This window comes from Ananas comosus, linkage group 23 (genome assembly GCF_001540865.1).
Source record: "Ananas comosus cultivar F153 linkage group 23, ASM154086v1, whole genome shotgun sequence".
Classification (NCBI taxonomy): Eukaryota; Viridiplantae; Streptophyta; class Magnoliopsida; order Poales; family Bromeliaceae; genus Ananas; species Ananas comosus.
This window is the reverse complement of record NC_033643.1, coordinates 190212-255175: the sequence shown is the minus strand read 5'-3', so window position 1 is coordinate 255175 and position 64964 is coordinate 190212. Positions and strand designations below refer to the sequence as shown.

The 64964-nt window shown below is 37.6% G+C and overlaps 8 protein-coding genes and 1 pseudogene across 36 annotated transcripts in view; 3 read left to right on the top strand and 6 right to left on the bottom strand.

The window, feature by feature from the left end:
- Positions 5739-8939, top strand: LOC109727818 (floral homeotic protein APETALA 2-like). 22 transcript variants are annotated; one of them, XR_002220851.1, is made up of 8 exons: positions 5739-6028; positions 6178-6254; positions 6543-6692; positions 6885-7022; positions 7269-7299; positions 7414-7501; positions 7592-8314; positions 8382-8939. XR_002220851.1 is itself a non-coding variant. In XM_020258007.1 (8 exons), exons 2-7 carry the CDS (start codon positions 6221-6223, stop codon positions 7703-7705), a joined length of 426 nt encoding a protein of 141 aa, XP_020113596.1. In that variant the 5' UTR covers positions 5739-6028; positions 6178-6220; the 3' UTR covers positions 7706-8314; positions 8382-8939. The 22 variants fall into 22 exon arrangements, 10 of the variants coding, with proteins under 10 accessions (XP_020113596.1, XP_020113595.1, XP_020113594.1 ...); XM_020258007.1 differs by lacking the exon at positions 6543-6692 and adding an exon at positions 7129-7153 and having other exon boundaries at positions 6894-7027; XM_020258006.1 differs by lacking the exon at positions 6543-6692 and adding an exon at positions 7129-7153 and having other exon boundaries at positions 5739-6064; positions 6894-7027.
- Positions 10976-14999, bottom strand: LOC109728014 (probable anion transporter 2, chloroplastic). The gene is made up of 8 exons (XM_020258273.1): positions 14793-14999; positions 13170-13396; positions 12620-12968; positions 12334-12378; positions 12113-12259; positions 11869-12006; positions 11362-11395; positions 10976-11255 (listed from the first exon to the last, which is right to left on the bottom strand). Exons 1-8 carry the CDS (start codon positions 14997-14999, stop codon positions 11083-11085), a joined length of 1320 nt encoding a protein of 439 aa, XP_020113862.1. The 3' UTR covers positions 10976-11082.
- On the bottom strand, positions 15883-20820 carry LOC109728013 (probable anion transporter 3, chloroplastic). Of its 3 annotated transcripts, none has more exons than XM_020258272.1 (9): positions 20287-20369; positions 19247-19478; positions 18738-19101; positions 18581-18625; positions 18330-18476; positions 17827-17964; positions 17707-17740; positions 17459-17611; positions 15883-16178 (listed from the first exon to the last, which is right to left on the bottom strand). In XM_020258272.1, exons 2-9 carry the CDS (start codon positions 19393-19395, stop codon positions 16141-16143), a joined length of 1068 nt encoding a protein of 355 aa, XP_020113861.1. In that variant the 5' UTR covers positions 19396-19478; positions 20287-20369; the 3' UTR covers positions 15883-16140. The 3 variants fall into 3 exon arrangements, with proteins under 3 accessions (XP_020113861.1, XP_020113859.1, XP_020113860.1); XM_020258270.1 differs by having other exon boundaries at positions 15884-16178; positions 19247-19473; positions 20287-20820; XM_020258271.1 differs by lacking the exon at positions 15883-16178 and having other exon boundaries at positions 16922-17611; positions 19247-19473; positions 20287-20819.
- On the bottom strand, positions 26751-29604 carry LOC109728015 (annotated as a pseudogene).
- LOC109728319 (rust resistance kinase Lr10-like) lies at positions 38882-40300 on the bottom strand. Its single transcript, XM_020258705.1, has 2 exons — positions 40267-40300; positions 38882-40128 (listed from the first exon to the last, which is right to left on the bottom strand). Exons 1-2 carry the CDS (start codon positions 40298-40300, stop codon positions 38882-38884), a joined length of 1281 nt encoding a protein of 426 aa, XP_020114294.1.
- Positions 42205-42576, bottom strand: LOC109728318. Its single transcript, XM_020258704.1, has one exon. It carries the CDS (start codon positions 42574-42576, stop codon positions 42205-42207), a length of 372 nt encoding a protein of 123 aa, XP_020114293.1.
- Positions 46301-53414, bottom strand: LOC109727799 (AT-rich interactive domain-containing protein 1-like). Of its 3 annotated transcripts, XM_020257983.1 has the most exons (6): positions 53278-53414; positions 49729-50396; positions 47863-47901; positions 47701-47757; positions 47009-47604; positions 46301-46829 (listed from the first exon to the last, which is right to left on the bottom strand). In XM_020257983.1, exons 1-6 carry the CDS (start codon positions 53345-53347, stop codon positions 46805-46807), a joined length of 1455 nt encoding a protein of 484 aa, XP_020113572.1. In that variant the 5' UTR covers positions 53348-53414; the 3' UTR covers positions 46301-46804. The 3 variants fall into 3 exon arrangements, with proteins under 3 accessions (XP_020113572.1, XP_020113569.1, XP_020113570.1); XM_020257980.1 differs by having other exon boundaries at positions 47009-47757; XM_020257981.1 differs by lacking the exon at positions 47863-47901 and having other exon boundaries at positions 47009-47757.
- Positions 55021-59327, top strand: LOC109727940 (pentatricopeptide repeat-containing protein At3g09060). Of its 4 annotated transcripts, none has more exons than XM_020258173.1 (6): positions 55021-57202; positions 57328-57445; positions 57811-57926; positions 58109-58245; positions 58347-58580; positions 58937-59327. In XM_020258173.1, the coding sequence occupies exon 1, from the start codon at positions 55128-55130 to the stop codon at positions 57177-57179; it is 2052 nt and encodes a 683-aa protein (XP_020113762.1). In that variant the 5' UTR covers positions 55021-55127; the 3' UTR covers positions 57180-57202; positions 57328-57445; positions 57811-57926; positions 58109-58245; positions 58347-58580; positions 58937-59327. The 4 variants fall into 4 exon arrangements, with proteins under 4 accessions (XP_020113762.1, XP_020113759.1, XP_020113761.1 ...); XM_020258170.1 differs by having other exon boundaries at positions 58032-58245; XM_020258172.1 differs by having other exon boundaries at positions 58027-58245.
- Positions 64059-64964, top strand: part of LOC109727943 (transcription factor DIVARICATA-like) — a 2320-nt gene continuing 1414 nt past the window's right edge. The window contains exon 1 of the mRNA XM_020258177.1: positions 64059-64964. This exon is cut by the window's right edge and continues 32 nt beyond it. Coding sequence (XP_020113766.1) covers positions 64539-64964 — 426 coding nt within the window. The 5' untranslated portion in view covers positions 64059-64538.

Genomic DNA, 64964 nt, shown 5'->3' with positions numbered 1-64964 from the left:
TTAAAAAAAATCAAACATCACAAAATTGTATCACTCGAAAAAAATAGTTTTTTAAACGAAACTACATAGGATATTTTATATAAGCGGTGGATTCTTTATAAGAACCAACCATGAAAATGATTTTGTTCTATAGAATCGTAGAAAAAATAAATCATAAAAAGATTTTTAGCATCTAACGGGAATTCAAAAACAGATTATATACTTCGATCAGTATGTGAATCACAAATCAAGATATATTCGAGATAATACAGTTAGATGATTAAATGTTCATCATAATCTGACGACTTATTATCAAAATTTTAAAAATCCTTATGTTAGTAAGGATTAGTTGTGATAATCGTAACAATAACCGAGTTGTTCGAGTAACCATTATCAATCAGTTTCACTTTAAAAACCTATTCTTCGAACTCATAAGATATCACAGTGGATTTATCGAACCAGATCTTTTTTCTCATGTGCATATAGAGTATAAGCTCTCAATTACTAATGCAATTTTACATAAAGCTGCAGTTATACAAGTCTACACAATGGAAATGTTTAAAACCTTCCAATCACTAGTCATCCAATTTAATATTATGCAGAGCAAGAGCCTCACTTGTTACTAATTAATTAATACGATACAATAGGTAGAAGTAATCTTTGGTGAATGAAAGACTAATTATGCAGAGGAGTAGAGTCTAAGTTATTGCAAACCCTATGCAAAATGGAATAAAAACAAAAAACAGGGAGAGCGACAGGGAAAGTAAAATATGTACTCAACTGCTTGTGTCTCCGCCTTTGGATCCGGATAGCCTCTGCGGCCTCGGGGTATCCCTTGTGCTCGTAGCACTTGCCGAGGAGGGCGAAGGGCTTGGCGTTGTCGAGGTTGCAGTGCACGGCGTCGATGAGGTTGGTGAGGTTGGCGTGGAGGCGATTCCGGCAGTTGAGGGCGAGATGGATCCCGACACACCTGAAGAGGGCGTCGCCGTGCTTGCACGGGGTAGAAGGCGGCGTCACGGGATCGGAGAGTAGGAAGGTGGTGGTCGAGGAGGTCGAGGGCGAGGGCCTTCAAGATGTTGGCAGCAACGTCGCGGGCGTCGAGGGCAACGGCGCCGTTGTCCTCATCGATGGCAGAGGCGGAGGTGAAGGAAGGGTTGGAGTGGACGCGGGCGAGAAGTTGGGTCCCTGGAGGAAGCGGCGGCAGGGGTAGGCGGAGGAGTGGGAGCAGCGGCAGAGTTGGGAGAGATCGTAGCTGAGGTGGGAGAGGCTGCGGCGAAGCGGAGGCGGGAAAGCATGTGCCTTCTTCTTCGCCTGTGAAGGAAGTGAATGGGAAAAGGGCTCAGAGGAAAAGGGAAAAGGGAGAAAGAGGTTTAATTAGGGCATTTTTCTATTCCTCTTTTGGCGCCGTGTGAAAAATGTTTCGCGCGAAATTATTTCAGCGCCCTTATCGACGCTTTAATTAAGCGTCGTTAATTTATGAATTAAATTTGGACTTTCCGACGCATTGACAAAGCGTTTCCAAAAAAGCGTCGGCACAGCTCTGATTTGTTGTAGTGGTTTTTGGTGCAGTCAATGTGGAAAAAATGATCAGGCTCCTATCCCGTGGTGTACATTTACCAAATATATATATTTTTAGTTAATAAATAAATACGTAATATGAAACTAATATCTGAAAAATTTTGCAATCAGGTACAAACTAAATGCTATTGTCGAGGATGAGACAGGATCGGCAAACTTCACAATTTTTGGCAAATTAGCACAAGATCTAATACGTGCGCCTGCTCATCAGCTTGCAACTGCAATCAATTCAGATCGAAATGTTCTGCCTACTGCTATCAAGAATATTCTCAGTCAAACTTATATTTTTCAAGTCTTAGCCGATTCTCGAAAACATAATATTGGTGTGCCATCATTTAGAGTTGCAAAAATTTTTGCACCTGATTTGGATACAAAAGGAAAGGTAAACAAGTCAACACAAATACTGAAATAATTGAAGAAGTGACTGATACAACTGCAATTGTTACTGAATCTCATTATGGATTAGATGAAATATCACCTAATGTAACTGTGGAATCATCGCAAATGTAACTTATTAAATTGTATCCCAAACTATTTATTTATATTAATATTATTAATTTTTTTTCCAGGATTACACAACCAACTTCAGAAATACTTCTACTGAACAAAAGAAAAAAGGTCTTTTAGGTAAAACAAAAACAATAATGATTTTTTTCTCCTATTTTCTTTATACTGTTAACTTTTTGTGTGACAGCATCGCTAAACTTTTTACTATTATTTTCAGGTACATTGAAGATTCTGCATCTGACAAAGAATGAAGCCTATTACTAAGTAGTAGAAATATTATATATCTTTTTAAGGAATATGTTTTGATAAATAGCACGTACTTATATTTCTGTTTAAGAAGTATGTTTTGATGAATAGTATACACTGTGTTTATAAAAGTTATCTAAGTATTAACAGCAGCTACTACTTTATTAAGTATTTGCTTAAATACCAGACACTTTTATTAGTATATCAATACTTAAGTTGGGTTCATCCTGTAGATTCTCTCTTTCCACTCAAACTATCCTCTGTGGAATTTTATTGGAATGACGTCTGTTCAACCATAAATGCAAACTCACCATCTCTTTGTGGTTTTACCTTTGTAATATGGCTGCTGATTAACTTTCTGATCCAAATCCCAGCAATAATCACCCGTATGATACCATGAGTTATGTTAAAATCTTAACCTTCAAGATTAATAGCAAAACAACATCCAATACAAACCTAAATCCGGCACAAGTTACACAACAGTCCTTATTGTTGTCACTTGATTCTAATGTTGTGACATATCCGACATAAACATACTCAAATAAGAATAAATTATATACGAATCTATCCCTAACATTCTTTAACAAAGTTAAGAATGCTGACACTATTAGTAAATACAACGTTGCATGGAAGGTCACTAAGAAGAGTATATAAATTATATATATATATAAAACAATCGGGTTTAAAATCGAACAATAGATCTCATTTATTTTGACGTAATTAGAAGATCAACGTATGAATTAGGAACATTAGGACACTATCCGCATTCCAAACTACCGTTACATCCACTTACATCTTCTCCTAAACACTTTTTTTGGAGAATTCTTTTGCGTACCACCTTTTAAACCATAAATGCAAACCCGCCGTTTGTATACGCTTTTACTATTTCAGCTTGATTTATTAACATCATTTTTTCCCCATACCTAATTAGTGCCCTAATATGTAAGTACATATTTAGTATTAATTTGTTATAAAATAATTAATATAGTTATATTTGTTGTGTTATTTTTCTAATACCTTAATGATCTTTTTTCCTGAGAATATCGGCCAAATTTGGCTGCTATGGTAGCATACATGATATCGTTTATACTAGGAATGTGCTTCCTCCTTTCCTTAATGGACTGCCTCTGTCGCAAGTACCATTACTACTCTAGCTACGGCGAAAAAGTTTTATCTTTCTGTTCTACCTTCTTTTTCTAAATATACTCATTACGGAAATAAATATTATTCAAAAATATTAATGGATAATATTACAATTAATATTAATAGTTCTAATAATTGACTATTATATTGACTTCCTGTTGCAACACGCGAGATTTCGTTTACCTTTGTTTCTAAATATACTCACTACGAAAATAAATATTATTCAAAAATATTAATGAATAATATTAAAAATAATTTTAATAATTTTAATAATTGACTATTATATCGACTTCCAGTCGCAACGCGCGGGGTTCCGTAACTAGTATGTTTATAAACTTATGAATTGGAACCGAGGCGTTCCTGGCGCGCGACACGTGTCGGCGGGCAATAGGCGGGGGCCGCGGGCATCGGCGCAGGCGGACGAGGGGCGTGGGCGTGGGCGTGGGCGTGGGCGCGGGTGGGCGAGCTGCGCGGGCGCCGGGGTCAGGGCGCGAGAGCGCGGGCGGGCGAGCGGCGCGGGTTTCGTCAAATTTTTGGGGATTTATTTATTTTTTATCAATTACTTTACTTGAGTTATACTTTTTGCTTTTGTTAACTTTACTATCGTTATACTTTACTTGAGTTATACTTTTTTAGAAATAACTGTACTTAAGAATTACTTTGACACGTGATTGAGAGCCTACATACGAAATTACGGAAACATATATCTGAGGCAGTGTATTGTTTTTTATTTTTTTATTTTTTTATTTTTTATTATACTTTGTGCGCTTTTTGTATAAAAATTAGATTCAAACTATGTATCATTTAAGTATTTGTAGAAATAATAAATAAAATATTTTAAAAAAATTAAAAAATATTTTAGTTAATTTTGAGACAAAATATTCTTAAGTACGCTGTCAGATATATGTAGAGATGATAATTTTTTTTTCCCTGACTCAATTTCTTGCAGGGATCCGTCTCGAATGAGTCGGGGATGTGAACAATTTTGTCTTCGTATGGATGAATTTTTTGTTTCCGCTCGCTAAAAATATATCAGTTCGAATCCATTTTTTGGGGTGGGCTGGCGGGGGTTAGGGTTTTGTTGGGTTTTTATTTTTTTCCCTTTTTTTTTCCCCCTATTTTTTTCCTCATTTTTAGTTGGGGGCTCCAGTCGATTAAACACAAATAAAAATAAACAATAAATAATAAATTTTTTAAAAACTTAATAATAAATAAAAAAAACACAAATAAAAATAAACAATAAAAAATAAATTTTTTTAAATAAATAAAAAAACACAAATAAAAATAAACAATAGATAATAATTTTTTTAAAAAATAGATATGGTAAAATTTAAACAATACATAATAATAAAAAGAAATAAATAAAAATATAGTATATAGATAATAATATTTTAATTTTTTTTTGTTGTTTTTTTCCCCAATTTAAAATAATAGCAGTTAAAATTTTTTTGTTGGATTTTTTAGTGATTTTGAAAACTTTTTTCTTTGATTTCGAAAACATATATAAATTGGTATTTCTAAAAAGGGATCTCCTTATTTTTAGGGTTTGAGCTCACACTTTTTTTTTCTCAATGTAGTTTTTAAACTTTTAAATTTTATTGCGATAAAATAATATCACTTAAATTTTTTTTATTAATTACCGAAATTGATATGTCGTTGAATATTTAAACTTTTTTTTCCAGCGATTTTGAAAGCCTTTTGTTTTGATTTCGAAAACATATATAAATTGGTACTTCTACATAAGGGATCTCCTTATTTTGAGGATTTGGGCTCACACTATTTTTTTCCCCAATTTAGTTTTCAGCATTTAAAATTTTTTTAATAATTTTCGAAATTGGTATGTCGTCGGTTTTTTAAATATATTTTTTTTTAAGCGACATTGAAAACTTTTCGCTTTTGTTTCGAAAATATATTTGAGGGTTATGGGCTCACACTAATTTTTAATTGATTTTTATATCAAAGTTGATACAAATATTCTGAATATTCAAATAGAGGACTTAATACATGTGCAGCTTAACTATATATATTATTAGTATATTACTGGCAACTTACATATATGCATTTATTTTTTGCTAAAAAGAAAATTATTTAAAATTCTAAGTTGATAATTTCTTATCCTTCAAAATATATGAATAAATAAATAATATATTATTTATAGGAAATTGCTACAGTGGAAAAATGTGGGGCACGAGGTGGGCTATATATTGTGGACCATCTGAGAGGGAGAGCAGTGAACCAAGTGAACCATATGATTTATTTATAAATAGAAAATGTTACAGTAAAATAGGGTGGGGCTTACGTGCCCTTTGTGCAAGCGGTCCAACGAGGTGGACAGCTTCTCTTCGGACATTAATGCGGGCCATCAATGCGAAACTTACTCCGTTAGAGTTTTTGCCGTTTTGATTTTTCATGCTGTTTTAGTTCGCCCTCTCTTTCTCCGTCGTCGACACGGCCAGCCGTCGTTACTCCTGTGTTTGCCAGGACGATTGCGTCGGGAGGCTATCGCCGTCTCCGTCGCGGATAGTTACATGAGGTGGCGGGCCTAGGCGACGACGTGGCCTCCAGCAACTCGCAGGTCGGGCGTAAGATGCGCGTGATGGTGTAGATAGCTGTGAGGATTTGGGTAGATTTGATAGAGAAATTTTTTTCTGCTTTTAAACTGATGATGATCTCCTCCATACTTATGCTTATATATTGAAATGAATGAAATGATTTGTCCTCCAGCAACTCACCACCGGGGTGGTGTGGAATACGCCCGCTGGTGAAGATGGCTGTGGATATTTGGCCGGATTTGACAGGGTGTATGTTCTCGATTTGACCCTGAGATTTATCCTGTTTTTGACCTCTTTTTCCCCCCTTAAACTGATCTCCTCCCTCTTATTGCAATTCATGATTTTTGCTATAAATAGCACCTCTGCTCTTGCTCTCCTTCTAACTTTTTTGCTTCTTTGCTCTTCTGTTTGGTTCCGTGTTGCCTCCGCTGCCTCGCCGCCGCCGACTCTGTCTGTGAGCATCTCTTCTTCTTCTTTTTTTTTACTATTTTGTTAATTTTTGTTGGAAATAATAATCCAAACTTAATTAAAATATAGTTATAGATAAGTTTAAATCTTTTATTTGATTATAGTTAGGATATGTACTTATCCAAAGTAAAATTGACTCATATAATTCATTGTGTTCTTTTTATTAGGATTTATTTTTTTTTCCTATGATTCAGATGATTTCCCAAATTTGTTCTCAAGGTAATGATTTCTTTGTTAAAAAAAATTTTGTTTCCGTCGGGGTTAATTACCATGTACGCCAACTATTCGATTTATTGTCACTAACGATTTTAGTGGCGTTTATGGGTTCCTAATTATTGTTAACAATTTTTTTATTTGTTAATTCTAATAAAAGTATGGTCGTGTAAATTTAACTCATAAACAATTATGAAGTTGTGGCAGCGATGACGCATCACCACCACCAGATAGCGGAGCCGCCACAGCCCACGAAGAAGAGTTGGCGGGGACCCCAGCCGCGGAGCTCCAAATACCGCGGCCTTTTATCACAGAACTGGCCGGTAGGAATCACATGTATGGTAATTTCACATCATATATACCAAACATACACACTTTTCTCTCATAGCTCGGTTGGTTAGAGCATCGTGCTAATGATTCTCATTCTTCTATTCAATGCAAGGATTGTGGAAAGCAAGTCCATTTGGGTCTGTTGTAAATATCACACTTTGTTGTATTTAATGAGTTACATTACATTACTTAAATTTACAAATGTTTTGTGTGATGATGTTTGTGATCATTGGATTTTTGGGTTTCTCCTAGGTGGATTTGACACTGCATATGCTGCAGCAAGGTACTAAACAAACTTCACTACTCTTCTCACACACTGTTATGGATATGGATCATAAATACTTTTATACTTTTATTCATTGATTGAGTAATTACATTTCTTTTTTTTGAATTTTAGGGCATATGATTGCGCAGCAATCACGTTTCGTGGGGTCGACGCAGACATAAATTTCAATGCAAAAGATTATGAGGAGGATCTTAAAAAGGTGAACTAAAGAAGCTCTTACTAAATGAAGTAGTGCATTTGCTATACTGGGCAAAAGTAGGATTTAACAAGAGTAAGTAATTGGTGGTAGATGAGCAATCTCACAACGGAGAAGTTTGTTCAGCCACTTCGACGACAGAGCACTGGATCGTCGAGAGGAAGCTGGAAGTTTCGCGGGGTTACCTTGCACAAATGTGGGAAATGAGAGGCTATAATTGGCCAACTATTTGAGAAAAAGTAAAATATTCCAACCAATTTTTTTTTTCTTTTTTTCTTTGGTTTTTAATCAATTTCTTTCAATGTATGTGAATGTTTTCTTATAGGCTACATGCTGGTTTTGAGCAGATACATGTATCTTGGCCTCTATGGCACTGAAGTAGAAGCTACTAAGTACCTTCATTTCTTCATCAATCACTTTCAATTTTGCTCTAAATTTTATAGATTTGGCCATTTCATTTTCGGGGCATATGATATAGCTGCAATTAATTGCAACGGGCGCGATGCGATCACCAACTTCAATCGTTCCATCTACGCAAGCGATCTCCACCTTTCCTGTGAGTTTCTAATGCCTACTCATTTCCTTAGATGTTTTAACTTATTTTTCTTCTCTTACAAAGTTTGTTGTAGTACAATTTGTTCGCATTAAACATTTGCGGCAGTTGATCACTTTGAGCATAATCTTGATCCAAGTCTGAGTTGCTCAAGCTCTAAGCGGAGCGAGCATGAATGGGTGAACGAAGCGAGCTCAAATGAAACGGATCAACGAGTCCCGACGACATTCAAACTAGAGTTGAATCGAAGAATCAGAGCAAAGGTATTAAAATTACTTCCATTATATCTATGGCTCCGTCGATCTAATCCCTTTTTTGCTCAATTTCTAGATCGATAACAAGTTCAATTTGCCCGGAGAAAACGAACTGCGAAGTAATTGTTATCCAATCCATTTGCACTCCAGTGGCACTTTCAACTACCCGCAGCTTCAAATCATCGACAAAGTTCAGTCCCTCCAGTTTTCGCCAAGTGGATAGCCTTTGAATTTGAATTAAATTTAAAGTAGAATCTATATTTGGGTTTAATTTCAACATTGTTGCCTAATTCTTTGTGGTTTTAATTTGAAAAGCTGCTATATGAGTTTTTACGTGTCATATGTATTTTGGCTTCCTTTTTTTTTGGTTTTTAACAGGTTCTTCTAGAGGAGGAAGTTGAAGAAGCACACAAGCTCTCTACTATAATAAAGGATCTTGAGTTGCAACTGAGTAAAGAGCAAGAAGGATATAAAAAAGTCTGATTTTTATCATTAGTATTCAATTTAGAACCCTGAGCAAATCATTTTCTGCTTGAGTGGCATTAAAAATATGACAAAACATGTAGAGTGCTTCAAGTCAAAAAGATAATTGTAGTAACTTTGCAATTCATTTATTAATTATTTACTTTGTATTCTTGGTTGATCTATTTATCTTACACATTAGGACTATAACTTTTCGTGTGAGATTGGGGCTTCTGGACTGTAAATATATGCTTTTATATTTCAAAAATAAATTTATGTCTCGATTGATTGCTAAATATAGGAACCTTTTAAAAAATGTATATTTACATATGCTTTCTTTTTATTATGAGAATTATTTTTTTAAGAGGGACAGATATCAGAATATATAGTAAACACGCATTATTTTATGAAGAAAAATTGCTTTATAATTTTCTTATTTAATAGTGCGAAACATATTATTATTTAATTTATGAAAAATATTAGTATTTATTAATTATTTGTAAAAAAAAAAAAGGTAAAAGAACCCGTTGCGTAGCACGGGTTCCTTAACTAGTATTATTATATTTGTGAACGCTGTGCACTAGTATTATCCTAGTATTATAAAAAGGCCATGCGAGTTCCATCCTACGAAACTCGGTCTCTGAGATAAATCAATTAGAAAACTTGGCCTGACTGGTTGGTTAAATTGGCGTAACTGAGGCTTCGATCGATTTGTCTAAGGCCAAGAACTACTTTTTTTTTTTTTAAAAAAAAACTAATTGGATTAGCTGGTTCAGGCCATGGACTCGTTGAATCGGCTGATCGAAGCCGTAAAATGGAAAAGAAATAGATTGAATGAACTAACAATGTCAGCACGGCTAGGGCGGCTAGGGCTGACAAATGAGCGAGCAGGCTTGTGTTCGACTCGCATTCGGCTCGATATTCAGCTCGCTCGAGCTCGGCTCAAATTAATTTCAAACCGAGCATGAGCCTAAATTTAGGCTTGAAATTAATTTCAAGCCGAGCTTGATTATTACCGGGCTTGCTCGAATTAGGCTCGAAAAGCTCGATATATATATATATATATATATATATATATATATATATATATATATAAAATTGAACTCCTATGCTTTTAAAAGTACCAACTACCAAGTTATTAGTGTTTGTAGACTTTTAGCCATTGGATTAAGAGATATGTGGTTAGGATAATATGGGCCCCCTAAGGTTTAGTGGGTGGTTGGTTGAATAGTATAATTTAATGGTTGAAAATGATCCGAGGAGTAAATCTAATGGTAAAAAACTTATAAGCACCAAGTGCTTGGTGCTATTACAAGCACCATAGCTAGACTATATATATATATATATATATATAAGCTACTATACTATTGGTAGCGCGAAGCGCTCCGTGCTATCAAGTTGTTTTTGATGATGTGGCTTCCAAATCGACGATCGGCTCCGTTAGAGTTGATTTACACTATTGAAAGTATTTAGAAACTAAATTTTATAATTTTTCGATATCATTTACCTATCAAACAAGTAGTCTAAAATTGAACGGCTGAAAATAAAAATCTTATNACAGCGAAAAAGTTTTATCTTTCTGTTCTACTTTTTTTTTCTAAATATACTCACTACGGAAATAAATATTATTCAAAAATATTAATGGATAATATTAAAATTAATATTAATAGTTCTAATAATTGGCTATTGTATCGACTTCCTGTTGCAACACGCGAGATTCCGATTACCTTTGTTTCTAAATATACTCACTACGAAAATAAATATTATTCAAAAATATTAATGAATAATATTAAAAATAATATTAATAATTCTAATAATTGACTATTGTATCGACTTCCCGCCGCAACGCGCGGGGTTCCGTAACTAGTATTAGCAAAAAGAGACTTATTTTATTTCTTTATTTTTAAATATTTTATATATTTAAAAAAATTAAAAAATAATAAAGGGCCGGCCCGGCATGGTCCGTGCCATCCGGGCTGGAGGGCCGTGCTGGGCTGGTCATCCATAAAATCTGGCCCGGCACGGCACGACCGCCGACCCCTAGCCCGGTTTGGCCCAGGTGAATGTGGGCCGTGCCGGCCCGGCACGCCCACATTACACCCCTATATGTAGTTGTACAAAACTACAAATAGCATTTTCCATGGAGGTATATTCCAGGCCTAAATTTGCTATTACTCGGCCGATTTTCTATCTACAGATCACGAGATATACTGAGAGAATAGATTTATCTCCATTTACCAGATCTTGTGGAGGGATCGCAAGACAAATTATGCAATCTTACCAAAAAAAAATGAAAATGAATACATAGAAAAGCTCTAGACAAAGATTTGCTCTCCAGTGGCGAAGAGGTTATAAAAAATGGTGATGCTAAAATAGAGAACTGCAGTGAGGGTGAGAAAAGCCTGGAAAGATCCCAACCACTGAACAAAATAACCTGTTCCTATAGTGCTTATGATGGCAGCCACTGTTCCCACACCATTCGTTATACCTGTTGATGATAAAGAAGAGATAATCTTAGTTAGAAACATATTAGATTGGAACTTACATCATTGATCAATCAAAGTTTTGAATTTGCGTCAGGTTTTGGAAAATACCATGTAGAAACCCAGCATATTTGGGGGCCACATCCTGCTCAGGAAAATTGGTTCAAAAATGCTGTGTCAGACTAAGATCAAATGCGCGAGTAGATATTGACTCAACAACAACAACAAAATCAACACCAGACAAGGTTGTGTTGGCATGGTTTGTTTTCTTCATTTTTATTTTCCTCATGTTTTACTCGGTTACAGGCACTCAAGGATGGACTTACCTATTTTTATTATTGTCGATTAGCTTGTAAATTCATGTTAAAGAAAAGAAAGAAAAATGATCTACATTTTTGTTCTTCATTCTCAAACAAAACTCACAATGCCATCCCTAGGTGCTTTTCATCTCATAGACTCTGGGAATATACAAAAGCAAAAGCATAGACAGTGTCAAAACTCCCTAGATGCATATTCAGTTTTGTTCATTGAAGTCAGTACAGATCGAGGAAGGTAGTGGACTAAGCAGCACTCACATAGCTCAGAATGGAGAATGAAGAAATGTGGAATGAAGCTTACCTGTACATTACAGAAATATCCTGCTTGACTGAAAGAACTCAGGCTCAGGGCAATGGTCATGAGAACCGCCGCAACTGATGGTGTTTTTGCAAATCTTAAGCACAGCAATGATACACCCGGCCCCATAAAACCAATAGACTGCACCATGTTGCAAAAGCAACCATTATATCTTCATCAATTTCTAAGAATTCATCAATCATGTGGGAAGATGGGATTGGTGTTATGATTAAGTAGGGCAAGTTACCTGCATGATTTTCCGAACTCGAGCTACAGGGAAACCGGATTTGATCAGGAAATCTGAAGAAGCTCCTGCAACATAGCCAGAGAATGCCATAACAGCCCACGGTATCGCGCTGAACCACGCGGCTTGCTTTAAATTCACATTGTAAACCTGTTTCAGGAACAACTTATTATCTATTCGTACAATTAAGAATTACAAAAGAATAGTGTGTTCGCTTGACGTACTGTTTTGAAGTAGACGGGCATCCATGAGAGCAATACAAAGTAGCCCTGCAAGATAGACAGCATTGGAACACATCATTCATGATATAGTAGCTATTCAAACAAAAAACCACTAAAAACCTTTTTTTTAAAAAACCTTTTTTTTTTTATTTAATTATGGTTATATTGCCTTTCGATTGAAGCAAAGTAAAAGTTGTCAATTGAAGCTTCTGCTTTCTGATCATGACAGCTGGTTTTACATTCCTGTCAAAATAGTTTACTACTAGTCATTAGAGGCCGTAAATCTTACCCAATTGTTGGCGACATTAGCTAGAATGATAGCCCAAATCTCTATTCTGGATAGCAAAAGGCTTATGGATGGAAAGTTACGAGCTTCTGCTTTTGATTCAGTCCTTCCGGCTTGAATTAGCTGCAGCTCGGCCTTGCTGATACGGGGGCTGCTCCGAGGATCATTTGAAATCCCCAGAAGCCATGCACACAGCCATACGAAGCCGAGGGAGGCGAAGAAAGTGAAAGTTCCATTGATCCCTATGTGAGACATTATGATCGGCGTCGAGAGGAAGCTTACGACGTTTCCAAGATGAAAGCCGGCCATTGAAACGCCCACTGCGGTGGCACGTTCGTGCGCAGGGAACCACCTAACGTCGTGCAAAAGAATTCAGAAACAGAAAGATATCAACAATCTCTCCGTTTATAGAGAAATTCCGAATGAACCCAGAAACCTGGACTTTGACTAATCCTATCAGTTGATAGTTGTTGTAGCAGAACACAATAATAAGAATGAGAGACTATATATATATATATACAATAGAAGAGGATATTGGTGGTGCATGGAATACCGAGGTAAGAAGGTGCTCATGGTGGGGAAGGCGACGCCCTCTGCAAGGCCGAAGAGAGCGCGGACGGCGAGCAGCATGCCGGTGGAGTGTTGGGCGGCCCACGGGGTGAGGAAGGTGGCCAGAGACCAAACAGTTGCGCCGCACGCCATGACGCGCTTCCCTCCGTACCGGTCTGCAAGCGCTCCTCCCGCAACGGACGATATCACGTACCCCCATAAGAACGACGACTGCCGTACACAAATCAAGCCTCGCGAGGATCAAACTCCCACACCTTCCCGCATGCTACTGATTGAACCAAAGTCTTTCGTTCTAAATTTAACTGGTGCTTCTGCCTTTTGCGCTATAAACCCACACACACGCGCACAAAAACTGGGAATTTTGTTGTGCCGAGAATATTAAAAAAAAAAAAAAAAAAAAATCAAAAGCACAAGAGACGACTTCTTACTGAGAGGCTTCCGACCGCGCTGAACTTCTGAGAACAATTCGATGGAAAAGCCTCTTGGTCTTGGTGCTTATTCCATCAAGGCCCAAGTTTCGCATGGCCTCGACTCCATTTAATATTGGGCTCAGCCTTGGCCATCGACAGCCACAATTAGGCCCACTATGTAAAGGCCCATAATAACAACCCATGTTTTAAGTCACTGCAAAATTATCATTCACGAGGTCCGGCCTTCGCGCCACGGGCGATATTGGGCTTTAGGATGGGCTTATTGAGTGTCCTAGTACCACCACCTAGTCCAAAACGTGCAAATTCTATTTTTCCGCGCCACATTCTTTCGTCTTCTTGCCACCTTTCCGATCAACAGAGTAACAAATTCCGCAACCCATGAGATGGATATGGATTCTAGTGCTACGATGGGGTCAATATGTACAATGTATATTATAAGTACCGCGCTGATAAAATTTGTAATACGGTGCAAAGTTTTAGAATGGCCTCTTCAAGATTGGTAATAGAAATACATTTACTAAAACAAAACTTTTTGTTTTAGAGCATTTGTGATAACTCAAAGAAATAATTATCGTCCGCTTTCTTTTTGAGTCAAAAAGCTTATTTTTGCATCCCGCTCAATCTACATGCAACAAACGTGTTCGTGTTCGTGTTCATGTTCGTTGGAACGAACCCCTATTAAACCCGAACTTATTCTGCGGCCAACCGTACGTGTAGGGACCACCATAAATGTAGGTAGGTGGAATAATTAGATAGATTCTACCTACTCCGTATATATAATAATCCCTTCGTTTAGCATGAGGCATGCCTATTATACTAGCTAATATATGGGCAATTTGGCTCGCTACTCTGTGCGGCCACCTACCGTCGACCGTTCATCTATTTTTCGATTTTGTATATTAGTTGGAACAAAAAAAAATGTAAGAAAAATTAAGCCATTTCTTTATACCACGGTTCTACTTTTGCGCTTTTGTATCTGTATATTTCAGCGATACTAAGATTCTAATGCAATACTGCAGCTACCGTAAAAGAGAATAGAAAAGAGAAAAGTATACATATTATGGTTTACTACACACGTACGTAGTTAGGGCGCTGTACGCGGAATAAACAAAGAAATTAATTAACAAAAAAAAAAAAAGGAGAGAATGGAGATGACAGATGAGGAGGCGGCGAACCTGGACGATGCCCAAGAAGGAGCTGGACCAGCCGTACTTGGCGGCGAGGGGGACGACGGCCACCGACATCACCACCCGGTCGGCGTTGCAGAGCAGCATCACCACCGCCATCATCGCCACCACCTTCGCCCTCTCCGGTATCGCCACCGCCCTCCTACTCCTCGCCACCTCCCTCCCCCCGATCCCCTCCATCCCCGCGCTACACATCACCGCCCCTCCCCTTCTACTAATTCTACTCCCGCTGCTACTGCTACTAATCCCGATCGGATCATCGCTACCACTCACCGACGGTTTGATCGCCGTTGATCTGACCCCNTCCTCCTCGTCGTCGTCATCGTCAGCGTCCCCCACCTCTCCTCCTCCACCATCGCCCTAAATCGACCGACACGATCGCTTCTACTAATTCTACTCCCGCTGCTACTGCTACTAATCCCGATCGGATCATCGCTACCACTCACCGACGGTTTGATCGCCGTTGATCTGACCCCTAATGGTGAGATCTGGAGCTTGGATCGTCTCTGATGAGTACTGCTCCTACAACTGGAAGTAGATGGAGGAGAAATGGATCCCGGAGATTGGGAGATCGTCGCCATCGGGGGATTCTGAGGCTATGTAGCTCGATGAGAAAGCTTTAGAGGCTCCGAAGAAGAGCCCATGGAGGTGTCCGTGGAAGCGGGAGAGGGGTTATATTATTTTGGGGGTTGGAGGGAAGGGAAGAAGGGTAATATGGTCAGAGGAGAGTGTTAATTACGCATTAATTGGTCGAAAGGTCACGGGATCGTCTCCGATCCTTACCTAACCCGGGCTGCCACCTACCACTTACGGACTAAATTGCCATCCATTTTCTAAATAACGACCAAAAGCTCGATTAAGCGATCACATGCGCTCTTCAGTGCATCATACATCACATTTTTATAAAAAAAATTATGTCTTACTTTTTTTTATATAATATTAACTTTTGGTGATATTCAATAGCTAAATAATAAATTTTTAAAAGATTTATATATTACTTTTTTATATAAAAAGATAAATATTCAATATTGTTGTGCATAGCTGTGCATGCTATACACTAATAAATATTAATTAATTAACTATTACCAGTTGAGTTGAATGAAGCTTGTCTATGACCAGCTTTACAGTTAGAGAGAGAGAGAGAGAGAGAGAGAGAGGGAGAGAGTGAGAAGGGCGTAGTCAGCCTGAGCCCTTTGGAATGAGTTCAATGGAAGAAGAAACGGAAAGACCAAACATCGTCTCTAGTATCAAGGAGCAACGGGATGCTCTCATCTCGTTCATCGATTTGACCGCACCAATTTCTCCATCTACGTGTGCAATTAGACCGAACGTTGATTCAACTTGGCCTACGGTCAAAGTCAATTGAGTTGGGACCTGCCAAATTATCATCAACAAGAACGCCTCCATAAGTAGTTTACCAGCACAAAGCAAGAACAAGCAGAGCCAAGCCGATGAACGGTCAATCTCAAGTTGATAGCGAAAACTCGACCAATCAGCCCACACAGATGATCTCAAACCAAATCGCCTCGCGCCAATGTAAACGACATTTAATAATTAGTTCACAAAAAAATTACTCCGGTTCCACATGCACCAATCATGCAGCTCTGATGAACATTGAAAATTAAGTCGTAAAACTCAATATATTTTGAAAAAGCAACAGGATAACTCATATAGAATTTCCCAGTTCATAAACAATCGCAAACAGTTTAGTCAACACAAGCCTACAGCCTCTTAATTATCAAGTGAAATTGGTATTAGGATGGTACCTTTTTGACTGATTCCAGCACATAGAATTCAAGATAAAAAAACTTAACTCCGGTCAGGACTCCACAACATAGTGCCTTCTTAATGATATATTGACAACAATACCCATTTATGGCAGAATAATAGTCTTGAAGGATGAAATAAGTACAGTTAGCATTTAATTCCCATTTTATTTTCTCCTTTCACTTCCCATGGACGATCTAGTTATGAATGTGCTGACCTCGTAGAATCATGAATGTTGATAACGGGCATTATTATTAACAACGCCTTCGACTTTAAACCAATTGATAAAGAAACATTATAGTTAATAATAGCATTCATGGTCAATAACATGGCTTAGAAGCATCATGATAAACAATTCAATCAGCTATACAATTCAATCAATTATAGCAGAAATATCAGCCAGCTGCTAGAAACTAATTCATCAACAGATAAAAACCATGTTTTGGTCAACTTTAAAGTAATCAAAGTGAAATTCTACGTTGAATGGAAATGACAATCTAGTGGCTTGCCTCTTAAAACCTATTCCTCCAGGTGAGGCGATAGAATAAACCCTTAAGATCATCTATAAAAGAACTTTCTACTATCAGGAATTTGTTCCCCCTGTGCCCGTATAACATCTAACAGAAAAAAGTCAAATATGTATTTGGGTTCTCTCCCAGTCCTATGAAGTAAAAGAAACATGCATGATACACATGATCCACACTGCTATGACTTTGAAAAGTGGGTCCGGATTATGAACTTGTCATAACTGATTATCTAAGCAGGTCAACATGATACCTTTCCTCAGGAAGATGAACTAATCTTTTCCAGATGAAGTTATATGTATGAGCCTACATATCGGAAAATAACAGAAATATTGGCAGCTCATTTGAAATCAACACGCTCACCGGTCGCAAAAAGGTTCCAGAAAAGCGCACTGATAAAATACAGAAATGATGTTAGCATCAAAAATCCACGAAAAGAACCCATCCTCTCCACGAAGAAACCAGCTCCGACTGTTCCTAAAATGGCAGCTAATGTTCCAGCGGTATTTGACATTCCTGGCACCATGATCACCACAAAGTATTAATGAGCAAGATGAGTTTACTATGTACAACATAAATTTTTTTAAAAAAGGAACTAGGTTACTAAGTACCATGGAGGACTCCGGCATATTGTGGGGCAATCTCCTGATTAACCAACGGAACAGAAAATTGCGTTAAAATTCAACAAAATCAGAAAATTATCTCATTAATTTTATCCAAAGTCGACTAACCTGTAGATTCACTAGAAAACCAGAATGGCTAAAAGAACTCAAACCAACAGCAGTTGTAAGCCAGGCAGAGGCTGCAAGTGGGCTTCTCGCAGCATTTAAACCAAGAAGAGCAATAGCAGGACCGACAAAGCCAATTGACTGCAGGGGTGGAGTTGGAGTAGTTTTAATAGAGTTAAAGTTGCCAGCAAGGATTTCGGTTAGAAAACAGTTCAAGATGAAGTTCATTTGCAACAGGTTTGGTATTCAAAAAAGGGGAAAAATAATCAGAAAAAAAAACTTTCTTGCACTCAATCATAAGAGTAACATAATCCAAAAGCACAAAGATTCATGTTTGACAACGTCGAAGAAAGCGAGGAAAACACAATATTATAAAAGCAAACCAATAATATCAAAACAAAAGCCCTCCAATATATCGATGGTACATAGGTGACAATGGTTCCTTCCAAAAGAAGGAAGTGCTTTTCTTTTTCGTTTTCTGATAATGGTATTAGCTCCCTACATACCTGCATAATTTTTCGAGTTGCGGTAACGCTAGTACCATATTTGATCAGCATATCAGAACCAACACCAGCAACATATCCTAAAACTGCCATCATTACCCAAGGAAGGGCGCTAAACCATGCAGCTTCCCTCAGGTTGACACGATATATCTGTGCAAAACGGTAAGAACAGATCAGCAGGATGTGCCAAAATTATAATGGGTGGCACCGAATGTACTTTAGTCAGACAAATGCAAAGTAGAATTTTCGCATACTGTATTGAAGTAAACTGGCATCCATGAAAGGATAACGAAGTAACCCTGCAAATATAATCAGCTGAATAAATATATATTCCAAATACTGAAGAATACAGCAGCTTTTTGTTACAGTCAAATTGTAAATTCATAAAAATTTGAAGCAAATAGAGGTTACCCAGCTGTGCATTGCATTTGCTGACATCAGAGCCCATGTCGGCCATTTAGATAGGAGTTTCCTAAATGGAGGGATCACTTTGGACTTTTTTGGTTCTTCAATGAGTGGGCTAGCCAGCGTTTGACTCGTTATATAGTTCAGCTCATATTGTGATATCTGGCTATGCTTGTGAGGAGTACTTGACGCTACAGAAAGCCATACCAAGACCCAAAGAAATCCAAATAATCCAAAAATAACAAAGGGACCAAAAGGTCCAGCCCGCGACATGATAATAGGAGAAAGTAGTAGCCCAATTGCACTGCCAAGCTGGAATCCGGCCATTGCAATCCCAACAGCCCTAGATCGTTCTGTTGGAGGAAACCATCTATAAGGAAAGGCCCAGTTTAAACAACTTCAACAACTCATACAAGCAGCACCGGTCTCAACTCTCAAATAGAAAAGTCTATTCACTGTTAACAGAAACTCAGCAAGCTTCAGTGGTTAAAAGTAAAGGAGATTGAGGACCAGACCTTAATACCATGTTGTTCATGCTAGGCAGCGCCACTCCTTCCGCAACACCCAGAAGAACTCTCATAGCAAGCAACGCCCACAAAGAAGTCTCAGCAGCCCATGGGGTAAGGAAAGTGGCCATTGACCATAAAGTTACTCCACATGCCATAACTAGCTTTCCCCCATAGTAGTCCACTAGTGCACCTCCAATTATAGGGGACAAGAGATATCCCCAGAGGAAAGATGACTGCTCTGAGTGACCAATACAAAATCAGTGTAGTGAAGACAACTTAATATAAAGGGAAAGTAACACATGTTCAGTGTAAATTGAACATACAAACTAAATTTTCCTAAAAAGTTTCATAAAATCAGGCAGAATAAGAAGCAGAAAGATAAAAAAGGAAGAAAAGTTTCTCAGTGGCTATTAATTTCCAAGACAACTAGAATTCCTAGAAATAAGGCTCTCTTAGAGGAACGGAATTTGGGTCTTTGAAGCACTTAATTCCTATCTGGTAAGCCACGTGAAAATAGCTATTTTTCATGAAAATCCAGGACCATCCTTGGCTGAGACACATAATTGCTGTGTCTCAACATTCACCAATTGAGCCGATTGGAAGCCAAAGTGCAGCAGAAACACATATTATGCAAGTCACAGAGAAATCCTTTGCATACAGAAGTTAGATAAACTGTCAACAACAAGCCTCGCCCCAACATCAGAGACTAAAGTTTAAAATTTAAGAGTGTGCCTGCATTACTTATCTTTGTTAGTGTCTTTCCTGCCATCACAGCAGTCTGATTGCTAGACACTTAATTTCCCACGAATACAAGCTAGAATTAAGTAAGCATATAAATTCTTAAAATGGAATTAGAAACGGCCAAGCATGGGATGCCACTTAAACAGCAAATTGACTCCACTCTCAATCAACACAAAGAGTTCTAGAAAATTAATTACTGCATTCCTTCCCCAAGAGCCCAAAGGCATACGTGACTTCACTAAGTTATGGATTAAAGACTATGAATTAGAACAAACATAGTGAGATTCGCATGAAAAGAGCATCACCTGAACGATTCCGGCGAAGGACTGGGTCCACCCGTGCGCCCTCGAGAGAGGGACGATGGCGACCGACATCACCACGCGATCGGCATTGCAGAGCGCGAGAGCGAGCCCCAGCATCGCCACCACCTTAACCCTCTCCGACGTGACGAACTCCACGAAGCTAGGGTTCTTCATCTCCCCGTCCGAATCGAACGATCCGGCCGCGGGCTTCGAGGAAACCCTGGGCGGAGAGGAGAGGGGTCGGAGAAGCGACGGGAATCGAAGACGGAGCTGGTCTCGGCGTGATCGCCATGGATGCCGAGGTTGGGAGCTTCTCCTGCTCGAGGATTGGGCGAAGCGAGACGGAGCGAGCGTGGGAAGAGGGGGGCGCAGCTCTCCATAGAGCGAGGAAGAAGGAGAGGGAAGTGTTCGAGGAGCGAAGTGGTGGACGAGAGAAGCCATGAAACGCGGGGGAGGAGACGAACGGAGAGCGGCGGTTGGAAAACGTCGACGCCGACGCACCTAATTGTTCATGTCGCTTTCGGCCCTGAATCTCTGGAGGGCTTCAAATGGGCCTCAAATGGCCTGTTAAAAGAGTTAGCAATGCTATATTATTAGGCCGTACCAGTACGGCCCAGTACCGGTCCTGTTATCAGATATTAATTGCAACGGGTCACGAACACTACTAGGTACGGCCCAGTAGCGTTTGCTCAATAGACACGTGGCAAAATGCTGTTTTAGAATAGCTACTAGCAATGTACCCGCGCTTTGCTGAGGATAAGATGAATATATATTTTTAATTATAATTTTAGAATATAGGATATATATATATAGAATTAGGCTATAATATTATTAATAGTAAAACGCTCTTTTTGCTATCAAGTTTTTAATATATGTATTAAACATACATTTGTATCAACATTTGATTTCAAAAAAGTGAAATTTTCTGAAACAGAAAAAGTAATTTAATAATATACTTATTATTTGTGTTAGTACATATCATCTTTTTGTGTTATTTTTTTTTTTACTTTTCTGATTCTATTTAGGTTATTTTTGTTGACACCAATGCAAGCAATGTCAAGAATTGGAAGAGTGTTTTAATTGAATTAATAATTAACAGGTAATGAATAACTCAAATAAAAATAAAAATAATTAAAGGTCGATAAAATATTAATCAAATTAACATAGTTGAGGGTCTAACTCAAAGTGGTATTTAGTCGAACTCATTGACTGCACTGGCCAAGTGTGTATATATCTCATACACACCAATAAATTTGTACAATAGAGATGTTAAAATTAAATTTTAGTTAGTTTAATTTAGTTTATAATATTTAAAATATCTATACGTGAATATTTATAAATTTTAGATATAGTTGTTAAAATAAAATTATATTTTTCTTATTGGATCCGTGATGCCCCCATTGCACCCATAACTGGACATATATGTCAACAAACAATAGCTCTTACTATTGAAAATTATTGCTTGCACCCAATGTATGTGTATATTTTATAAACACTGATAAATTTGTATGCTAGAAATGTGAAAAATAATATTTTAGAATAAAATATAATTAATTAAATTTATTTCATGGCATTTTTATGTCTGTATATTAAAAAAATAAAATTTAGATATATGTATTAAATTTGTTTAAGGATTTTATGATGCAATGGGTGCATCGAGTATAGGAGCTAGATATGTGTCATAAAGGGAGAGGGCCTCATGACTTCTCATTGTTGAAAATTATTGCCTGCACCTGCTGTATGTGTACGATTCATAAATACCGATCAACTTGTATGATAAAAGTACCCCAAAAAAATTCTAAACTAAAATCTAATTAATTAAATTTATTTTATGATACCTTCAATATCTTTATATTAACAAATATAAAATTTAAATATATATATATTAAAATAAAATAATACTTTTTAAGGATTACAGTGCACTGGAATGGTCTACGATGCACCAGATGTATCGAGTCATTGACTCGGACACGTATCTAGTAAAGAACAACGCTCCACGAACTTTAGTATATAGTAATAAATTTTTACTATAGTATAGTTAGCGCATTTAAATAGTAAGATGCCCGATAACAGTTGGATAAAATTAGTTATAGTGATCGCATTAGCGTCAGTTCTCAAGTGAATCATTTACATAGTTAGTTCCCTAATGATCTGAACGGGTTTTCTTAAGCAGCCAAAATGTCTTGAAGTTTTATATTTAAATTTGGTCAAAAATGAAAAAAAAGAAGAAGAAGAAGAAGAAGTAGTTTCAAATCTAAATAAATGAAGGACGAGGACCGAAAACTAATTGAAATCTAAATAAACTGTTAGGAAGAGAAGGAGATAGTGAAAGGGCCCATTTATTAGCTGCAAAAGATGGATTAAGTTCCATCTTTTTCAGATGACAAGTTGCCATCCTTACTCTGCAAGAAATGACACGGTGAAAGGGGGTACAGGGGTGAACAAAACAATGCGTAACACTGCAAGGTATGAGGCCAGAGTACGGATATCCACTCATGCGTGTTCCTTGTGATTGACATGAAAGAGGTTAGTTTTCGCTGAGAGAGTTTGTACCGTCAAATTCCCGATCTTAACTTACTCGTCGCAGTGCTTGACGAGTAGTTGTTAACCAAAATTAGCTGTTTATTTCATAATAAAATTAGACTGGCCTGTGTGGGAGGCCTTTTCCTTTACCTCAACATTTTACCTCGTGGTAAAAGAGCCATGCAGTGAACTTTACCGCACAATGAAAAGCACACTTTTTTAAGCACACTTTTTTTCCTTTTTTTTTTTTCTTTTTCTTTTCTTTTTTTTTTTTTTTACAGAAAGAGATAGATAACACGCTACCCACTTTGTTTATTTTATTTAAAAATAAACTTAGCTGAAAATGTGAATCAACTAGGATTCGAACTTAGGTCTCGAATACCAACCACCAAACCTTTTGCCACTTACTTTAAAAACAATCGATATGAAAAGCACACTTGTTAAGATTGAATTTGGTTATGCCTGTCTTACTATCCCATGTACTAATGATAATAACTGATTGAGTTAAAAATATTTAAGATCATTAAGGTGCATGATTTTTTATATTTTCAATTAGAACTCCTTTTTTTTTTCATAAAAGGTGAAACTATTGGGACAATGAGAAGTGACCTCTTATATTTTCAATTAGAATTTTTTCATCGAATGTAGAACTATTGGGGCCTATTTTGATGTGAAACTATTATGGCCAATTAGAATCCCTTTTTTTATCTGGCGTGGGACTATTAAGACATTACAGACTCTTCCGTCCCTATTTAGATTCTGATGTATTCGTCAGGTCTAAACACGATCACAAATATATATATATATATTAGAATTATCAGACGATATGAGATTCTGAAGTGGCTCCTATTGGCTCAAGAAGTAGCTCTCACCAAATTCGTAGAGTAGCACTTTGCCCCAAATATGCAAGCACTTAGTTCTTACAGTTTTGGCTGGTATACTAACTGTAACGATCCGACCCACTAGCTGTGATCACTCCAACGAACTAAAATACTTAAAGCAAGTTATTATTATTATTAAGATGTATGACCTCTTACATTTTCAATCAGAATCTCTTTCAAGTTATTATTGCTAAAGACTATTGAGCCGTTATAGTCTATTTCGACAATGTCAGAAATTACATAATATAAAGAATTCTCATATTGTTTACCAATACTTAACTAATTAATGCTGCTAAGCTGCTTACTTTAACTTCTTAGAATAATAAAAGTTAAGCTTTTAATTTCCAAAATACTTAGTTATAACTTCTTACAATAATAAAAGTTAAGCTTTTTGTTTCCAAAATACTTAAAAGTTTTCTGTTTCTCAGCATTAAAAAGCTTATTATAAAGGCCAAGCTAATTAAGCAGACACGTAAGTGTAAACGAGAGAAGATATATACTTCAAATCGTTATAAAACTTATCTGCAATACAGGCCAAAACAGAAAAAATCTGTAACTTTGAGAAAAATGAACGTATACTGTTGGCTCACAGGCATGCACCAGTGAGTGACCCAATAACTAGCATTTTGGAGATAATTTTAGGTTCTACAGTATCTACCTTTCATTTGAATAATTGGAGTTTTAGGGTTCGCACAGTACAGGGTCCACACAAGAATACAAACATCCCAGAGTGCTATGCTTGTCCCACTCTTTTTTCGAGATTTGTATGGACATTGTTGTCTTAACCCGATCAGCTAAGACAAAACTTTGATTTCCCAGAGTGTACGGCTCACGTATCACAACAAATATGAATTTCTCAGAGTTCTATGTTCTTCGAGGAGACAGAATAAGAGAAAAATGCGAGCATAAAAACATTGTCGGGGTTTTTACTCTTTACCATTATCTTGTTATAGAAATGTAAACCTTACTTCTCACCCGTTAAATTAGATCAAGTTAGCAGAAATAATAATTATTGCCGTAAGAAATATTTAGTCGTTAAAGTGTTTGATTCGAGCGTTACTGATAGCAAATAGAATCAAGAGAGAGGGAGAGAGTATTTCGGATGCCACTACCAACTTTTTTTTAGTGTAAAATCCTGTATCAGAACTGTCCTGTACTAGTCAGTAACAATTGTGGTTGCATAATTGTTGTTTTCTTTAGAGAGAGAAAAGTATAGCGCTATCCGCTTTATTTTATTTTATTTTTTAAATATTAGTTGAAAATATGAAATAATTAGTTTTCGATCTTAGATTCTCACATATCAACCCTCAAATCTTTACCACTTAACGTGTTATGCTAGGAAGGTCAGTGTGTAGTGTAATTGTTGACTCTCTACATGTACAGTGCACAGTGAATAAGATTGCTCGAAAATAAGCTTGATCGAAGCTCACATCACTAAATTCTGAGCACTCTGATATATCATTGTCCCTCGCTTTTGAGTGAGACTGAGTCACAGCACTACGGTGCTCATGGCCATGCATCAAAAGCAAATCTATCAATCTTGAGCTACGTACATCAAACACTTCATCATGTATACATAAGTTTTGTTTTTGTTTTTTTTTTCGGTTCCAATATATGATCTTTTGACATATACCAGTGGAGAGTTAGCAAACCGTAGTGGTTAGGCATCCGAAAGCCGACAAGAGAACAAAAAAGTCCGAGTTCTCATGCTCAGCCTCGTGTTTTAAGAGATTAATAAGTTGTTATTAGGGATTGTCGGGATGTGAACCAACCCTTGAGCGAAAATACAAAAGAAAAGAAAAAGGGAGGGAGTAGTGCTTAAACAAGAGCATCTAAAATATACCTTGTAGGAAAAGAAGGACGGTGGCATGCGGCAGAAATTTAGCTGAATTGACTACACCAATTTGGACAGAACAGATGATGGGGCCAAATATTTTGTCCCTAGGGGGCGTGAGAAGCTTTATAGGCCTTTGCTTTGCTTTGCTTTGCTTTGGTACAACAACAACATTCACTCACGACCTTAACCCGAAGAGGGGAAGGGGCCTCCAATATTACTCATAGGTACGCAGCAGCGTTCTTTGACTGGTGACCAATAGGTACCTTTAGTTACGTCAAGCAAATGTAATTTCATACGGAGCACTAAACATATAGACATTGTAGTACTTTTACCATCATGCCATAGCTAAACGACTCGTTAGAATTTAACATTCACATATGGTTAACATCTAGACTACGGGACAATCAAATGACAGAGTAATTACCGCAGAATACCTGTTTCCCTTATTTTTCTTTTTCTTTTTCTTTTTCTCTTTTTTTTTTTTAAAAAAAAAAAAAGAAAAAAATTGCATGCTATCCGTTTTATTTATTTTTTTAAAAAATAAATTTAGAAGGCAGATTCTAAAGAAGAACTGGAATTACAATCACAAAAATTCTACAGTTTGGAGAATGAAATGGTAACGTTAAATCGGGCTCTACGCCAAGTGCTTTTCTAAAGTTTCCCTGAGAATGCAAGAATGTGAATACACAGTGTTCCTAGAACTAAAGGTGCGAGTCCTTTATTAGTGGGTTTCAAGGAGCAGAGTTGATATGATTAGCTAAATAAGTATCAACATACTTCATGTTGGTGCGGCACTTGTAGCTGAATGGAAACATGGATTTTAATGGTTCAGGAACGCAGTAAAAGTTGCAGTGCAATGCCCATGGCATCCGAGAGCTCTAGGCTGTTTCATGATTAGAAATGTAAATTAAAAAATGACAACAATTTGACTTATCAACTATCGAAAGCAATGCTGCATGCAAGGAGCCAAAAGCATAAGAATGACATGCTTCAGCAATTGGTGAATTAATACAGTTATTATTTGAAAGAACGCGAGATTTTTTTTTTTTACCATGTAGCACTAGAAGTCCATAAAGATGTAGGCCTTTCTCTTCGCTGCTAATCCTGTTCGGCAGCAATAACTCCTTTATACTTGTTACGACACGTTTCTTTCTGATCTCATTAGCCGGATTCGAATTTTCGCACAAGTGATGCCTACATCTGCTGTTTGTAAAGCGGTATTCAACAAAAGCACTCGCAGGTTTTCGAACAGAGAAGCACCCCAAAGCACTAATCTAGTCTAGAATTGATGTTGTTAGTCAAGGGCGTACTTTAGCCGCTAATGAAATAGAAAAGGCAGGATAAATAGGAGGAATGAACTCAACATTAGAGAAGACCACGGCCCAAAGGAATTATCATATTTCCCAACCCAACAAAAGAACACTACAAAGCTTAATTAGCTTCTAAACAGAGGAAGGAGGAAAGGAGGAGGAGGAGGAGGAGGAGGAGGAGGAGAACCTTTCTCTAAGCCAATTACGGTCTCAATACAATCTCAGCGCACTCCTTGCGAAGGAATTGGAACCCACATGCCTCCCGTTCCCCACCATCCCATTTCTCCTACTAGTAGTACTGCTAGTGCCGCTTCGCGACGGCGTCAAGTAAAACCTCAGCATCCCGTTCTCTACTCTGCTCGGCGAATAGCGCGCGCTCCGGTTCCTCTCCAACACAAACTCCTCCCTCCCCTTGTTTTTCTTCATCCCATTGCCGTTGATCTCCACATGGCTCCTCCTCGTGCTCCCATAGCCGCCGCTGAAGGAGCTCCTGGCGCTTAGACTGCTATTGCTTCTCAAAATCTTGCCGTCGTATCCGCGCATTCTCAGCTCCGGCCACGACTCCGAGAAGGACCTCTCCACCCCATTCGGGGCGGCTTCTTCCGCCCTGCTGCCTCTTCGGTGTATGAAGCCCCAGATGCTCCAGGCTTTGCTCCACCTGTTCGATTTCTTTGCGCGGGCTCCCTTGCGGCTGTCGCGGAATGCGGACTCGAAGCTCTCGGAGACGTCGTCGCGGAGGGAGTTGGAGCTCAAGTCCCTGAGATCGCGGTCGAGGATGCTCGAAGCGTGGTGGAGGTGATAGAACTCGGCGCCGCCCGCGGGGGAGACCTTGGCATTGGTCGCGGCGGGCTTGGGGTCGTTGGCTTCGGCAGGCGGTGGCTTCCGGAGGGACATTGACCGTTCGAAGCTTCGCCTCTTTCGGCTCGCCGGTTCGTAGTAATCGCGCGTTTGAGCAGAGCCGCCGGGGGCGGCGGAATCCTCCTCCTCGACGGGAATTTGACCGTCCGATCGCTGCACGGCCGGCGCGGGCGCGGGCGCGGGCGCGGGCGCGGGCGCGTCCTCAACCACAGACACTATGGGGGGGAGGCGGGTGAAGAGCGAGCGCGCGCCAGCTCCTCCGCCGCCGCCGCCGCCGCCGACGAGCAAGTGCCCGTCCCAGGAGGCGCGGGGCTCGTCCCAGGAGAACCTCGGGTCGTCGAAGGAGACGCGGCCGGCGTCGAGGGAGAAGCGGGGATCGGTATCACAGGAGCGCCGAGCGGAGGCGTCGGCGGGGACCTCCGACTGCGTGTCGAAGAAGCGGCGGCGACGCCCCCGGAGGGAGGATCTCGGCGGCCTCTCCGGCGGAGGCATGGCGGCGGCGGCGGCCTTGCTGGTGCTCCCTCCGGCGACCACGCCCCCGCCCCCGCCCCCGCCCCCGCCCTGCTTCTTGAGCTTCTGCTTCTGCTTCCGGCGCCACTGCTGCCACTTCTTGCTGAAGACGGAGGCGGCGAGCCAGAAGCTCCCGGCGATCTCCTTCAGATCCTTGGGAGAGGTCCTCTTACTAGGGTTGGATTCGAGATCCATGTGCTCCTTCATCGGCTTCGCCTCCTCCTCCTCCGCCGCGACCGCATTGGCCTCTCCGCCGCCCACGTCTCCCGAGGTCCCGACGACGAGGACGGGATCCGCGGGCGTGATCTCGTCCGCGGCGTCGCGCTCCTCGTCCTCCTCCTCGCGCGCTTCGAGGACGCACACCCTCCATCTCCCCGCCGATCGCCGCCGCAGCCGCGGAGGAGGCGGAGGCAGGGAGGAACGGCTCCGGCGCCGCGGCGCCGCTCCTGAAGCGGTCGCGGTCGTCCTGGTTGAAGAGCGACCAGAGCGTGCTGCGGCCGCGCACGTCGCAGGAGCGGCGCTGGGGCTCAAACGCCGCCGCGGCGGCCGAGGCCGCCGCGCGGGCGCCGCCGGCGAGGCCGTCGCCGCCGCCGCCGCGGCCGCAGGAGAAGGACTTGCAGCGGCGGAGCTCGGGGCGGAGGAAGGCGGACGAGGACGAGGACGAGGACGGGGGCTGCGGTCCGGGTCCGGGTCCGGCGGCGGCGGCGGAGGGGGCGGAGGGCTTGAAGAAGAAGAAGGACTTGAGGGCGGAGGTGGACCTTCGGCCGGGGGCGGCGGCGGCGGAGTCGAGGCCGGCGAGTCGCTCGCGGAGGCAGGAGGCGCAGAAGCCGGTGACGGTCTCGGCCGGGTGGAGGTCGCACGTGGTGGCTGGGCGGTGCGGCGGCGGGAGCGGCGCTAGGGCTCCGATGTCCAGCGTACTCATGGCGAAGAAGAAGAAGAAGAAGAAGAAGAAGAAGAAGAAGAAGATGGTATATATTGGGCAATGGTGATGGAGGTGTGGCCCTCTGTAACTCTCAACTCTCTAGTTTATTACTACTAGTTGCATATCGAGTGCTCCCACGGAGTGTCTTACGCGGCCACCAGTAGATACTACCGTTGGCATCTTCTGCTTGCGCTTGTGTTGTGTTGTGTGTCTTAAACAAAACAACCACTCGTTGGGGACTGGGGAGAGGAGGGGAACTGGGGAGTGGGGAGGGGTCAGCTTATGATGTTATTGCTGCTTTGTATACAGCGTGTGAAAGAGAGAGATCGCATAATGCCGGGGACGTCTCATGCCTCGCCTCATTTGGGGCATATTGGGAGCGGAATGTGAGAGGGCTGAGAAAGGGAGGCCGGGAGGGTTTATCATTTATGTCAAGGATAAAGAGAGGGGCCTATCCCTGTAAAAGTGAAAACAAAACAAACAAACAAAAATTTATATATATATAATATATAATATATAATATAATAAAACAAATGAGAGAAAAAGAGAAAGAGAGAGAGAGAGAGAAAATAAATTAAAAATATATAAATTGGGGGAGAGAAGAAAAAGTGAAAGTAATCACGGCCCCGTCTACCACCGTTTGCTTTTCTTTTTCACTTTTCTCCTCCTGAAAATTTCTCTCTCTTCTCGGGTCATGCATTATTACTCTTTTTTTTTTTAAAAAAAAAAAAGAAAAAAAAGAAGAAGAAAGAAATGAAATTTCCTTTCTTTTTGGAATGAATAGGTTGATGTTGTTGCTCCGTGTTCACCATTCTCTTGTGATTTCTCTTCGTGCATGTGCTTAGTACAAGGAGCAGGGTTGAGAGACAGCACATTGAGATGAAGGCTGGTACTGCTACAAATTGGCCCAAGTCTGAGGAGGTTGATGTGGCTTCTGCTCATGGGTTAGTGCCCACATTTGTTCCACCATGTTAAAACAATTTTAGTCACATTAAGTAAAAACAACTTGTTATTAATTTGTCCTATATTTATGATCACTGCTTATAATGTATAGCAGATGATGGAGTAGTGACTACTGAGAGCCAAATAGTGGCAAATGAGTCATTTTTTTTTTTTTTGAAAAAAAAAATAGCAAGCTATCTGTTTCGTTTATTTTATTTTTTTTCAAAATTCAACTCATTAGAAAGACAGTTAGCTATTTGCTTTGTTTTATTTTTTCTTTTAGAAATCAACTCTAGTTTTCAAACTTGAGATCTCAATACGAATCATTAAAGTCTTTAACCAATTACATTAGATACAGCCAATAAATTAAATTATAATTATTTCTTTATTTTGACTCTCTCTCTCTCTCATTTTTTTTAAATTTTTTTTTTTTTGCCCTCTCAATGTCAATATATGAAGGTTGATTAACATGAAAAACTTGTTAGTTTGATTGCAACGTCTGTTTTTATCTTCTCTAATTTGGATTATCGATCAACTTCAAATCATTTATCTTTCTAAATTTGTTTTATTCATACCTGCACTTAAACAGAACCAATCATGATGAATCTATGCTGAATTTGGAAACTATAGCCTCTAGGTCTAACCTTGTCCAACTAATAACTCCAAATAGAGGTGCGCCTTTTCTGTTTTGTTTCAACCATGTTGACTAGATCAATTTGTCTATCCAAATTAACATGAGTCTTGTTAGTTGACTAGCGCAAGGTACGGCCTTGTCCCAGATGATGGTTAATTAATCTTTTTGAGCATGAGGGCTAATTGACTAAGATTTGGATTTATTAATTTCAACTTCATGGCATCTATTAATTTTTTTTGAAAATATGTGGACGGTACGGGAATCTCACTGAGCTGAGCTGAGAATAAGAGCAATTGTTCTATATTCGATATTAAAAGATCGATCTGATAGAAAAAATAAAAACTATTTGGTACGCAGCTTACCTTCAAACTAAGCTACATGCATGTTACTTTATAAATGAATTGAATCGCCACATGTAAGTTGGAAGTGTGTACTTTAATTTAAACAAAGTGATGTATAGTAACGGGGTAACCATGTGAACGAACGGGATGCATGAGTCAGATATTCCGTCCCCGTGCTCGATGCGGTGGACTCGAAGTGCATGCATGTTTGGCGCTCCACACAAACTCCACCACATTTCCTCCCCCAACCCCTCACAAAATATATATATAAATATATATTTACATATATATACATATACACACAGACGACACACACAAAAGTGAACGGTGCTGTTTCTTGGGTCCTTTCTCTACGCCTACTGTTTGTAGGTCCTAAACTAAAATTAAATTACGACGCATCTGAGCATTGAGCTTACTGTCGCGACATTAATGGATGTTGACATGTTACTGGAGCATGGTAAAAATACGGTCACGTGAGGTTCGCATCTTTACATTCGTTCGGGATTGGGGCTCCAGCGTCCTTCTCCCTCTTTTCTTTTCTTTTCTTTTCTTTTCTTTTTCCTTTGTCTCCCTATCTTTGCTCTCCCTCTCTCTCTCTCTCTCTCTCTCTCTATAACTATGGCCTAAGTTCTAGTGAGCAACATTGGTCCTAAGAAGTAGCATCGTGCAAAAAGTAACGAAGAGTGACATAGATTCTTTCTTTATAGAATTTCTCAAAGGGCTTCTAGCTTAAAGATGAAGACGCCTCTCGCGTACTTTACTATCCTCCCAAATTGGATATCAGAAATATATATATTGTTTCACTACTATAAATTTAGGGTCAATTTTATTTGTGCCCCTTTAAACTTCAAAAACATTATAGATATTTTTATAAATTTGATTATATCATAGTTATTCCTACAAATATTTATTATTTTTTAAATATACCCTTATCCTTACTATTCATCTCTTTATAGAATGATAAAGTATTTAGATTATCATAAATATGGTCGAAATGTCCATTTTGTCCTTAACTTCTAAATTTTTTACAAAAATATTTTAGCGTGATATATTTATTTTAAAATATTAAAATAAACAGTAAAATATATCATTTTACTGCTGTGTGGTTTATAAAATAAGATACTAAAATAAAATACTTTATATCATTTATTTTAAAATTTGAGATGCCAAAGCACAGAAATTCATGCTAGTTCAAATAACTTAATTCACATCATGCATATATATTTAAGTTATACTTTGAATAAATTGTTTAACCTAATTTTAATGAGTCAATTGATACTTTAAACAATTTTTTGCTAAATTTTTTTCAAAATTTTTGATTTTTTTTATTTTTTAGCTTAACTTGTCAGGATTATATATATATATTTTTTTAACTGACAAAAAACTTATTTCTAAATGTAGATTATTTATAAACTTAAAAGAGTGTTTATAAAATTATAAATGATTTTATAATCAATTAAATATTTTAAGATGGTAATGACAATAAGGGCAAAGTTGAAATTTTGTTTGTTGTTTATTCAAAATTTATAATAAATTAGTGTAAAGGTTATTTTTGAAAGTTACTCTCTTTTAAAAGATTATTTATGATATTTCAATTTTTATAGGGGCATTCATGATATTAGACTTATTCGAAAGGGTAGTGATGAAATTTTTTCATAAATTTATGAGTGTAGATCTTTTTATGTTTATAAATTTTCGGTCATTAAATTTATTTTTTTGATTATTTTCGAATCGTACTATTCAACCAACAATCCACTTAATTATAGGAGACTATTATCATCTTAATCTGGGACCACGATTATTCCAACCGCACATTTCTTCATCTAAATGCCGAAAACTTATAAGTACAAAAAGTTTTATGCTCATAAAAATATAGTATCCCTATATATATATACACATACTACGTAAACATTCCTCGAGCTTTTATCCAAGTTAATTTATGGGTAAACTTTAAAAACCATCCCCATAGTTTCGCACTTTCTCACTTTAGTACCGCGTGATTTAAAATGTATCAAGTTAGTATTCTATAATTTTATTTTTATCTTTTCGTCAGCTTCTCCGTTAATATTTCGTTAAATTATATATAAAAAATTTTAGATATCCCATCTAGGTTTATTGAATATTCACGTTAGTGCTTTTTAGTTTTAACTTTGTCACTGATTTAACGAAAAAAATTAATAGAATCAATAATAAAAAGATAAAAATAAAATTACAGAATACTAAATTGATACACTTTAAATTATAGGGGTGAAACCACGGGTGGAATTTGAAGTTTTTCCTTAATTTATTATCCTTAACACAACAACAGTTAAACAGCGCCTAAGGAAGTATAAGGATCATGAATTCCTGACCAACTAACACTTTGGATTCAGATCATATTTTCGCTTTACCCCGACTAGACCGGTTTCATATATATATACTCCAACGCTACAATATGCCACTATTCTTCCTCTTTTTTGTTGAAATTCACTATTCTTGCTCCTCGAGTGTAAGCAACTTGTTAGGGATAAATTAATAACCAATTTAGAATGCTCAAATCTAAATTACCAATACTTAGATCCTAATTATCATATATAATTTTCATTGTATCTAATGCGGGACTACTGAGACACGACGCTAATTAGAGAAAAGGAATTTATTTAATTAGCATCATCAATGCATTTAAGATCATTTGCTTGCAAATAACTCACGGATAATCTTAGCATCGGATCGCTGTCGTACATAATCAATCTCTCAAGATACAGCTGCATATATAGAAACTGATCTAAGCCACAATCTATTAACATATATGAATTCACAATGTTTTTGCCACGTGGCAAGTTTTCTTTCAACCTCACCTCCTATTCAANGCTTGTTTGAAATTAATTCGAACCGAACTCGAGCGAGCCGAATATCGAGCCGAACACGAGTGGAACACGAGCTGGCTCGCTTATTTGCCAGCCCTACTCGTGAGGCTATATGTCTTCCACTTCCATCCCGCAGTTAAAGCATTGATTTCTAAATATAGAAAATAGTTTTTGCTTGACCGCTAACTAGGGTGGGTGGAGCTAACAATCTTATTAGGAGGGAGCAAGTATACGTGTGGTTCAGAAAAACGAAGAAAAAAAAAAAAAAAAACTGTCACCTCTTGCTGGTTCTATGGTTAAAACAAGAAACAAAGTACTCAATTCATTGCGCCAATCTAAAATTACATGATTTGCAATCCAAATTTATGCACAAATTAATATTCAAGACTTCCGAAAGTTAATTAGTTCTAAATATAATTGTAGTATTATAAGTATGGAGGCTTTTGTATTCCCATATATTTTTTTCATTGATTGACCTTAGAATCGACGATTCATATTATTAAATATGATTTATTAAATATGAATTAGACATTTGAAATATCTAAAATCGAATTTCATAATTTTTAAAATTTATAATAAAGTCTATCAAACGGATATAAAATGATCAGTCAAAATTAAATTACAGTCTATAAATAGAAAATTGGAATGTTCAATTCAAAATCAGAGTTATTGATCTTGCTCTAGATAGTGAATAGATTATTTTATGAAAAATTTAACTATTTTTTATTCTTTTACACTGTTAAGTTATGAAACATATGATAATTATCAAATTTGTCAAATTTGAGGCTCTCTCATGGAAAGGATATGATATTAGAAAGTTATTAAACTCAATTTCTAAAATATTCAAATGCTCTGAAGTTTATTTATTAACATGAATCATCGATATGAAAGCTCTATTATCGAAAAATAACTTATATATAAGCACGAAGATAATCATACTTAAAATATTATAATAGCCTGGCTCCACTGTATATACTATATATTTAGTTTTATATAATACTACCACATATCTATTACCATATATGAATTCCTAATGTTTTTGCCACGTGGCAAGTTTTCTTTCAACCTCACCTCCTATTCAATGATCTTGGCTTTTCCTCTCCCCTTCTCTCTATTCAATAACCTTTAATCAATGCACTCTTTAATTTATACGTTACTTATTTTTCTCTTCAATATTGGTTATTTTTACTTCTCCCTCTTCTCCCTCAAACCTCCTCAGTTCTTTGAAATCATGAGAATTAATTAATCCAAAATACAACATTTAATTATATGCAGCATATTCTACCAATGAGTAGGCTTTGTAATTCCAATCCACTCCCCACCTCTATTAATCCCCCGCCCCCCCTCTCTTTTACATGGCCTGTTATTTTTCATGCAAAAAAGAATATCATCATCTAATCTCCCACCCCATACTCATCTAGCTCTCTCTCTCATTGTGTTAATAAAAATGATGAGAATGATGAAGAAGAAGAAGAACATACAAAGAACGTTGTCTCCTTCAAAAAGTATCGTCCCGCAAAGCCGAGCCGCGGCCCATATAAGTGCCCGCTGGGTTGATTCAGCTGCATTGGAGCTAACTCTTTTTTATCTTTCACAATAGAATGTTCAATAGGCACATAATATGATAAAATTGTATGTCTCTTACTATATTTTGATGATTTTTAAAAAAATTATATAAGCTTCTAACTATAATTTTATTTTTTTAGCAGTTGAATTTAGTCATGCAAATTAACTGTACTTAACATGGTATAGTTTCCTATACATCAATAAGCTGTAAATATAAATTTTATTAAAAGTTTAAAATTTTGCTTCTATTGTTTATCCGCTGCATCGCGCGGGTTTCTACACTAGTAGGTACTTACAAAATGATATGGCCGTCGACCAGATCTACTACAGGGAGAGTTAATATACTGTAATCGTTTATGTCATTTAGAAATAAACTTAGCTAGAAATATGAATCAACTAGGATTCGAACTAGGGACCTCGGGTACCAACCACTAACCTCTTTGCCACTTGCACTAGGAATGGCCAGTAAAGAAAGACATACTCTACCCATTCAAGTTCGGGAGAGATGTGGGTTCGAATATTTAGTTACTATTATACCCATCGGGTTTATTTGAGCATGTCTGGATAGTGACTAATCGTATACTATATATTTAAGATCGTATACAGATTTAGAAACAAATTGTATTAATTACTCAAAAAATATATATTATATTATAAATTTAAAACAAAAATATAAAATGTGTAATGCTTACACTTGTATTAATTACTATAAAATATATATAACACCACCCTAAACACATACAACAACATAATAGTTGAAATTATATTGATAAGTCCAAAGACTCCAATTAAACACACCCTATAATATAATTATTCATATATCATGTAACACATGTGCCTACTATGATATAGTTAAAGCGCATATACAATAAGTCCGAAATATAATAGCGAAAAGATAAGTATCAAGTTTTTCAATTTTTACAGATTTTTTAAATTTATTTCTCTTTGTTTTAAGTTTAGACAGTCAGATATTTTATCGGATCTGGATCCGGGTCCGGATACTATTTCGGACCCTATCCACCACAAGATCCGGTCCGGATTGGGTATATGGGTATAAGGTAATACCCGAAACTTTAATAATTAATTTTTTTTACTCGTATACTATCCATTTTTAGTTGAGTCCGGATCAGGTTCAGGTCGGGTCAGAATATTGCATATTTGGGATATCTCTATTAAAAATATACTCCTAAAATTGCATATTATAGCTTAATATACTGTAATTATTAAGATTTTTAACAATTGATTGCTTTCAACAATTAATTCAATTAATTCATTTATTATTATTTTTTTTTTTATGTAAATGTGCCTAGCAGCGCGTGAGTTGTGTGGCTAATATTTTTACAGAAAAGAATTTAGGCTAGGCAAAACCTCAAGTAGTAGATTGCATTATAGACTGCGGTGGCAACGAACTTAATTGTTTAGTTACTAGATTTGTACTTCTTGGAGGCCATCACAATTGCATTATTGGATTATCAAACTCATCGGCTTTCACTTAAAAAAGTTCAAGTAGTGATAGGAAATCTTGTCAAAATTCATGTTGAGAATTTTATTTAGGATTACCCTCACATGCAACTATGCAAGTTGAAGAATATGATTAAGTACGGACAAATCGGAGCACTTGCTCTAACGGCTCAAGCGATCATAGTAGGGATGCAAATGGATCCGGTTGGTGGAGCTCCGCCCCGATCCGTCCCGAATGGGGTGGTAAGTGGGAACAAAAAATATAGAAAAGTATAATCCGCCCCGAATCCGCCCCGCCCCGATAAGAAATGGAGCGGGAGGTGGGGGAACTCTCCCACCCCCGGATCCGCCCCGTTTGCATCCCTAGATCATAGGATAAATCACACTAATAAATTTCTATGAGACTATTAAGGCAGTACAAATACACTTACGGCTGGTATTCGGTTCTGATATCAATTACAACAATCCGATCTGCTAGCAATAATAATTCGTTGGTATTCGATTCTGATACCAATTACAATAATCTGACTCACTAGCAATAATAATTCTTTGGGCATCCGATCTGCTAGCAATAATAATTCGTTAGTATTCGATTCTGATACCAATTACAATAATCTGACTCACTAGCAATAATAATTCTTTGGGCATCCGATCTGCTAGCAATAATAATTCGTTAGTATTCGATTCTGATACCAATTACAATAATCTGACTCACTAGCAATAATAATTCTTTGGGCATCCGATCTGCTAGCAATAATAATTCGTTAGTATTCGATTCTGATACCAATTACAATAATCTGACTCGCTGGCAATAATAATTCGTTCGGCCCAAATCACCGACTCAAAATAGCGTATGAGATCTTATATAATCCAATCAGAATTATTTTTCCATCCGATGTGGGACTATTGGAATGTTACACTTAGGTCAAAGTAATTTCTTAATCAACCAAAGAAACTTTCCAATATTTTAGTGAGTTGAGTTGAGTTGTCTCGGGTCCACCAATCTCGGGTAATTCAAAAATCATAACCAACAAAGTCTTAGATATCTTTCATAATCTCATAAATATCGATGACGGCATGTATCAGAATTTGATGGTATTGATGGCTAAATGGTTGGTTGAAATAAATTAATGTCATGCTCACTCTCTAGAACAGAAAAGGATGGAATTTGGATGATGAAATTTGTATCAGCAAGAGATTAGATAAATCACAAAATGGTGGGTTCAGTATAATGTCCAAAGGAACCTCACTCACAGCCTAAATTGTATTTGCACCTGCTTTTGAGATGGCATAACACATTGGATGATATTATCCACATAATAAATATTGATTTTTTAAATGTAAAATGGTAAATTAATGTAGTTGGCTAAGACTAATGAGGGGAACAACCTGCCTGGTTAAATTGCATGTTGCACTGGCATGTAGTTCTCTCTTATTCTAGGATAATTCATTAAAAAATTTTAAACAACTTTATTTCTGGTCTACCTTTTTCTCTTTTGTGTTTGGGAAATAAGCTTGGATATGCCCAACTAAAGTGGGTCTTAAGAATGTTCCTGCATGGCTAAAGAATTCTCCATTAGCTACCCAAAAATTTAATTCTCCATTAGGTATATATCCAAAAATTTGAAACAACAACATATTTTTCATTATCCTTAATTACAATTTGAACCTTGTAAGAAAAAGAAAGAAAGAATATATAATATTTCGACTATAGTGTATTGCTTTTTCCCTGTATGATAATTAAACTATTTTTCATTCAATACAGCACTAGAATATTCCTAACCTTAAAAAAAAAAAAAATCAACTTCTTTAAGCTAGGAAATTCCTCTTTATTTTAGAAAAATACAAACACTCTTCTTTATTTTCCATTTTCAAACTAACACAAGCAGCATAACAATATCAATGTAAGAATAACAATATCAATATCTATAATATGTATAAGAATCCATTTTCATGAACTCTCCCGTTCACCATTGATCCTTACTAGTTCCCTTACTAGTTAAATCGTTTGTTGCAGTCCCAGTCCAAGTTAAGTCGTTTGTTGCAGTCCCAGTCCACTGATCTGAGTTTACTAGTACTTCAGATTGAGTCAGATAAAGAAAAGGATTCAGAGGGGGATCGATCTCAACCTCCCCCTCCAACATCCTCACCACACTACTCATCGAAGGCCTCGCCTCCGCCTCGTACTGAACACACCACAACGCTACCTTACACATCCTCTCTCCCCTCTCTCTATCCTCCTCGGCTATCCCCGACAGCGATAGTATGCTCTCCATATCTCCCTTCTCAATCTTCTCCCACACCCATCTTGGAAACCACTCTTTGCTCTCGCTTTGCTTAGGGTCGAGGTTCTTTCGCCTCCCGAGTACCTCGAATAGAAGCATGCCGAAACTATACACGTCGCACTTGTGGGTGACCGGAAACGGCTTCCACAGTTCGGGAGCAGCATACCCCGGAGTCCCTCTCGCCGCGTTGAGCGTCATGTTATTGTAACTGTCACTATCCCTTTCACACAGCTTCGCTAAACCGAAATCTGCAACCTTGGGAATTAAGTCTCTACTGAGAAGGACGTTGGCGGGTTTTATATCGTAGTGCACTATCTTTTGGTGGCAATCGTCGTGCAAGTACTGGATTCCTTTCGCCGTTCCAATGGCAATCTCATGCAGCTTCGGCCACTCGAGCCTATTTTGCTCGTCAAATATGTAGTGATCTAACGAGCCATTTTCCATGAACTCGTAGAGAAGTGCTTTGAGTGCTTTGTCGAAGCAGAACCCGTAGAGCCTGACAAGATTAATGTGGCAGGTTCGACCGATCGTTCCGACCTCGGCCACGAACTGCTCCTCGGCTCTCTTGTCCATGCTCGCTTTTAAGACTTTAACTGCTATATGCATTCCGCCGGGGAATTGCCCTTTGTAGACTTCACCAAAGCCACCTGAGCCAAGCTTTACTGAATAGTTCTCGGTAAAAGCTATAAGCTGTTGGGGTGTGAATCTCACAGGCCTGTCTCTAAGTACTTCATCAAGGAACCTCTCGATTGGTTCTGCTTCAGTCGCTGAGCCTTCACTTTTGGAAGAAATCTTTGGTGGAGTTCCATCACTACTGCTAGTCTTCACTGGCAATATTGACGGGTCATTCTTTTGCAGTTTCTTCTTTCGGCAAAATTTGGTGATGAGGAAAACTACCAAGAGAAGTATTATCGCGCCCACAAGTGATGCTGTAGAGTAATTAAGTATATACTAATTATAAGAGGAAGCTAAGAGAGGCCTAAAGTTTTTTTTCTTATATATTATTCTTTTCAAATTTTTGCAAAATGTTTCGAAATTTTGTGCCGATTGATCAGGGGTTTTCTTACCACTGGTCGCTGCAGCTATTTGAGGACCCGACATACCTGGAATGATCAAGAAATCTAAGCTTAAATTGGTATTTTACATGTAATTTTAAAAAATATAGACAATAACAGGTGACTTTTATTATCATATCTCAACAACATGAAGTACTGTCGTCATTAATAATTTTTTTTAAAAAAAATTCATATATTAAGACAAAGAACAGGGTTCACTGTTATGCAATCCTCATTATGCATTTTCATATTGTACAATTTTTTTTTTTTTTTTTTTTTTTTTTTTTTTTNTATCTTTCACAATGGAATGTTCAATAGGCACATAATACGATAAAATTGTATGTCTCTTACTGTATTTTGATGATTTTAAAAAAAATTATATAAGCTTCTAACTATAATTTTATTTTTTTAGCAGCTGAATTTAGTCATGCAAATTGACTGTACTTAACATGGTATAGCTTCCTATACATCAATAAGCTGTAAATATAAATTTTATTAAAAGTTTAAAATTTTGCTTTTATTGTTTATCCGCTGTATCGCGCGGGCCTCTACACTAGTATATATATATATATATATATATATAAATTAAGCTTAATTTCTTATGATAGTCGATTAGCCAACTTCTTTTCTTTTTTTTTTTTGGAGAAGAAAATAGAACGTTGCCTTCTTCATTCATTAAGATAATGAATTTAGCTATATAGAGTGAAGCAGCAGGAGCCTCAAGAGGATTAAAAATTAAAAAAGAAAAGGTCTAAAAAGAAAATTATAAGAAGAGTCATAAAAAGGTTAAAAACAATTGCGACGTCAAATCGAGTACTCAAAATTTATAGATATCGCCCAGCTTTGCAGAACTCAGCCTATTCCGTTGACAGTTTCCAACGCGTTGGGCATTAGAAACAACGTCGGTAAATAGGTTTCTAAAAATAACATTACTAGCCAACTTGTTTTTAATTTATGGTTTGATGCCCTTGTAATAAATTAACTCCCTTGTCCCCTCGCAAAGGATTTGGAGATTAGGGTGATAGCATCTGGGGATGCATCCGAATAATTAAACAGGCTCAACAGCATGTACCGGGCCCCCGTTCGGATCTGTCGTGATCAATTAATTTCTTATTGTTTGGTGAGCAGATTCGGGTAGTCAAAGTATTAATTTGTCTCGGGAGCTTTATTCAGATGGGGTGTGAACTTTCCCTTTCCCTACCCTTCTTTTTTCTATCCCCATTCCTTTGTTCTCTTCCCTTTTCTTATATTCTCAGTTTTTTATTAATGAAAAAGTTCAACTCCTGTGGTAGTTTTTAATGGATCAAATTTATAAGAGAGAACAAAAGGGCATTTGGATTTGCTGTGACCACTTCAGATTTGTCCTACTAGAGAAGATTAATTATTAACAATTAGAGGATGGCCTGTCTAGTAAAACTAGAAGATCAATAATTAATTAGTACTTCAATTAAGAAAACTAAGCTTCTGAAAGCTGGCATATATACGTTGTCTCATCTCTCTAGTACCTTTACAGATGATACTTAATCATTCTACTCCACCTTCCCTTTTTCTTTCTTTAATCAAAAGACTTCAAAACGCGCTTACTGTCAATTAATCTGACAGTCTCAGCATTCTGGTCAAGTTTATGTGGCTTGATTGGAGGTTTTTCGGAAAATTATACTTAACTAGTAAGGTTGGTTGAGAAGTTCTGACCAATCCGTTGTCGAAGTGTATTGGTATTTACAAGTTTATTCCCGTCAATCTTGCGACAATCAAAAGTTTCAGACTTTTTTATTTATCCGTCGAATGCATGTCCGATTTATGCTTCTCCGGTAGAAAAGGAGGGAGTAATGGAAAAGAAAAAAAAAAAAAAATCTGATCAAGAGGTTAACTGAACAATTCTATCTTTACTTAAATACTATAAACATGATACATAAAATCAGTGCGAGCTAGTGTATATGTTTTACACAACTATTCTTTGTTGGTGGCTTGCTCGATAGCCCTCTCAATTCTATTGATACAAGACCTATAAACGAAGCCCAAATAGTCTACAACTGTTTCTTCATCTGCTCCCTCCATGGGATCAATTTGAAATTCCCACTCCACTAGTGTTGATCCTTCGCCATAATCCACAAGCCTAAGGGTGTTCATAGACCCATCAAGCCCCACATTGCTCGACTCCATCTTATACACATAACTGTATGAAGGGCTATCCATCAAAATCAACCTCTCTTTGAGCCATGACCTGTCCCCGTCGTCGCTGGGGAACATAAGGCCGGAGATTAAGCGCGTATATCCAGGAACGCCTTCTTCGCCTGCTAGTTTTGTACACTTCTCTACCATGGGCATCCATTCGGAGAGTCTCGAGCTTAGCGAGACTAAGGACCAAACGCTAGCTATTGGCACGTTAACTATGCCTCCGACTGAACCATGCCATTTGTTGTTTGTTTCCTGCCGAGACAAAAGATCGATGTGGCACGTATGTATGTATTGCATTATATCAGCTTAAGTTTATTAGCTAGAGTATATCAGTTATTTGTTATGATGCTAGAGCAGCAAGAATAGATATATAAAATGTGCAATTAACGCATCCTTTTTATACATCGATGGTCGATCTTAAGCATTTAATGAAGCTAATCGGTTGTTTAATTCGCAGCGTCTATGGATAGTATAGCCATCAACTGCTAGCTAGTCTATAGTTCTTTTTTACTTTTTCTCTTTTCTGAGGAACAACATAACACACCGGTTTTAAGGCAACTATTTGGGATTAGCTTTTCCCATGATGAGTTATTAGCTGCAGCTGCTGAATTAGTTGTAAGAAAGATAAAAAAGGAACTGTCATTAATCATTGGCAAAGACTATAAAAAGAAGAAGAAAAGTTGCAATTTTTACTACTGTTGCTAGAATTTAATTACTGAATAGCGAAATAGAACTTGAAATATTTGGAGAGTAATAGGTTGCTTTATCATGCCAATGGGGCACTCATGGGAATATTTTTTAAGCTTTCATTATAGAACCTTGGGATTTATCATATGTGCTAGATGGGGTCCTCATTGCAACATTTCCTGCAAGGCTTTGTAGCAGCATTTTGCCTACTAAGAAAGGCATGCAAAAGCCAGGGAGAAATGCAAACGGCAAGGACACATCTCACAAGCATAAAAAAGGGAGAGAAAGAGTGAAAATTTTAACTCAAAAAAAACAGAAAAAAGAAAAAGAAAAAAAAGAGGAGTACCAATCTCATGATTGCCATACCATGTGGTGTTTCATCCTATTTGATCCTGTTTGGTGATATCAGAGACTTTTTTTTTTTTTTTTCTGGGCACCCGGCCCCTTATAAATAAACTTTGTTAGATATGATCATTACCCGCTTTAAAAGCCCCACACATAGACAACATGCACTCCGCAAGCACCTAAGATTAAGCATATATAATTGTGTGCTTGCTATAAAACAAATCTTGTTGGAGGGGAATCCCAAGAGGGGGAATGTATTGTTTGGAACATCACTAGAGGGAGAAAGCATTGCAGCTCATTAGAGAAAAGGGACAGTTCCAAGGCTTAACCTTCTTAGGGATTTACAATATTCCAAAGGAGATCTTAAATCTTTGGCCTGGCACTACAAATTGCTGTGGATGGGTACTGCATTATTCAGAACATGCCTTGGAGTTCTCAAAAGGGGCCCCTATACTTTTATACTTTATAGAGAGAGAGAGAGAGAGAGAGAGAGAGAGAGTTTTTGGTCATAAAGTTGGATGGGATTTGCATGGAATTCAAAGGTATTCGAAGTGGGGAAAAGCAGAGAGCATCAACTACTTTTATTGCTTCTTTAAAAAAAAAAAAAAAACAAAAAAAATAAATATTTTCACCCCCTCTGATGGAGAAGCGGGTAAACTAGATTAGTATAGTATTTACCTCCGCAAAAACATGCAGTAAAAACGAATGTGGGGAGTCACTGTCAAAGTAAAAGAGGTGTCTTTTACTTCTTTCACTCCGCAACTCAAAAACCTTGTGGATGATCCTATGATCATGGCTTTACATCTAAAACCTTGTGGATGATCCTATGATCATGGCTTTACATCTAAGCATGATGCTTACTTTTGTTTCTTGCAGAAAAAAACGCGCGCGGTGCGTTTGGTTCAGATGGTAGGAGCTAATTTGCTATGATGTAGCCCTTGTATTAGTCTCAAAAGTCAAGAGCTATGATATGTTTAACTGTTTCACTGTGGACCACTTTGTCCTTATTTGGTTAAAGAAAATGGAGAACAAAGGATCATGCAATGCAAGCAACTAGGATAGTAATAATGATACTGTAAAACAATCGTTGTACTCTAAAAATTTAAACGGTTAGAAAACGATTTTATATTTAACAGATACCACCTTAACTAACCAAAAATATATTATACATAATGCTGTAAGCTTTTCTTTTTGGCTGAGACTGGCTAAGCATCCGTACGTGTTGCCTCGAAGGGCTCGAATACTCAATATAACTGCATGCTGGTGAACTCTTGTTAACAACGCTGATGCTAAGTCGCAGCTAATTACAATTCTCCTTAATTAGTAGTGTCCTAACTTAGTAGAACACTTTTTATATATGCACTTTAATCACAACTGCAGTAAAACTAATGCTAGCCACAACTTAAGACAGTAATACGAAATTATACAAAAAATTGGTATTGAGACTGTTGAGCGCTTATAGAAACCTCATAAAATCAATCATCATGCTAGTCGAGGGTTCAGATAAAAAAAAGAGTGAAAAGTGGTCTGTTTCCTTAATCAGCTACAGTTGGGGGGTGAGGTTATATAGCCTAGCCCAAAGTTTTATTTAACAAAACAATATCACATGATAAAAGATCACATTTGGAGAAATCCAAAATATTAAAGAACTGTAGAAGAAAACATACCGAACGCAATCACGACAAAAGAAAGTCTTGATGTATTTTTTGCAGATTAAACAGTATGTACTAGACTTAGTTTGGAGCCTCACCAAACGAGAAGGATATATAACTATGCATAATGTGGAAATGCGAAAGATTAAATTCCTAGTTAATTCTAAGACTAAAGAGCTCTTCTAACATGCAAAACTGCGTAACTGACTTGGAAAGAAATTCGGATTTGTAATAATAGAATAACTGAGAGCAGAGGTTCCACCAGGTAAGAATGACATAAAGGTATCAAACAATTTTGGATGAGCCTAGTGTGGTTATGCACTTGAAGACACGCAATGACGGGTTTGATTTGGTTTCAAATTAGCCATATTTTTACATAAAAGCTTTTTAAACACATGAAACAAATAAAACAAGTTCAAAAAGATTTCTTGTTAACCTGAATTGGAAAAAGCGGATACTTCTTTGATGAGCAACGCTACTATGTTTTCGAAAGCATAAGGAAATTGGTGCTTCCATCTTTTTAACCCTTGAATCAAATCCCTTTGACCATTTATGTTGAATTCATATTATTATTCTAAGGAGGACCACTATCATTCTGATTCCTACGATTCTTGATTTAAGAATCAAAAAGTCGAAAGCACCAACTCCCTTATATTTTTGAAAGCATAGTGGCTCTACGCCTTCTTGAATTGATATACGTAACTTCAATGAAGAATTACCGATTAAAAAAATAAGAACTGAAATAGAAGGTTTCCATGAAGACAAACAGACACAAGCTATAAATTTGTCCTCAGCAAAGTCTAGCAGCTCCAAGCACAATGATAAATGGGGATGATTAAGTCAAACGGACAAATCACATCATATGGCGCCAACATGGTTTGATTAAAACTGAGCTTCCCTGCGTTAATTGTCTCTGATTGTACATACCCTACTTCGTCCCTCCTAAAAAAATGTCAACAGGTCATCCGTCCATGATGGTTCGTATCTTGGATCCAAATAAAGGTTGCTTAAGAAGACGGTGCCAGATTCACAAATACAGCGAAAACATAAAGAGAATCAGGAGCATCGGCGAAAGCTATTTCCCAGCCAAATACCCTGATGATGCATGACATATACATCCATACATGCATGACATGAACAGAAACACATTTAAAACAGAAAGGTTCCATCAGCGACGCATAAAATGTCCAAGAAGAAAATTAATAGAAATTGTCCAGGTTGTTTTCAATTGCAATAAACAGAATCCAACTAACAACACTTTGACAAAATTGCTCAAGAAAGAGTATAACAGCAAGTATGAGCTTTCTCTCATCCACCAGTCTTGTTTCTTGGTCACCTGTACAGTGAAAAAATGACTCTCCACCTTAACACTTGCCGGCGCTTACCTCCAATGTAATTGTTAGGGGGTGATTTAGCTCCCGAAAAACATCCTAACTAATGATCTGAGCCTCATAATCCTTCCAATGTAATTGTTAGGGGTGATTTTAGCTCCCAAAAAACACCCTACCTAATGATCTGAGCCTCATGGATTATGAGCCTTCTGTACTGCAAAATTGGACCCATAACCACTAAGACTCTACTGTCATGAAATTCAAATGAGAAGAATCTCTTGCTAGAGGGCTGTCTAGAAAGCTAAAGTAATGCTGAGATCCTGTTACTGAAGTATATCCTGAGTCAACAGCAGAATCTCACGACCTCCTTGCCTTTTGAGACCTGGAACAGAAATTTCAAGAATTTAGAACATGGGCAGAGAATATTTACCCTAGAACTTCAAACCTCCTTACTTTCCAACTGATAAATTATTCATTTCACTTTTCTCACAATTAAATAGTTACAGAAGTATTTCAGAAAGTAGAATAACAGACATACTAACAGAATACCAGCTTGAGTACCTTCGAGAAGAGCCAGAACTTGAAGCCTCAACAGATTTTCCCATGTCTGCATCGTCCTGGGGTTCCTCAACATCATCTTCCTCCTCATCATCGTCATCACTCTCAACCTCTGAAGGAGTCAATCTGCTCTGGTTGCCCATTCGCCTCGGCAGGTAAACATTGAAGAAATAGTTCACCAATTCTGTCAAGCTCTTTGAGTTGAAATGCTTCGATACAATGCCCCAAAAAGTCTTTCCTAGTGACGAAGGATTCAGTCGCTCAAGAGCATTAAACCTCATCTGCTCGTTACGAGTTAACAAGTTAGAAACTTCTTCTCCCATCTTATCAAAACCCAAACTTGAGAAAGCTGGACCCAACTCAGACTTGAGTTGATTCCTTGCCGTTCTTATATGACATCTGACACAAGCCATGGATCTTGGAAAGGGGCAATCACACATATCCAGCCTTCCTTTTCCAGTCTCTGCCACACTAGTTTCTATTACAGCTCCATCTACTGGCCAGACTCGCATGCCTACCCACTTCAAGGTATTCGGATCTTCTTTGTACCCAGAAATGTCTTTCTCTGACGGGGGCCCTCTCCACTCCAGTATATCGGCCTGAAATTGTTCACCCCTTCCAAGTTTTTTCTTCACGAGGTAAGTGGATGCAATCTTAACTATTTTAGGTATTCTCTGGGATCTCCGTAATGGTACCTGTGGTGGTTTCTTGTGTTGTTCTTCCAATGACCAGCCGCTTGCTTTCTGCCTTTTCTGGAGAAATCAAACTATCCAGTTAGGTGAAGAATTGGAGCAGACAAGTAATCAAGGACGTAAAGGCAAAAGCTTCAACGACGGTTAAAAGAATGGAATAATTTCCCTGCATGAAAGGATCACAGGAGCAAACAACACAGTTTCCTGCAGTGGGCGAAAACATAAAGAAATGAAATAGAATTAGAATGCTGATACAGTTATGTCCAAAACAATTGTGTCGTGAAATAGCAAACATGGAACTCACAACTCAAAATAGGCGAATTTTAAATTTAAATTTCTGCGTTGAATTTATAGAACTTACACCATTAGATGAGGATCTCAACCAGAGGATTCTTGCGGAAAGGCTTTCAAAACTCAAAAGAATACTTATAAATGATAAATCACGAATGAGCTCTGGTTTCGTGCATATAAGGAGTTAACTCAGGACCAATTACTAGACCCATTAAGGAAATTATCTTGTACTCTCATTAGCTTTCAAGACGATGCACCCCGCTAAAGCTAATTAATAGACATGAACCCATTGTAAAGTAATCGAGCTACCACCTTCTGGTTATCGGTTTTAGTTAAGCATTAGTGTTACAAAATTCAGAATACATATAGTTCTTTTCTCTTCTAGTTGACTTGCTTGATTCAACACTAAGGTAATTACCCCAACACAGAATATAAACTAAAGTTATGCACCATCAACAAAGTTTGTGTCTCTGTAACTAGTCTTAGTAAACACCATAATGGATAATGGTCATCTATAATTTTAAAATATAAAAAGCTTAATGTAAAAGAGAAAACAACACTGTTCCAACTATCTGTGACAAGGTTGGGATCCTCTTATCCGGCCAACAAAGTGGAGGATAAAAAGCATCCCTAAAGATCTAAGATAAGGTTGGGAAACTCCAATCTGTGCTATATGGTTGAGAGTCTGGGTCGAAAGAAACAACAGAATTTTAAGGCAGAAGAAATCTGACCTGAAAGCAGTTAGCATAATTGAATAACAGATGTGGAAAGAATGGAGTGACATTAAGAGGCCGCAAAATTTGCTTACACTTCGGCGGATTTTTTGTTTTTTCAACAGATAAGCATGTTCGGATTGTGCTATTCTTTGGGTAAAGTTGGAGCTTCTTCATTTTTTTTTTCTTTTTTGTAGTCTTTTATGTATACTTGTAACCCTTTTTTCTTGATTAATTGCTTTATTCTTGCTTTTCTTTCTTTTTCCTTGGCTAATTCCCCTTATCTCTCTTTTGTACTATTGGATTTTTGTCTCCTCTTGGAACCCTGTTGTTCCACATACGTACATATTCATTTGCCCAATGAATTCAGTACTTTCCTAAGAGAAAACACTGTGCCAACATAAAAAGAGTAAAAAAGAAAAAAATAGAAGCTAATGAACAGGCAGAAATCATAACGAAGAAAGCATGGTGGCAGTTATCCAGTCCGGACCAAAATAGCAACACGGGTGAAAGTAGTATATCTGAATCAATACTCACAGGAATACTGACCATTTGAATAATTTCAGAAACTCAGCATCAAATGCATGCTCCAAGCTGAACACACTCCCTGAATTGTTATATGATGATAACTATTAAATTGCTCAAATACTTAGTGAGGAATGTTTCGTAACTTTTGTTAGCTAAAGCTAAAGAAGGTTGGCTGAAGCTGTTCCAACTGTCATTTTATCTCATTTCATTAGGACTACACTGAAGCTAGAAAACATGGCCAATATACGAGACTGCAGATCAATGCAGGTTTGTTGTCATCTGCAATTTTCCTATTTACCTTATTAATTATTCCCTTTTGTTCTCTCTGCCTAGTTCTGAGCTCCATCAGAGTTAGTAATAGATACAGCCAAAGCATAGGATCGGCAAGTACACTGCATGCATTACTACATGGAAACCTCATATTCCTTCCTTAACCTCTAGTAGGGCAAGAAAAGCATGGTAAGGGAAGAACACAAGTGCTTGTACGCGAAACCATTACCCCAGAGAAGTTAGGGAACTCCTCCACGTCGGTGAGCTCCTCCACCTTCACGAACATAGCTCGCCGCGCCACCAGGATCTGCCGCTTCCGCTCCTTCACGACCTTGGACTCGTCGCAGGGATTGGCGGCGACGTCCCTCACCCACCTCACCATCTCCTCGAGATCCCTCTTCCTCTTCCTCTTCCTCGACTCCGACGACGAGGGGCTCGCCGCCTCGCCGCCTCGCCCCTTAGTGAGCTCCGCCGTCGTCTCCCCATGTATCTCGTCCACCGCTGCCGCGTCGAGCACCCTCCGCCCGAAGCGGCTCCCCCCTTGTTGGCCGAGGTACCTCCGCTGCCACGGGCGGGGCGGAGGAGGAGAGGTCGAGGTGGAGAGGAGCCTCGGAAACCCTAGGGGGCGGGGACGGGGAACGGGATCGAGGGAAACGGGGGTGGTCGCCTCGGCTTCGTGATCGCAGTGGGGGGAGCGGAGAAGGGAATCGTGATCGTCGAGGATATACATGCCGGCCATCTGAGTCCGGTGCTCCGCCTCTGTGTACGGATCTTCGCGAAGTCGGCGCCGGGAGGGCGAGGGAGCGCGGAGAGTCGGCGCTCCGTGGGTTCCGGCGACCGCCGAGGAAATGGTGGTTTTGGCGCCTATTTTGCCTTCTTCGCCCGCGCCTCCTCCAGCTGTAATTTACCCGAAATGGAAAGTGGGTTTTAAGCGTAATTAATTGAGTCGAGTTCACGATGAACCTCCTTTAAACTTGTTCTAATAATGGCAAGTAATTAGTACAGTACAGTTGGAATAAAGATGAAGACTTAATAATTACTCCATTTTCGCCCAGAAAAAAAAAAAAAGAAAAAAAAAAGGAGATTTAGATCCTGTTTCAATGCATAAATCTTTTATTCGATATATTTTTTTGATTTATTAGGAATGCTTAGAATGAAATATAATTTTTAGTCCTTAAATTATTTTTTAAAATAAAATCAATTATCTCATAAATAAAATATATTGTCTTATAAAATTATAAAAAGCAAGATTAAGGTATCATTTGGTTCGGGAATAAACAAAAAGTGGGTATTCCAAGGATAAATATAAATTAAAGTATAAGAGGGGATTAGATCAATTTTGCATTTAGATGAAAATTTGGTTATTTCTGGGAATAAGAAAAATAGCGTTTGGTTAGAAAAGATGAAATAAGAATTAAAGTGGGTAGTTATAAATAAAAAAATAATAATATTATCCCTTTCTTTATATTAGAAATTGAATTTTTATATTTTATATTTATATTTTAAAATTTAAAATTTTAACTTTTAAATTTCAAATTTTGAAATTAAAATTTAAAATTTAAAATTTAAAATCTCAAATTTTAAATTTTAATTTATTATAATATTTAAATATAATTTATTATAAAATTTATTACAATATTTAAATATAAATAATATGTATTAATATAGTACAATTAATAATTTTATAATAAAAATAATGTATTATAATATATAATATATTATATTTATATAATTTAGTTTTAATTCATTTTATAATTTTAATTAAGTTTAAAATTAAACATTGGAATAGCACTATTCCACTAAAATGGTGGAATAGTAAAAAGCTTGCTATTCCGGAATAACCGGGAATAGCAAGCTTTGACCGGGATAAAATATCCTGGTAAATAATGACCCTGTTTGGCAGAATAGCGGGGATAACTTTCGTTATCCCCGCTTATCCCCTGAACCAAACGGGGCTTAAGTAAACAAAAAATAAACCCCCCAATTACCATCATATTATAAAGTCTCATAACAAATAAGTTTTTTTAAATAATGCATTTCGACATCCAAACATGATAAAAGGATAAGCTATTTTATCTGCACTGCAAAGAGTTTGAGAAGAGTAATGGATTGTGATCCTCAATGATAATAATTAACTCCTCTAGCTATGGGGCCGAATTCAACTGTGCGACTGTGTCCATGAATTGGGTTTTGGATTAGAACATTGAATGTAAGATTAACTTAAAAAATTTTGAAAGCAAATTTCAGAAAGGGAGCCTCCTCCATATAAAGAACATGTTCAAGCTACATGTTCAAACTATATGTAACTTATAGGATTTCATTCAATGAACTTTATAATAGAATGGTAATTGCTATTCTGAGAAATTGCTGATGACTATGCTGCCTCAAACACCAAAAAGGCATTTTCTCATGGGAGCACCAAACAACTAAATCAAGCAGAAAATCTTATAACAAAATGAACAAAATAGATTTAAGACAAAACCCACCGGACTGTGGCAACTAGAACCCATCAAAATGAGGAAGATAAATTTTTCAATAAAAAATGTCAGAGCATCGAGAAAGAGTCAAGAAAGAAGAGAAAAACAAAGACAAGAGAAAATTGTCTTAAATTAATATACACTGCGAACCGCAAAACATGATGTCTTAGTGAGAATGGTGATAAATTTAGTCAAAAGTAAATTACAGGCAATAAGCCATAGAAATTATCCAGAATGTTCACCGTCAAACTAATAAAAATCGAGAATATGAAAAGTGAAGAGGAAAACTTCGTGTGTGATACTAATGACCAACATTGTTTTATTCCAATTGTAATTAGAATTTGTCTGTCTAATTAGTGTTAGGAAGAAACAAGTAGAGTTGCAATAATGAAGGATCAATTGTAGCCGAAAAACAAAAATAAGTATTGGAGTGTCTGGTCCATTACAAATTACCAACTTTTGAACTTCTTTACTACTTAATTTACAATATAAGAGACAAAGTATGATATGCAAATTAAGGAGTTGTTTCTAATAATTGTTCAAACAGATGTATTATTTCCTAATTGAATATCTAATATTTCTTCTTAGTGATTAAGTCTCATTACAACTTCTGATATATTCGGGCAGTGTTTTCCATCTTCATAAATTTATCTCGAAAAAGCAATTAAAATCATTTTTTAGATCGAAATTAACTGCATGTTTAGTTGGAAAAGTTTTGTACTTGGAATTAGAATTTGAGTGACTATCTTCCATTTCCTACCATTTGATTCGATATTTAGCTCTGTAGTGTAATGGCATCGAACTTAGAAGTCCAGAGTAGAATCTCATTCCAAAGTGAAAAATTAATAGCTCTTCGCAATTCTTATTTTAATTGCGAAACAAACAAATGAAATAGTGATTTCAAATCCAATTTTTCATTCCGGTTCTAATTGTCAACAAAACATGCCCTAGATTGCCCTAGATATCTGCGTTCAAATAATCATGCCAAGATTACCATAATCAAAGAAGAAAAAACTATATTCAATGAAAATAAGCAGAACCTTTTGCGTCAAAATCAACATGATTTGACAGTCGGAGTCGAGCAAAATACACAATGTCAATTGAAAAAAAAACAAATTAATCCCCTAGATAATTACTTTATCCTTTGAAAAACCCTATTAAACAGATTATATTTAAACACGGTATAGAGAAAAAGAATAAACTGTAACAAGGACAATTTGATTAGAGAAATAATAATAATGATGATGATGATAATAAGATGATGATGAAAGGGTGTGATTGAAGGGCGAAATAATACTCACAGTGGGCGAGCGAGCTTTTCGCGACCCGATCGCTTCCCTCCGAATCGGGCGAGCCCCTGACGCTAAACATACGGACTTATTTCAGACTACGACGAGACCGAGAGAGAAAGAGAAAATGGCCCTAGAAGAAAGGCGCTTCTTCCAAATACGGGTGTGCTCGGTTTTTCCGATAATATTTTACTAAATAAATAGTATTATAACCTGAATAGTATATTTTATTTCTTTATTTTTTTAGAAGTAATCTTTTTTTTTAAAAAAAATGTAGAAAATTAACTTTTATTTTTAAAATTTTTTATCTGAAAAATAAAAACGGGGAAAAAATATTTTTTTAATTTTTTTTTTCTTGAAAATATTGAGGAATCAAACACCCTCCCTCTAAGCAACTCCGCTAATGGCAAATGTCTAAAATGGCCCTGTTATAGTTTCATTTGATCTCAGATATGAGCTGGGGTTGTCTATTTAAGCTGCGATGTTGAAAAACTAGTGAGGGAGGATATTTTGATTAAGGATGTTAGAAGATTTCAAAGTGGACGGTGGTGATGACGAATTTTTTTTGATGATACATAATTTTAAAAATGTTTAAAAAATATATAATTTGAGTTATTTTTTAATTGTGTATATCTTCTAAATTTCCATAGTAGTCTGCATTAATTATTACTTTTTGAGCTAAAAAGACTGATTTGCCCTAGTATGGCTGAAATACAAAGAATTGTCCAGTTGAATATCTAGCATTTTGTATTGTAATGTAAATATGTAATTAAGCCTTTATAATAAATATTTTCCTTTTCCTTTTATTTTTTTTGTTTTTTGTTTTTTGTTTTTTTCCTTTTATTAAGTTATTCATCTTTTAAGTCACATCCGGAAATTTAAATTCATCACAATTGAAGACTCTAGCCAATCAAAGTAGAGCTTATTGGCTAAAGACTATGGCTTAGTTTGGTGGAGTTGAGAAAAAGTATACAGGATACGTTTCTGCGTTCTCCGATGAAACCGCAGAAAATATATTGTAACCGACTAACCGCAATATGCGGAACACAATATTATGTATGAAAACAAATAAGATATTTTTTCATCGTCGTTTATCACCGCACGTAATACAATCTCTTCGCGATTCCAAACGAAGCCAATAATTGTTAGCGGTTGAGATTTCGATAACTAATAAAATAGCTAGCTAGCCATTCAAATTCTGAAAGGTTTTATGAGATGTTAACAGAAGAATATTGAGTTTTGGATGAACCGTATCATAGGATTTGCAAATTGCTATTAAATTTAAAATAAGAGATTTTTCTTATACGAAATAGAGAATGAGCCTAACCTTCCTAACTTAACAATAAGTCAGCATAATCAGTATTCATTATATAGTGATTATTTTTTTAAAAAAGAAAAAATAATAGAGATATTAGCTATTGAAAGCTTTTTTTTAATTTGAAAGGAGAATCAAAGCATAATTTTGTAGCCAAGTTCAAGAGATATTTTTATACGTAATAAAAAAATGCACCAAATCACTAAAATCTCCATAAATAAAAAATGATGGAATCAATGCCGATGCGAATTCTAGTTCTCATTTGCGAGCAGTAAGACTTCGTTTGAAATTACAGAAATATTACGTTACGTGCTCGCGATAAGTCGGTTATACTATATTTTTTATAATTTCATCAGAGTCAATTATGATATATTTTTTATGAATTTCGTCAGAAAACATAGAAGTATATTCGCATATTTTTCTACCCAAACTCTATTTTATTTTATCTAATAACGGCAGCAGCAGATGGTTCTCAATACGGGAAGCCGAAAGCGCGCGGCGGCGCGGGGCCTGCAATTGCAAAAATATTTGAGAAGCACTGCAGGCGATGGGCGGGGGATCGGCTGAGGCGGCGGACGGAGCCGAACCGCCCGGCGCGCCGCGTATCCACCAACTGCTGGAGCTGATCAAATCGGAGCGCGATCCTGTGGCGGCGCTGTCCCACCTCTCCGCGCTCACGTCGTCACACCCTTGCTTCTCCCCGCCCGGCTCCGTCCTCCGCCCCCTCCGCCCCCGCTTCTCCGAGGCCGCCGCCCTCGTCGCCCTCAAGGCCCTCTCCCGCGCCCTCATGCCCGACCTCGCCCTCCGCACCTTCCGCAACCTCCCCCGCGTCTTCCGCTGCAACCCCGGCGTCCGCTCCCACAACGCCCTCCTCGACGCCTTCGTCCGCGCCCGCCGCTGGGACCAGGCCGACTCCTTCTTCGCCTTCTTCGCCCGCGGCGCGCGCGTTGCCCCCAACCTCCAGAGCTACAACATTCTCATCCGCGGCCTCTGCGACCGGGCCCTGCCCCACCGCGCCCTCGCCCTCGTCGAAACCCTCCGTCTCCACGGTTTCGAGCCGGATCGCGTCACCTACAGCACTCTGATATCGGGCATGATAAAAAACGGGGACTTGGGGAGAGCCCTCGAGCTGTTCGACGAAATGCGCGAGAGAAGCGTCTCGCCCGACGTGGTCTGCTACAACGTCCTGATCGACGGGCTTCTTAAGAAAGGCGAGTTCGAGGGAGGGATGGAGGTCTGGGAACGGCTAGTGCGGGACACTGCCGTCAGTCCGAATCTGTCCACCTACAACATAATGCTGGATGGGCTGTGCAAGCTCGGCAAGTTCGAGAATGTGATGGAGATGTGGAACCGGATGGTGGTGAATGGCCACCGTCCCGATTATTTCACTTATGGAATTTTACTTAATGGGCTGTGCGAGTCGGGTAATGTGGACGGGGCTGCCCGCGTCTATTCGGAGATGATCAAGACCGGTTTTGTCCTCGATGTCGTTATTTCTAACTCTCTCATCAAAGGTTTACTTAGAGCAGGGAGACTCGGGGATTCCTTGAAGCTGTGGGATTCTATGGGAAAAGCTGGGGATCGTAGTATAATCAGTTATAATACAATGATTAAGGGTCTGTTTGACAATGGCAAGGTAGACGAAGCAATTGGGGTGTGGGAACAATTGAAGGAGGAAAGCACATGCTTTCCTGATTCGGTGACCTATGGTGTTCTGATTCATGGACTCTGTGACAAAGGGCTTATTAGCAAGGCAATGTGGGTTTTGAACGAAGCAGAAGAGCATGGAGGGAAGGATTTGGATGTCTTTGCGTATTCCTCATTGATTAACGGACTCTGCAAGGATGGGAGAACCAAAGAAGCCATTTCTATTTATCAGAAAATGAGTAAAAATGGCTGCAAACCAAACTCTCATACTTACAATGTGCTGATAAGTGGATTTTGTCGAGGTTCTGCCATCAGTGACGCGCTACGGATCTTTAGTGAGATGGTTGGAAACGGCTGCTCTCCTACTGTTGTAACATACAACACTCTAATAAACGGTTTGTGTAAGGTCGAGATGTTTCTAGAAGCTTCTAGCATGGCAAGGGAAATGTTGGAGAAAGGTTTTAACCCAGATGTGGCAACTTACAGCTCGTTAATTGATGGTCTTTGTCGAGATAAGAAGTTTGATGCTGCTCTTGCTATCTGGAACCAAGTCCTCAGTAAGGGATTTGAGGTGGACGTCATTATGCATAACATCTTGATTCATGGTCTTTGTTCGGCTGGGCGATTGGAACAAGCCATGACTGTTTGCTTGGAGATGAAGCAGAAGAATTGCACCCCAAATGTAGTCACATACAACACGCTAATGGATGGGCTTTATGAAGCTGGCTACTGGGAAAAGGCATCTGCTATTTGGACTCAAATGTTAGAAGCTGGGTTGCAACTGGATATCATTTCATATAATATACGGATAAAAGGCCTTTGTTCTTTCGATAATGCACAAGAGGCGATCAAGCTATTGGATGATGCCTTGGTTCGTGGCATTAGCCCAAGTGTTGTTACTTGGAGCATATTAGTTAGGGCGGTAATCAAATATGGACCTATTTCAGTGTGATCTCTCTGATGTTCTTCGGTGAGGTATGGTCTTGCTCTCTTTATTTCTGCAGTAAGTGCATACTGATTCGCAGCTTGGACTAATCCGTTCTAAAATGCAGTTACAGAGGAAATTGATTTGTTTCTAATTTTGACATTATGTTTTCCAGTCGCTTCGTTGGGTATATATCATACCAATGGATTGGAAAAGCATAATGAAACGCCATGCACAAAATCTCCTGCCCGTATATTGAAACATGATGAGCATTCATGTTCTCTACTCCAATGGTATGTTTGATTGGATACATTTTAAGGCATCTAACATATTCTCCAAGCAAACTTTGTTCATCCATATCTTGTTTTGGTTATTATTATTTCTTCAGTCTATAGCTGATCATACCTTGCTTAGTCCATTTCCTAGTGCTCATCCACTCTATCTGCCAGTCTAATTTAATTTTGCAAGAGCTAACTTGTTCCCTTCATGTTCTTGTACTACCTTAGGAAGTTCTTTGTGCAAAGATGATCTAAAGTTTGTGCTCATTTAACACAATCTTCATGATGGAAATGCGAATTTCTACTTACATAATTTTCTTTTTCATTAATCGGAGCTCCATTACGAAGATAAAGTTTAATTCTTCCCTTTTTTCTTTCAGCTGTTGATCACAGCCGCTGCTTCTGGATGAGCCTTGCAGGAAAAAATGTAGCTATCAAAATCAGGTGCTGCAATTTCTGCCGCTCCGGCCTTTTTGTTGGACCGCAAATATACAAGGTAGATATATCTCCAAATTCTTCTCGACTATGCTCTTTCTATTTTCTTTCTCTTTGCTTCTTTTCATTCTGCTTTTCTAAAGTCTAGTAGGTTTTTGTAGAACAGGCCCTCAACTTCAGTCCTTTTCCAATCCGGTCCTCAAGCTCTTAGAAGACTCCCTGATTCTTTTACGTCCTCTCTAGAAATTGTTGCAGTCTCTTTAGAAGACAGTGTATGACTCTCCAGTTTCATCATGATGTATCGCAAACAGCGTCGAAGGAATTGAGCAAAAATTTGAATCACGAGTTGCATCATAAGCCAATCAAGAAACATGAAACAGGTACGGCCGATGCGTTTTTTCATTCAGTTGTAAATACCTACTACCCTCTTCATTACTTCATAATTTCATATTGTCATGTCTGTGATGTGGGTCTTCGCCAGCTTTGGACCGTGGGCTCGTTTGGGCTTTGTTCCTGGCCTAAGTTAATCGATTGTTCCACACACAGACCCTTAATTTCCGTACCCTATGCGGCTACTGAATTGAGTGTTACTCAGCCGTCGCCGAACCTGTATTTGAACGAAGGTGAAAAAATGTTGGGCCAGCTCTTTGGAATGCAGCTTCACGCCGCTTTGTCGACTTGTCATGCCTGAATTCGAAACAACATCCCTATAAAGGTGCGGTCAACAAGGATCTCAAAATATTATGAAATGAACGTGTTACGGTAACGATTTTTAAGAAGAAATTAATTGTTAAGTATTATTTAGCAAACTTTTCCCAAAACTTTGTTTATTACATGCCAAGGTAGATTGTCGCCTTTTCCCCTGGCAGACACAAGCAACCTATCTGTGTGCGCAGATGCTCCTACTGTTGATACTAACTAGGAATAATATTTCATTTGCGTAATGCTCGTTATCGAATGCACGTTCTATTTATTAGTTACACAATGATATGGTAGAGATGATTAGATTAATGCTATAAAATTCCTATCTGGCATGATGATAACGATGATGATAGTAATAAGAAACTGCAGGTGAACTTAAATACGGAGGAGGCCATGTGTCAGTCTAAGAGAGGTAATTAAATGGGGGTTGGAGGGAGTTGTGCTTCCCGAGGTTGAGAGGCCGCAGGGGGGGAATATAACGAACGTGGAATCTTCGACCCCAATAATGCATTTTTCGCTGAAGGTGAGGAACCAATGGGCGTTGGGCGGTGGGGGGCGCTTTAATGACAACGAGAAGCATTAAACAAGCCACTCTCTTTTTTGGACCCTTTTGATTAGAGGTAGATTCTTTTTTATTATTTTTTTATTTTTATAATTCTGTCCGCGCGTGTAACTAAGATCCAAGTTCAGAGTACCGAGTACCTTCGCTTCTTTTTTTGAATAAATAAAACAAGGTCGTGGAAGTACCTTATTGGTCGTAGTAGATTAGCCCCAAATAAACAACTCCGAAGTCCACTCTCCCTCTCCTAGGAGTTTAAAAGGTTGCAGTTATTTCATTTAAAAAATAGAATTTTATTACATCTTTTATAGAAGTTTTAAAAATAAAGTAAGGATGTTATTTAGTATTTTTAAAACTAGAGAAAAGAAAAAGAAAAAGTCGACAGCTTCCAAACTTAAAAGTTAAAAAAAAAAAAGAAAAAGAAGAAGTTGACAGCTTCCAAACTTAAAAGGGCAAAAAAAAAGAGCCAAAGATACCATATATCGGTGCGCAAATTTGAGCATGGATTAATACATATAATATTAAAAAATATATAAAATAAATATAAACAAGAATAATTTTTTAGACTGTATTTTTGGTCTCATTTTCGTTCTTCAACTTATATAGAAACATCCCTCTTTCTGAATTCGCTTAGCTCCAATACGAAAGATAGGTATAAAATCGGTGACGCCAGGCAGATTGAAGGAGAAAAAAATTTCGAGTAGCGAAATAGTAGAATAAGGTGACGAAGATCTAAATGACTACAAAGTAGATTATAGGTAACAATATAGAAGATACTATTAAAAAAATTTATAAGATTTCTAATGATAATGACCTTGGAGAATGTTCAAAATCAAAATTTAGGTGACGATGTGATTTCGGAATGGGATAAGTGGATATGTAGGAAAGGATCGTTACTATCAAGATCCCGGCCAATTGGTTTAATAGCTTGCTAGTGGGTCACTTGGGAGGTTCGGAATAGTACTATCTTCAGATAGATTAAGGTTAACCCTTTTTTTGGAATTCATAAGATTAAACTGTTGATGTCCCAATGGGAACAGCTGCTTTCAGCAGAAATGCATTTGTGCAACTGGTAGATTAGAACCTTTTTTTTTTATCACCCTTTTCAAGGCCGTGTTGCCTCACTCATGTAGCTTAATTCACTTTTTCTATGAATGAAGCGGATAGCGAACTACATTTTTCTCAAAAAATAAAAATAAATTTTGAGATAAAATTAAACTAAGATTCGAATCTACTGCATGGCCGAAGAGGAGGTAGCAAGGAGGAGAAAATGTTGGGAGAGAGAGAGAGAGAGAGAGCTAGAGAAGAGTCTGGAGAGAAAGAGGAAAAATTCTAGAATGCAACGGGTATATTAGTGACGTGGCGTAACAAATCAATCATATATATCCTTTTAGTGGTATATGTTCTATCATGATTGTAAAAAAATATTTTTATTGTACTTTTGTTTGAAAAAAATGAATATGAGTGGCTTGTTATTGATAACGTGGTGTAAGTGTGACAGTGTAGAATTCCTCGGGAAAGAGACGGCAAAACGCTGTTTAGACTAACTCTCCAACTTCACATTTGTTTAATTGGCGTCATAATTATCTCACTATCAGTTTGACTACACTATTGTTGACTTTTGTTTTTGTTTGGTTTTTACTGTAAATTTTCTTGACCGATGGACAATCAGGTTCGTCTGGAAGTGGGCATCTGATTTCGTAATCAATCGTGCATGGTGGAATGATTGATATGTGACATGACAGTTGTTATTCATATCAAATTAAACGTACTTGAAGTTTTACATTAGGTAATAATAGGTAAAAACTTCCGAAACTTATCTAACAATTTTTCTATTCTATCTTTTAATTTATTTAATTTAAATTAATCAATAATATTTTAATTTTCAAATTTAAATTATTTTTTTATTTTATTAAATTATATTTATGTAAATTATATAAAATTATATTAACTAAATTTATAAAAATAAATGATATACTTACATTTTAACATTAAAGTATTATTGTCTAATTAACTCAAATCAAATAAATTGAAATGTTGGATAGTAAATCAAATTTTTAAGAGATTGAATAGTCCAATTAAAATGATTCATAGGTTAGGTAAATTTTATATATTTTTACCTGAATTTTATTTAACGGGATAAATTGCACTGCTGGTAGTAGTCCCCAACAAACTTTATTTCGATTTCAATTTAATCTCTAGACTTTTAAATATATATTTTATTTTAGTCATTAACTTAGATTAAAAGCTATTGCTTGCATCTAATTTATCTAGTTTTTTGTACTGATCCATAAATTTTTTTTTTCAACCATATTATATTTTAAATTTGAAGATCTAATATTTAATTTTTAAAAGAAATCTACAGAAATGCAGAGGACCTAGACCTTTTTTTTTTTTGTCTCTAACAGTAAAGATATATATATATATATATAATATATATATATATATATAAATATATATAATATTGAGGATATGTTTTTATGCTTTTCAATATGACCACAGAAAATATTTCATAATCGATTTATTACAATATAAGAGATAAAAAAATAAATAAAATAATTTTTAATCGATTTATTTTTATCACTAATGTTCTCTCATAATTTCAAACAGAGACTTAATCTCGCACTATTTAATATAATTTTTAAATTAAAAATAATTTTTGTTACGATGATTCATTGGCTGTGTAAGTTTGAATAATACTGTCCGTACACTCTCCTATGCACTCTATAAGAAAGTCGTATATCGTTTAAAAATTTATATATTAAAAATATTAAATTAATTAAAATATAATTTTTATGAATAAAGTGAAAGATTTATACTATATTTATATACGCACAAGTAGCTAGCCTTGTGTACAAGTTATGAGTAGCATAGTTCTCAAGAAATAATTAGATTGAGTGGAATCTCACGCACTCTAGTGGCGTAGCATTAACGCCAATGGCACCTCGACATGTCATTTGTGAACAAATAATTTTTTTTAATGAATAGGCAAGAGAAGAGAGAGAGAGAGAGAGAGAGCAGGTGACGAAGAGAAACAGAGAGCTGAAGATGAAATTTTGATTACGTCTCTCATCAATTAACTAATTTGTTTAAAATTTAATTATAATTATAAAAAAAATATAATTATTATTTTTTAAGTAAAGATATGATAGATTGTTATTGATGATGTAACATAAGTATGATATATTAGAACTTTTTTTATAAAGAAGAGCGGGGTGGGAGTTGGTTCGTCAAAACGGACCGCAAGTGGCGTGACAGCTAGGACCCAATTCTACTTCAATGCGCGAACAAAACAGCTCACGGGAAAAACTCCAAATTAAGGCGAGAACAAAATAAAAGTAAAAAAAAAAAAAAATTGTAGAGCTTGGTAATAATAAAAAGCTTTATGCACGATCAAGGAAACGAACGAACAGCTTAATTCCATCGACTTTGCACTAAATTTTATGCAGAGAAATAAACTTAATTTGTTGTACTTGTTAAAACTACATATATATATATATATATATATATATATATATATATATATATATATATATATATATATGTGAAGAAGAAGCCAATTAGGAACAGCCATACTGCCGACAATGTCATTATCCAACACAACGACATCTTGGTTCCAACGTGAAAGCTTGTGACGCACACGTGGCGCCTTTTTGTACTTTGAGGCAAAGATATTTTAATTTTGGGTGGGACATGCATGGAGTGGAGTACCAACTCGTTTTGTACCTATCTCTCTCCGTTGCTCGGTTGGACTCCAAAATTAACTTAAACTTTAACCTCACATTCAAGCAAATATATTCCTTGCCGAGTGCACCTGTACCCTAATGAAAATGGCAACTCAATTTGTACTTGCACAAAAATATATTTTCCCTCAATTTTGCTTTTTTTCTTTGTCTTAATAAAATACAGCCGAAATATCAATTATAATTAACAGTATATGAATAGCACAACTATATATAGGCTTTTTTAAAAAAAAATATTTAGATGTCTAGAATTTATTATTTGATGGCAATACTGTTATATATGAATTTAAAGATTAAAAAGTTTATAGTAAATATTATATATTCATCCATTATTAATAGTATTCTAGTTTGATTTCTTATAAAGTATATATGTATGTCTATTTATATATACCTACAGTATAATTTTATATATGTAAATAAAAAAAGGGGCGAAGTTATTTTACATTGTAAGAAATATATAGGAGAAGTACTTAGTAAGATGTAATCTTGTATAGGTACTATCATCTGAGTTTGCTCTACCATATTATATATATATATTTATTTACCACACCAACTTAAAATACACTATTCCTTTTATTTATTTACATAACCATTCATGGTTTTTTTTTTTTTTTTTTGGTTGTAAAACTTTAATTAGTTAAGTTTACTAGATCAAGTTGAGACAATAAAATCTGAGAGGGAAAAAAAAAGAAGAAGGAGGTATCTGCGGACTGCAGCGTAAGACGAATAATAAGTAATATTTTAATTTGAGCAATGCTATTTTATACTGACGGGCAAAACTATAAATCTTATATCACTTTATTTCATTAGCTAGTCTTATTATTTTTTTAATATAAAAATTTTTTAAAAAAATTTGTAAATTTTTGGACGGATAATATGCAAATCTAACACTTTTGTATAGGTCTGCAGCAGGTAGCAATTTTTTTTTTTTTATAAAAAAAAATGGGTAAAGTAGAGAGTTCTAGAATTAACCATGGAAAATAATATTTTGGTGGTGCGAAAATTAATATAATAATATTTCGTGCTAGGTAGATAGATGCGGTGCGGAATATTATTATATTTACACGCACGCCCCTCGAAGGGTAAGAGCGCTTTTCCTTGGTTGAGAGGCCACAAACTCCACCAAGGCCCAATCGGAGGCCACCACCACCACTCTTCTCTTCCTCCTATATATATTTTAGAATCTCAAACGGTGGAGAGAAATAGTGTGAGTAAAGTAAAAATAAAAAATTTAAAAAAAATAAAAAAAAAATAGGGGGAGGGGCCGGGGGAGGAAGAAGACAACAACAGGGAGGGTCTAGATTCATTCATTCATCCTATTCCTCCTCCTCATCCTCTTTCTCTCTCTCTCTTCCTCTCTATCTCTCTCTCTCTCTCTCTCTCTCTGTCTCTCTCTCTCTGTGTGTGTGTGTTTTTGTGTGTGTGTTTTTGTGCGCGTGCGCGTGCCCATGTCGAATATAGTGAGCCCTTTTATGAATTCTTCGAGGAGAGCAGCGTTGTGGCTCCTCCCCGGCGCCCGGGTTTCTTTTCTCTGCTGCTTGCTGCTGCATCTGCTGTAGATTGATTATTGGGAATATAGTCCGTCCGACAGAGCGCGCCCGTTCTTAATTTATCCGTAGATTGATTCGATCTGGTCTCCAGCTCCGGCTCCGGCTCCGGCTCCGGCTCCATGATGAAGGAGTCGTGGATGGAAGTGCTTCCGCCGACGCCGCCGCACCTGGCGAGTCGGTTCCTCTCGCAGAGCAGGGGCGGGGGCGGGGGCGGGGGCGGGGCGTGGACGCAGGAGGAGAACAAGGCGTTCGAGGAGGCGCTGGCGCGCTTGGACCGCGACGACCCCGACCGCTGGGCGAGGGTGGCGGCGGCGATCCCCGGGAAGACGGAGGGCGACGTCATCGCCCACTACCGGCAGCTGGAGAGCGACGTCAGCTTCATCGAGGCCGGCCTCGTCCCCTTCCCGCGCTACGCCCACGGCCCCTCCTCCGCCTTCACGCTCGACTGGGACGACGACGCCTGCTGCCGCCTCGACGGCCTCACAGACGCCTACTGCGTCGCCGCCAAGCGCTCCGCCGGAAGAGGCCCCGATCAAGAGAGGAAG

Excerpts from the sequence above, each read along its gene's own strand:
- LOC109727818 (XM_020258002.1), top strand. The coding sequence starts at position 7,829 with ATGCTGGTTTTGAGCAGATACATGTATCTTGGCCTCTATGGCACTGAA. Across the intron at positions 8,315-8,381 it reads ATCGAAGAATCAGAGCAAAG|ATCGATAACAAGTTCAATTT; the intron begins GTATTAAAATTA and ends CTCAATTTCTAG. Across the intron at positions 8,496-8,683 it reads AGCTTCAAATCATCGACAAA|GTTCTTCTAGAGGAGGAAGT; the intron begins GTTCAGTCCCTC and ends GGTTTTTAACAG.
- LOC109728014 (XM_020258273.1), bottom strand. The coding sequence starts at position 14,999 with ATGTGTAGCGCGGGGATGGAGGGGATCGGGGGGAGGGAGGTGGCGAGG. Across the intron at positions 12,969-13,169 it reads ATGAGCACCTTCTTACCTCG|GTGGTTCCCTGCGCACGAAC; the intron begins GTATTCCATGCA and ends GCACGACGTTAG. Across the intron at positions 11,396-11,868 it reads GATATTTCTGTAATGTACAG|GATGTGGCCCCCAAATATGC; the intron begins GTAAGCTTCATT and ends TTTCCTGAGCAG.
- LOC109728013 (XM_020258270.1), bottom strand. The coding sequence starts at position 20,724 with ATGGCTTCTCTCGTCCACCACTTCGCTCCTCGAACACTTCCCTCTCCT. Across the intron at positions 19,474-20,286 it reads CCTTCGCCGGAATCGTTCAG|TCATCTTTCCTCTGGGGATA; the intron begins GTGATGCTCTTT and ends CACTCAGAGCAG. Across the intron at positions 18,626-18,737 it reads CAAATGCAATGCACAGCTGG|GGTTACTTCGTTATCCTTTC; the intron begins GTAACCTCTATT and ends TTATATTTGCAG.
- LOC109728319 (XM_020258705.1), bottom strand. The coding sequence starts at position 40,300 with ATGTCGGGTCCTCAAATAGCTGCAGCGACCAGTG. Across the intron at positions 40,129-40,266 it reads AATAGCTGCAGCGACCAGTG|CATCACTTGTGGGCGCGATA; the intron begins GTAAGAAAACCC and ends ATTACTCTACAG.
- LOC109728318 (XM_020258704.1), bottom strand. The coding sequence starts at position 42,576 with ATGGTAGAGAAGTGTACAAAACTAGCAGGCGAAGAAGGCGTTCCTGGA.
- LOC109727799 (XM_020257980.1), bottom strand. The coding sequence starts at position 53,347 with ATGTTTAGCGTCAGGGGCTCGCCCGATTCGGAGGGAAGCGATCGGGTC. Across the intron at positions 47,902-49,728 it reads AGTTCCCTAACTTCTCTGGG|GAAACTGTGTTGTTTGCTCC; the intron begins GTAATGGTTTCG and ends CGCCCACTGCAG. Across the intron at positions 46,830-47,008 it reads AGTTCTGGCTCTTCTCGAAG|GTCTCAAAAGGCAAGGAGGT; the intron begins GTACTCAAGCTG and ends TTTCTGTTCCAG.
- LOC109727940 (XM_020258173.1), top strand. The coding sequence starts at position 55,128 with ATGGGCGGGGGATCGGCTGAGGCGGCGGACGGAGCCGAACCGCCCGGC.